This window comes from Pseudochaenichthys georgianus, chromosome 23 (genome assembly GCF_902827115.2).
Source record: "Pseudochaenichthys georgianus chromosome 23, fPseGeo1.2, whole genome shotgun sequence".
Classification (NCBI taxonomy): Eukaryota; Metazoa; Chordata; class Actinopteri; order Perciformes; family Channichthyidae; genus Pseudochaenichthys; species Pseudochaenichthys georgianus.
Window position 1 is genome coordinate 4,079,063 of NC_047525.1, and position 66,702 is coordinate 4,145,764.

General features: G+C 42.5%; 1 protein-coding gene and 1 non-coding gene across 2 annotated transcripts; one reads left to right on the forward strand and one right to left on the reverse strand.

Moving 5' to 3' along the window:
• The first annotated feature begins 265 nt into the window (after positions 1–265).
• On the forward strand, positions 266–338 carry trnar-ccu (transfer RNA arginine (anticodon CCU)). Its single transcript has one exon. It is a non-coding gene; the product is annotated as a tRNA-Arg (tRNA).
• Positions 339–27,739: 27,401 nt separating this feature from the next.
• LOC117439086 (zinc finger protein 791-like) lies at positions 27,740–52,960 on the reverse strand. Its single transcript, XM_034074818.1, has 7 exons — positions 52,782–52,960; positions 36,522–36,724; positions 33,272–33,373; positions 30,870–30,959; positions 30,597–30,707; positions 30,192–30,315; positions 27,740–30,084 (listed from the first exon to the last, which is right to left on the reverse strand). Exons 1-7 carry the CDS (start codon positions 52,798–52,800, stop codon positions 28,121–28,123), a joined length of 2,613 nt encoding a protein of 870 aa, XP_033930709.1. The 5' UTR covers positions 52,801–52,960; the 3' UTR covers positions 27,740–28,120.
• Between the last annotated feature and the right edge of the window lie 13,742 nt (positions 52,961–66,702).

The following is a 66,702-nucleotide window of genomic DNA, read 5'->3' on the forward strand; positions in this document are numbered from 1 at the left end:
TGGTTAATTGACTTCAATATGGTTTTATCTAAATGTAAACATATTTGATGCTTTGAGGCAATCACTGATCAAAGAAGGTGTTTATAATATAAACCGCCGTTATCAATGATTTAATAAGAGTATCTGTTAAGTGTCGATTAGTTATATATGTGAGTGAAAATAACGTGCGAAATCAGGTAAATATGACAAAATTATCCTTTTTTGGATTAATCCAAGATAGACAAAATAGGAGTAAACTTCAGTGTACAAAACCCTTCCGGAAGCAGCCCCAGTGGCCTAATGGATAAGGCACTGGCCTCCTAAGCCAGGGATTGTGGGTTCGAGTCCCATCTGGGGTGATTGAGTTTTTCTTTCATGTTAGCAGTTAGGAACAAGTCAATTAAAAAGCTATTATGACAGTCATTATACCGCAGTGAATTGTGATAGTATTATTAATATGATTAACGTTTGTCGGGGAAAAACCTAAACTAAAAAATAAATAAAGGTATTCTTTAAAATTCTTGATTGAATAATTTGGAATTAAATCACACATCAAATGTTACATTAGATACATATTTGTTAAATTAGTGTAATCGGTCTGACGTCACTGGTAGTATCACAAGCATTACAAATAGACCCTGCTAGATTAAATAGTTTACAAAGGGCTGTGACCAGGGGCCTCATTTATAAAGGGATCTACGCTCAAAAAATGGCGTACGCCAGTTTCTACGCAATGTTTGCGATTTATAAAACACTAACTTGACGGGAAAATGTGCGGTCCTCCACGCAAACTCTAACCCATGCGTACGCACTAAGCATAACAACGGGAGAGACGAGAAACTGCGACACCGTTGGCAGAAGGAAGAATGGAGAGAAATATGTGGAACAAATACCATAAATAAAATGTTATGAAATATTTTCTCAAATGAAATGCGGAAATGCGGTAAGCAGAAGGACAGAATTACGTCTAAACTGACGCCGTTTTGCATTTCTATAGGTTGTAGATACGAGCATGGTTTTATATACTATCATGTTTAATCGTGTTTTATGCCGTTTGCCAAGACTTGATAAGTCACTCGTAAAACACAGGAGGTATGGAAGCTAAGAACACCATGTGTGGTAAATTGTACAGCTGATATAACACAACCCATTAGTTGTATTTCCTTTAACTGGTGGATATAGAGTTGCTGCGGTGGAGACGCTGCGCACAGCTGATCGACAGCTGGGACACAAGCCACCAAATACGAAAACATAATTCAGATCCAGTCGTCATGACTCCACTCCGGAGGGATTCCCCGATCACTTCTTACAGTTTCTCATCAAGGGGGGTCTCCTGTCCCCGGAACACTACAAACACACTGCCTGAGGAAGGCTATGTGTATTTTTTTTGTCATTAACTTTTTTCGGACCGCTTATTTATTTATTTTGGTGACGATCCGACCTCCATGCTGCTACTCTGGTTCAAACGGCATCCACCAAACAATATGATTTATCTCGACCTCCCCAAAATAACCAAAATCTGACACGGTGTGAGATGTCTTTTTTAGCTGTTCTGTCCTGCTATCATCTTCATAAAGTCAGTCAAAATGAATGAATGAATGGGCGTTTCTTTGACTATTTATAGGCGAATCTGGGCGTTACGTGAAGCCCGCAAAAGCTGCACCACATTTCGAGTCGATTGTGATTTATAAAGGGAAACCGGCGTAGGAAGTGCTGTACGCACTTTCCTCGTCGGTACGCAATGTTTGGTGAATCGGAAAATGTCGGAACATTTCTGTACCTATTTTTTGGATTTCTACTAGTAAGCAACCTTCCCACGTGAATCCTACGCACGGCGTTATACATGAGGCCCCAGGAGCGGACACAATAAAACTGTGATAATATAGTGCCTGTCTGCTGTACTCATGGGGCATTTCTCAATCTGAAATGTTCATAATAATGTTTTAGTCTGGAGTGAGTCACTCCGTGTTAATCATTTGATTGATAATATCTGCACCCAGTGTGCGAACTATACCACGGTCTCCAGGGGAGCCGGGATTATTATTATTTTTTGGGGGGGGGGGGGGGGGGGGGGGTAAATGGGTAAATGCTGATCCGTGCATTAATAGCAACAGCACAGACATAGGCCTATTATAAAGAGAAAATCTGTTGCACACAGGGTGGTGACACAGGTCTACATTTACATGAAACGTCCCGATGGATCATGTTCATGTCAACAGATTTCCCGAGCATGTATGGGCTACGCAAACTTCAGTCAACTTGATAATAAATAATCCACGGACCACCAATGTAACGTTTGACTGTTTAATGAAATCAATTTAAAATGACTCAAAAACAGGCTACATTGTTTCACATGGGCTATAGCCTATTGTAGCGACCCTGGTATAGGCTGTTGAGGGTGTCACTCAGGAATCCCCCGTCTCTCTGCCAATCATGGAGCTGCACGAGATGCTGACTGAGGTGCGGGCCTGTGGTTGGGTGAGCAGACGGGAGAGGGCGGGAAGTGTGTGTACAATGTGTTATATAGGTGCTGTGTTAGAAGTCAGTGTCAATGTGTGTGAGGTTGAGCCTCAAGCTATACCCCTCCGTAATCATCTGTGTAGAAGTCAGTTATTAAAGCCTAGTAACTTGAAGCTTGCCTCTCGACTCCTTCCTGTGAACGTTACATTGGTGTCAGAAGTGACTTTTCGAACGGAGGACGTCTATCCTGACGGGAGTTCGTAACTGCGTCACGAGCTAGCCGGTAAGCTAGCGGAGATGGAAAAGTTCAGCAAGATGGGAGTGAAGCAAGAAAATAGTGATGGAGAGGAAGATGGAGCATGCGGGTGGTCGAAGGACATGAGTGGAGAGTTCAGGAGGGCACAGGAGGCGAGAGAGCGCCTGAGAGAGTCGGCGGTGAAGATGGCTAGAGACGCGGGAATGTCGCCATCTTCAGCGCCATTTCGCGCCATTTCCAAGCGGGATGTAAACAACAATGGCGGCGCCCAGCAACCAGTAGCAGCCGCCGCGTCCGTGAAGACACCCAAATACTCGGGTAAGGCAGACTGGGAGGCTTTCCATGCCCAATTTGAACTGCTTGCACATGCCGGGGGGTGGTCAATAGAGACTAAAGCACTACAGCTAGCTTTGTGCCTCACAGACGAGGCTCTTTCATGTCTGCTACTACTTAGCCCGGAGGACCGACTCACCTATGAAGCGTTAGCGGGGGGCTTTGAAGAGGCGGTTTGGACAGTGTTTCCCACCAGAGCTGCTCCGGAACGAGTTGAGTAACCGCTGTAGAGAGTTTGGAGAGACGCTGCGTGCGCTGGCTAACGACGTAGAGAGCATGGGCACATGCCACCCGGAGTGCAGAGTGAGCTGGCACGTGACCAATTCGTCAGGGCTCTTCGCCCTGCGGACTTGAGGGTCGAGGTACAGCTGCAGCATCCACAGTCCTTGCAGGCGGCCTTGGAGATGGCTGTGGAGAGAGAGAAGGTGTGGAGTGGAGCTGCTAGGAGCAACGGAGGGCCGGCAGCACCGGCTGTGAGGAGCTGCAGGGAGGAGGAGAAACCTGCATGGGTTACCGAGATGACTGAATTGATAAGGGCTGTTTCTCTGCAGCCAACAAGCAGACCAAGTACCAGGGTCTGCTGGGGGTGTGGTCAGCCAGGACATTTGGCCAGGGACTGCCCCAAGACATACCGGACCCGAGGAAAGAAACGGGGGGCCCGCATAAAGGAGAAGATGCGGAACCAAGCCCGAGGACTCCTCAACCAAACCACAGCTGTAATGTCACCAACTCTGACATCCGAGGAAGGAGCCAGACAGCACAGCCGGGGGAGCCAGACTCTACGGCTTCCTGAAGAAGATGACAGCACATGCGGGGAGCATGTCGTCGCGGTGGGCCGTGCTGGTGGTGGGGAGTCCTGCTATGTCCCGGTCGACGTGGAAGGGGTGCCCTGCACTGCACTGGTGGACACAGGCTCTACAGTAACCCTGGTGAGAGCAGATGTGTTGCCCAGTGGGACTATGTTTGAGCCGACAGCGGTGCGTCTACGCACAGTCACAGGAGAGCTGGCGCCTATGAAAGGAAGAGGCATGCTGACTGTGGCGGTGGGGGGAGTTGAAGTGCAGCACCCCGTGTGGATAGCGGATGTACAGGACCCGTGTATTCTGGGTTTGGACTTTTTGAAGGCGGCTGGCTGCCTCCTGGATCTTCAAGCAGGCACAGTGAGTTTCCAGGGGGGGGCCGGTGATTACTATGACCCGTATCCACGACCCTGCTGAGCCTGCAGGGAGACCGGTGACGGCCGCTCAGGACAATTCCCCATCGGTCACCCCCGGACTGTGCCACCAGATAACAGCCCCCCCTCAGGTACCCCAGGCGGAGGTGGAAGAGGCTCAGTCTGCAGTATTGGAGGTGTGGAGGAAGAACTGTGGCGGCCTGAATCCCGAGCAGCAGGAGCAATTGGGGCAGCTTCTGCTAGAGTTCCAGGGCAGTTTCGCCATGAAGGAGGAGGAGGTGGGCCGAACGCACCTGGTAGAACACGAGATCGATACCGGGGACTCGCGTCCCATCAAGTGGCCCGCGGCGACTCCCCCTTGCTCGTCAGCAGGCTTGCGACGAGGCAGTGCAGAGCATGCTGCAGGCAGACATCATCGAGCCCTCCGACAGCCCGTGGGCAGCACCTGTAGTCATGGTCCCGAAGAAGACAGGTGGCTGGCGGCTGTGCTCAGACTACAGACCGGTGAACGGGGTCACCAAGAAGGACTCATACCCCCTTCCCCGCATCGATGAGTCCCTGGACCTGGTCGCAGGGTCGTCGTGGTTCTCTTCCTTGGATCTCCGCAGCGGGTATTACCAAGTTCCTCTGGCACCAGAGGCCAGACCAAAAACGGCTTTCTGCACCGGCCGGGGACTATGGCAGTTCAAGGTCCTCAGTTTTGGGCTGTGTAATGCCCCGGCCACCTTTGTGCGGTTGATGGACAGGGTGCTGTCTGGGATTCCCCGCCAGCAGTGTTTGGTCTACCTGGACGACATCCTGGTGCATGGCAGCTCGTTTGAGGCGGCCCTGGGATCTCTAAGAGTGGTGCTGGAGAGGATCAGAGCCGCTGGTTTGAAGCTACATCCAGACAAGTGTCATTTCCTGCAGAGAGAGGTCACTTTCCTGGGCCACAAAGTGGGGGGTGAGGGCATCGGCACCCTACAAGAGAAAGTGCAGGCGGTCGCAGGCTGGCCAAATCCTCGCAACCAGAAACAGCTGAAGAGTTTCCTGGGCCTGGCCTCGTACTACAGAAAGTTTGTACGGGGTTTTGCTTGCACTGCCGCACCCCTGTTCCAGCTGCTGCAGAAGGACAGAGCTTTCCTGTGGTCTGAGCAATGTCAAGCAGCGTTTGACAGCCTTCGGCGTGCCTTGAGTGAAGCCCCGGTTCTCGCCCCAGCCAACCCCGGGCTGCCGTTCACCCTGGACACAGACGCTAGCGGCGTTGGGGTGGGCGGAGTGCTCTCCCAGACTACACCAGAGGGGGAGCGGGTGGTGGCATACTTCAGCCGGGCGTTCAACAAAGCAGAGCGACGATACTGCGTCACCCGCAGGGAACTTTTGGCAGTGGTGCTGTCCATCAGGCACTTTAAGTACTACCTATGTGGGCAGGCGTTCATGGTGAGGACGGATCACTCTGCATTACAGTGGCTCATGACGTTCAAAGAGCCAGAAGGGCAGGTCGCCAGGTGGCTAGAAGAGCTCCAAGCTTTCGACTTCAGGGTGGAGCACCGGGCTGGGGTGCGGCACACCAATGCAGACGCTCTCTCCCGCCGCCCGTGTGCCGCCGGCGGATGCCACTACTGCGAGAAGAGAGAGACTCGGGAAAAGGAGCTGCTGGAGGAGGACATGTCTGTGCGGCAGCGCGGAAAGTGGAAGAGGTTATCTGCCGGGAGCTCCAGACAGTGGACGTGGCCGAGTGGAAGCAACAGCAGGAGCTGGACGCCGTTCTACAGCCTGTACTGCAGTGGGTTGAGTCGCAGCATCGGCCACCGTGGGAGGAAGTGGCAGTGCTCTCCAAAGCAACCAAGGGGCTGTGGTCTCAGTTTGAGGCTCTACGTCTGTGTCAGGGCGTACTACAGCGGGCGTGGAAGGAGCCAGCAACGGGGAGAAGAGGTGGCAAGTGGTGGTCCCGAGGGGTCTGCAAGAGGTCGTACTCAAGGCCATGCATGGAACGGCAGGCTCTGGGCACTTTGGCGTCACTAAGACTCTCCGGCGCCTTCGTCAGGGCTGCTACTGGGGGCAGTGTCGGAGGGATGTCGAAGACTTTTGTCGCCGCTGTGATTTGTGTATGGCGCGGAAGGGCCCACCTGGTCGTTCCCATGCTCCGCTACAACAGTTTTCCGTGGGGGCTCCGATGGAGAGAGTAGCGGTTGATGTGGTGGGGCCTCTACACCTTGTCAAACAGGGGGAACCGCTACGTTCTCACGGCCATAGACTATTTCACAAAGTGGCCAGAGGCGTATGCTCTCCCTGACCAAGAAGCAAGAGACAGTCGCAGATGCTTTGGTGGCCGGCATGTTCAGCCGTTTTTGGAGGGCCGGAGACCCGGCACAGTGATCAGGGGAGAAATTTCGAGTCCCGGGTGTTCGCCTCCATGTGCTCACAGCTGGGCATGCACAAAACACGCACCTCCCCCTTGCGACCTCAGAGCGACAGACTAGTCGAGAGATTTCACCGCACCATGGGACAGCAGCTGGCCATCCTCACGTCTCAGCATCAGCGCGACTGGGACGAGCATCTGCCCCTCGTGCTCATGGCATGTCGCTCTGCAGTCCAGGAGTCCTCAGCCTGTTCGCCTGCCCTGCTCATGTTGGGGAGAGAGCTTCGAACCCCTGCTGTTTTGGCGTTTGGTCAGCCACCGGATTCCCTGGACACGCCTCCAGGGCCTGAGTACGCCAGGAGACTTCAGGACCGCCTTGATTCCGCTCACGCTTTTGCCCGCGATCAGCAGAAAAGTGCTGGGGTGAGACAGAAGCGGAACTACGACACCAGGACAAGAGGGCAGCATTTCAGGGCCGGGGAGTTGGTTTGGGTCTACAGCCCACAACGGAAGAAAGGGCGGTGCCCAAAACTGGACAGTCAGTGGGTTGGTCCCTGCAGAGTACTGGAGAGGGTGGGGGAAGTGGTCTACAGGGTGCAGCTGCCCCCAAAGGGGAGAAAAGTGGTGCTCCACAGAGACAGGTTGGCTCCGTACAGAGGAGTCGCTTCTCCACAGGCTGAACCCCAAGGAACATCGGGGCCCACAGCCGTTCCCTCGACACCCCCACTCAGGTCCCCCGGCGAACAGAGTAGCAGTCCCCCATCAGGGACTGAGTGTCCCCCTCATTGTTTCGCCGCCTGGGCCAGAACCGGCCACCCCTGTCCTCCTGACCCCAGTTCCCCTGCCGAGAAGGCAGGTACGACCCCCGGGTCGTTTCAGAGACTTTGTTTGGTAGTAAAGTAGAGTGAGACCCCTCGGTTCCTGTAGAGGGCAAGAATGCGCCCTGGTCTCATTGGAAGGGATGGTAGTCCACCCAGACCTTCCTAGTCAATGTACGGGAGTAATTATAGTGTTTGTGCTGAGTTTTTTTTTTGTTCCTCGTGGGCGAGGAATTTTGTAGTGGGGGGGTAGTGTAGCGACCCTGGTATAGGCTGTTGAGGGTGTCACTCAGGAATCCCCCGTCTCTCTGCCAATCATGGAGCTGCACGAGATGCTGACTGAGGTGCGGGCCTGTGGTTGGGTGAGCAGACGGGAGAGGGCGGGAAGTGTGTGTACAATGTGTTATATAGGTGCTGTGTTAGAAGTCAGTGTCAATGTGTGTGAGGTTGAGCCTCAAGCTATACCCCTCCGTAATCATCTGTGTAGAAGTCAGTTATTAAAGCCTAGTAACTTGAAGCTTGCCTCTCGACTCCTTCCTGTGAACGTTACACTATTATGGCTGTAGCCTACACAGAGCCGAACACACGCGATAAGAGCAGCCAGCGGCACCAACCATGAACAATATTAATATTAATAACACAGCTATAGCACAACACAACCCTCTCACTGCCTGGAGAGACGCGACGCCACACACACTACACAACGGCTCGTCTTCTTGTGTCTCTCAGCCCCCCAAGTTAACGTTAGCTGTCAAGTTAGCACTAGCACTGACCTTAGCTCCCTCCTCCCTCGGTTCTGTTGTAGCAGCAGTACGATATGCTACCACCAGCTACATTCGGTTGGTCTTCTTGATCAGGTTGTTTGGCCGTCTTTTTAAAGAAATTGCCCAAGGTACGTTGTTTTTTTCTTTTCGACATGTCAGCAGCAGCAACAATGCCTGGTAAACATGCAGCGCTAACTAAACGAGCTTGTGAGTGGGTAGTAGGGTGGAGCTGCGGGCAGCGTGCAAGCAGGCGACACTTTTTTCATGAATCATAAACTCTAAATATAATTTAGATTTCACTTATTTTACACCTTTGAAAAAAAAAACATGCCCAAAATGGAATTTATTTGGTCATCATATCAGTATTTTAGAGAGCTCCCCCCAAATTTCACAAACCATGTTCCCAGGGGAGCTCATGTCACCACTAGGGGAGCTATAGCTCCCCCTGCTCCCCTCCAGTTCGCACCCTGTCTGCACCAGTATCTTGTCCATTTTCAGTAATAACGTATAAGTTCTAAGTAATAGTAGATTTGTTGCTATAATTTACGTGATATAGGTCACGCACTTCCATTGCCTTTTGATCTGGTTTTATTTCCTCCTGGAGGCCAAACCCCAGAACTGGCAAAGGCCTTCAGCCGGGCATCCATTCTGCATCTCCCACTGCTTTATTGCTTTTAGGGTTAGCGCTAACGTAAAATATCAAGTTTGAGCAAATTATACTGCAAAGTGAATAACTCTGTGAGTTATTTATACATGTTAATCTACACATACTATAAACATATAATGTTCATATTATACTGTAAAGTAATGATATTCTTATAAACAGAAGATACTTTATAACATATCATATTATATTATTTCAAACCAGTCTCATGGCATTTCGTGTTATAGTCACGAAATTAATCTATTGATTCGTGTTCACCAACACGATTTCCCCATTTTTTTCGTGTCACACAGAACGATTTTTAAAGCAATGTAAATAATAACAAATTAGAAGGAAAAAAAGATTTCAAAAAATACAGATTTCAGTATTCTGAGGCTCTGAGCCACATTTATTTTCCTCACGGACGGCAAAAAAAGTCAGACATTATACAATTTAAAATAAAAACAATAATAGTGGCTTGATATTGAGTAAGAAAATGTTTTTATGAACCACACAGCTTCCGGTATTCCACGACCCGACCGGACAAAAAGACGTGCTGCAGGCACGAAACATACTACCAATAGAAATACATTGCTTTAAATCGTTCTGTGTGACACGAAAAACATGGGAAATCGTGTTGGTGAACACGAATCAATACATTACATTTATTTCGTGACTATAACACGAAATGCCGTGAGACTGGGTTGATTATTTAGGTGTCTATATTAAACAATACAAACTCTCAAGGACAAATTACAGTTGGACATAATAATCTTGGTTATTGTAAAACCTTAATCTAAAAGTGGACGCCAAAACGACGGTTGTAAAAATAGGTTCTATGGCTGTCAAACAGGAAAATAAAGCCAGCCCACATTTCCGATATTACGTCATATCAGCAGCAAATCTGGATCAGCTCCGTTGTACCCCCGTTTTTAGAGATTTGGGTACAGAGGAAAAGAGAGAGGTTTTTTTTTTTGTGAGTCTTCTTACAGACCGGGGACACATATGTATGTATAAAAGACATCAAAAGGTGCATTTTGCATGATCGGAGACCTTTAATACATCAATGCTCGTGACAGGTCCACTGTCAGTCAACATCAAATCAAGTTTTATTTATATAGCACATTTATAAACGATTTTTGGTCGAGCCAAAGTGCTGTACATATAATAAAAATAGCCTACGGTAGAGACACTTTACAGGAAAAACAACAGCACAGATTGTTCAGAATATCACTATGAGAAAAACGACACCCTCTATCCTTAGACCCTCACATCGTAAAAGGAAAAACTTCCAGAGAAAACTCACAGTTTAAAGGGGAAAAAATGGGAGAAACCTCAGGGAGAGCAACAGAGGAAGGATCCCTCTCCTAGGACGGACAGACATGCAATAGATGCTGTGTATAAATCGAAGAGATAATACATTTTACAGCATATAGACCGAATGTTAGGAAATGCATGTGTCTGTAATGAGAAGATGAATCCACGAGGATGTCAGCTACCATCAGGGAAGCAGCATGATGAGACCCAAGGCAGGACCGTGGTGAGGGGAGCGGGTTTGAAGAGAAGCCGTGACGGGATTGGCTCTGTCCATTGTGAATCACAATAGAGTGGTGCAGTGACGAGTCCTAAAACCCGGAAGTGAGTTAGCATTTTACCACTACAGGGGTGTTCCTCATGTTGAGGAGGCTTGCTTGGTAGCACATGTACCTCCGAGTGAGTTCATTAAGAAGCGAGGCAAGAATACCTCCTAGCCTTGGAAAACGAAGTATGGAACAGGCTGTGCAGGTGTGCGTCATATGAGAGGCCCCGTCTTACATTTTACGCCAAAGATTGTGGGGATTTTAAGACACATGTGCAGCCTCGAAATGTCTCGCTACGAAGTACGCCGGGCTCGGTAGAATTCCAAGTATGCTGGACATTGGAACAGTCCTTCGGCGGCACTCGATGATGTAGTATGCTTGAAATAGTGGCTCTGGAGCAGCTTTACTCGACATTGATAAACACCCAGTATACGCTGTGAAGTTGTTTGCGGCCTGCCAGTAAACCCAAAGCAGAAGAAGAAGAAGAAGAAGAAGAAGAAGAAGAAGAAGAAGAAGAAGAAGAAGAAGAAGAAGAAGAAGAAGAAGAAGAAGAAGTCTAAAGTTACTTATAAGTCACATGTTTCCTGCCTGGCCGCAGCGTGTGTCATTACCCTCTCTCGTCCGGGCGGCAGAAAGGAGCCCTCAGCCAGAGCAGCAGCCAACAAGCTGAATGTTGCTATCTGTAAACTATGCCGCCGAAACATAATTTCAGCCAATCAGCGTCGTCAGATCTGATGCTCAAAGGGCGCCCTGTCAGCACCCTGGCCTGTGTGTCTGTGAGTTGTTTGGACTTGTATCCAAGGTGACGCGTAGTTGTCGAGGATGGCTGCGTCTGCAGGTGGAGACTCCGGTGCTAGTGGATCGCCGGAGCTGTAGATTAACATTTACATGCTTATTGTAGTTGTAAGGGCAGTGCCTGTAGCACCATGGAGCATATGTGTGGGCTGGACCTGTGTTTTACAGGAAAGGAGTGAGCAGAGGCTCGATTTGTCGATTCTTGTTCAGTTTTCATCTTCATCACCCTCTCAAACTTTGAGTTGCGCACGCTGCTAAAGAGACGCGCTACCATGGAAACCGAACAATGGTGTAGCTGTATTAAAGTCAGAGTAGAAACAGTCGTGAGTAATCTGATTTTGTCAGAAATCGGGAGAAATGTGGGAGAAATATGACCCCGGGAGGAAACCGGGAGAGGGCAATGAAATCGGGAGTCTCCCGCGAAAATCGGGAGGGTTGGCAAGTATGACACACACACACACACACACACACACACACACACACACACACACACACACACACACACACACACACACACACACACACACACACACACACACACACACACACACACACACACACACACACACACACACACACACACACACACACACACACACACACACACACACACACAGGCCCACCTTAACCTGCCATCAGGCCCTGGGGCTGATGGCCTCCTATTTAAACAACAAATCAAAGTCATTTATTGCCTCGGCAGGCTCTGTGATCGCACTTCTCCACTCTGCTCCACGCGCGCCTGGTCCTCTCCTCCAGATGAGTGACGTATCAGGCCTCCCTCATGTCCGGTTGCCGGTGGCTCCCCTCCACGTAGCAAGTCCTCGTCGTCCTCTCCATCTCCTCCCCTCCCTCCCTCCTGTCTGTTTTTCCTCTCCCGCTACTCCATCGCTATCAGAACCAGACGGCCTACTTGGCTCCGAGGCCCCGCGGCCGGCACCACTACCGCTCGGTACAGAACTAATCTGTCCTTCCTCCTCATCCTGGCTTACAGGTTTAAAATAACCTGTAAGCTTCGGCATTTTTTGTAATAGCTGCTTGTCTCGAAACTCCTTTTCCCTCAACAATTTCCTTTCCCGAGCGCCACACTCAAACTTTTTCTCCTAAACAACCTTCATCTGTCAATCAATCACTTTCCATTTGAATAAGTCACATGTGAAACATATTCTCATTCTGATTGGCTGTTAAGTGGTGCCCACTGACTGTTTCGGAGTCATCATGTTTGAGAAAAATCTTGAGTTACAAGCTTCAAAGTTGTATTTATCATCTGAATTTGCCGAAACAATTTTAATATTCTGAAAGCCAAGACTTTGTTTATTTGAAACCAGATGAAAACAAACCGTAACGGACCCTGCCGTGTTATCTATGATTACTATATGCCTTACATTCATAATGTCAGCCGGAGAGAGGAGGAGTGAGTGGCGAGTGAGAGCTGTCATCTTCCCTTTACAAGATTCAAAAATGTATTTATCGTGTGATTTTGGAAATAAAAGTTTCATATTCTGAAAGCCAAGACTTTGTTTATTTAAATGTTATTTAAAAACATCCGAAATAAAAAACTTTTTTTTTTTAATGACATTTTTTTTATTTGCTCATGATAAGCCCCTGATCTCCGTAGGCCCCTGGGCTGAAGCCCAGGTCAGCCCGTGCATTAAGGCGGCCCTGCACACACACACACACACACACACACACACACACACACACACACACACACACACACACACACACACACACACACACACACACACACACACACACACACACACACACACACACACACACACAATGTTCGTATTTAGTCTCCTGATTTTAAATGGGAATTAAATCATATGAGTGTTCCCAAAGCACCAGTGTTCTGCAGTTTGTGTGGGCCTACTGTACTGTTGCACAGTTTTGGAAGATTCATAGCTAACCACACTGAAGATTATGGATTATCTCATATTTTTAAACCTCAATTCCCCCCCCCCCCCCCCCCCCTCCCCTCTAACATCACCAGAAGTCATAATTGAAGGGGTCATCTCATTTCTCAAATGTTCTTCCGGGGGAGAATCCCCCCGGACCGCCCTAGTATGGTTTGGTCCCTATTTCCATAGCCCCACCAAAAATATTTTCCACCAGCCGCCACTGGTGCTGGGAACTTAGTACGGCAAAGTACTTGGTGTGAAAGCGGCTCTTGACATTGAGAAGCACCCATTGTTTGTGCCTTTTGACAATTTCACTTCAATTTAAATTATTTGTAATCATTTATGTTGTTTTTAGTTTTCTCTTTTGAGTTATGTTGACCTGTTCACGGTCAACATAATCTGTATATTTTTTAATGTTATGAATTTAATTTCATTAGGGGCAGGCACAGCGCCACCTACGGTCAGTAGAAATTAATTATAATAATAATTCCAAAAATATGTATAACATATATGTTAAAATATATTTTAAGATCATGTTTAGTCGTCTGATTCGTCTGTACATTGCTGTTTTAGTCTGCGTTCTTCTAATTAGTGTCTACAGTGTGCCTATTGAGCCGGGTTGAGCGAAATGAATGGGTACTGTGAAAACTAAACTGCCCAGTCTTTTTGTATTCAATGTGTGCGGCAACACATAATCACAAGTGGGGCAAGGTGCTTGCAACCCCACCAAAACTTCATCTCATAATTCAGAGAGCTGATTGGCTGTAAGTACGTGTGCCGTGAAAAGTGTAGAGTGTGAAGAGGAGACGAGAGAGAGCAGCGTATAGTGATTAAAATCAGTAAAACGGAAAGAAAATGAATGAGGTTGACCATCTACTGCAGCTTTGGTAAGTTCATTTTATGTCGTATCTTTTGTTGATCGTCTGTGTTTTGCCTATAGGCTATTGCTCTGCTGGATCGATTGATATTGTGACTTCGGTGATGAGTGTCTGTGTTTTCCTTATATTTACAGTCTATTGTGTTTAATTCTGAAGCATTACAGTTGTTGTTATCGTTAAGTATTGCTTTGTGATGGTGCCCTTTACTCCATGGCCGTGTCTTATTTCTCTAACTCCCCTCCTCGACTCCTATCCTCGAGACTTAGTCCCGCCCACAGGAGATGCGAGCGGAGGAGCCGAGGAGCCGAGGAGGGGAGCCAAGGAGAGAGGAGGGGAAGCAGCAGGCGGTTAGAGAAATGAGAACTCCTCTCCTCTGAGCGGTCATTTTAAAGAGATGTCCATTAATGATGACAGGAGGCACAGCAGCCCTCTGTCAGCAGGCGTGGAACCGTGGAGGACCCATCAGTGTATCCTCGATTATAGCTCCTCCAGAGAGCCTCCTCAACGCTCGATCCTCGAAGTGCATTTAGAGCAGGGGTGCCCAACCTTTTTTGAACCGAGAGCTACTTTTAAAGTTGCCAGTCTGCCGAGATCTACCAGTCCAAAGAGAGAGGCGTAGCCATTACTGACAGCCTACTACCAGGTAAATACACACTTCTACTTGTATAAAACTGACCTTCGTACGATTAATACTTCATAAAATACTGCAGATCCTTTATCTTTCCTCTTTCTAATCTACACACATACAAGTATTTAACTGAAGTTACACAACAGTGTTGTTGATACAGAGTTGGAATTTATTCACACGTCACACTACAGTGGGTAATGTTTTCAAGAAACATTGAACAGTGCTCCCACATATGACACAGGAAAAAAGAAAATACTCTGAACCCTTTCTTTGCATTTATATAAAAATAGTGTTGCTACAAAAGTATAAATGAGGCTTACTAATAAGACAACTCAGACCTGAAGCTACACAGGAATCTGCTGCCAAAGTGCAATAAAAAAGACAAAATTAATAGAATCAAACCCTTTTTTTGTTGTATTTTAGTAGAGTATACAAATAAATGCCTTTAAAATAGGCACTACTACTACTACAACACTAGTTTCTTAACCTGAATTGATAATAGACTATAATCAATTTAAACAGAACAGATCTTAATGTTTGCATTCTTATACCATTTTGTACAATAATTATAATGAATAAGTTCAAACAAACTAAAACTTAGAGCTGATTAATAACGGTATGTAACTTGAGTTTTTATTGTATCAAAAACCTGTTGAAATGCTTCTGTTATTTTTACTGTCCCAAAAAGCGCGTCGGCAGCCTCCAGGAATGCTTCTTTCACAACTTCGCTGTCTTTGAAAGACTTCATGTGTTTCTCAAGAACGTGACTGACACAATAAGATGCTCTGGAGCAGCCTTGCTCTTGTTGTTGGGCCTGGTGAAAATGGACTGCTGCGCATTTAGCTGTCCTCTCAGGCCCCTCCCATTTTGGAAGCGTAGGGCAGAATTAGGAGGGAATTCCGTCTCGTAGCGTTTGTGCACTGTTTTGAAATGCCGCTCGTAAAAGACCCTTCTTCGATAAAGCCACGCTCGCATTGCAGATGAGACAAATGGACTATGAATTGGAATAGATACAAAAAAAATCATCCTCCCACTCGGAGTGAAAATGATATATTTGTTTTTTTTTTGCTTCTGCCATTGCGGTCTTGTGTGTGTGCGGACTGTCACTTCTGTTGACACGGACAACGTCAGCGAACTAGTGCCCACTGCCCACAAGCCACGCCCCGACACATGGGGTCACGCCGGCCAATCACAAAGCTTTGATGCGTTCAAGTGCATTATTCTGGCACAGGAAGATTATGTTATAGGACATTAACGATACAACTGAATATTGTTGTTCTATTTTTAGACACATCTCGCGATCGACTGGGAATCTCCCCGCGATCGACCGGTCGATCGGGATCGACTGGTTGGGCACCCCTGATTTAGAGAAATTAGATGTCCTTCAACATGGCACGCTGAAATTAATTTCCGGGTCACTACCGGAGGACCGAGGATTCGAGATCTTTGAAATGTGACACGGCCCATGTATTAAGGTGTATTAAAATATGACATCCCCACGCTGTGTACGTAAATGTATGCGCTGACAGTGGCCCTTTCTCATTTCATCAAATCCCCCTCCTCGATTCCTCGACTCCTCGGTCCTCCGGTAGTGACCCGGAAATGAATTTCAGCGCGCCATGTTGAAGGACATCTCATTTCTCTAAATGCACTTCGAGGATCGAGCGTCGAGGAGGCTCTCTGGAGGAGCTCTAACCGAGGATACACAGATGGTCATGGGCACAGGAAGGGGGGTGCTGAGGGCGCTGCAGCACCCCCTAGCGGCAGGCAGGTAGTGCGGAGCTCCCCTGTCTGAATTATTATTTGACGGTTATTGCTGCTCCCGCTGTGCATAATCTGTGTAATATGTAGCCAATAAATTCCACATTGTTGGTAAAATAATATTTTGGCCTGCCCCGAATGTTTTTTCCGTAGCACCGGACAATTCTACCTCAATAATATAATACATTAACCGTGCTTTACCTGAACCTCATCAAGACACTAGAGAGGACGGCAGGGCTGTAATTTCCCGTGTTCAGTGAATGCAACAGAGGCAAGACACCGGACCAATCAGAGAGTTGCATGGAAATAAAAGTGTGCTTGTGTCATTCAAGCTGGCTGTGTGTGTGTGTGTGTGTGTGTGTGTGTGTGTGTGTGTGTGTGTGTGTGTGTGTGTGTGTGTGTGTGTGTGTGGAAATAGCGCATTTAGTGTGTGAGAGAGAGAGGGACCGGTGGCAGCAGCAGGGACCGTGTTGTTCAACCCAGTCTCACGGCATTTCGTGTTCACCAACACGATTTTTAATCTATTGATTCATGTTCACCAACACGATTTGCCCCTTTTTTTTTTCGTGTTGCACAGTACGATTTTAAAAGCAATGTATTTATACTGCCTGCAGCACGTCTTTTTCTCCGGTCGAGTCGAGGAAGACCGGAAGCTGTGTGGTTCATAAAAACATGTTCTTACTCAATATCAAGCCACAGTTATTGCTTTTATCTTAAATCGTATAATATTGGACTTTTGTTTCCGTCTGTGAGGAAAATAAATGGGGCTCAGAGCCTCAGGATACTGAAATCTGTATTTTTTAAATCTTTTTTCCTTCTAATTTGTTATTCTTTTCAAAATAACACACTGTTATTTACTCACCAATAACACTCAATTATCCTTGCTTTTATTTATTGGTTTAATTCCATAATCTCGGGCTTTTTTGGCGTCCGTTAGGAACTGAATTTCAAAATAAAAATAACCGGAAACAGACGTAGGCATTTCGAGCGATTACCCAAGATCCTCAGCTATGGTTTTAAGCTCGTTTATTGGATGTTTTAGCCGCAATGCATGCTGGGATTTGGTGTTTATATGTTATGAAATCCGGAAAACATTTTAAAAGAATAAAATAATACTTAATTCCGAGTGTTCTTGCTTTTGTCTTTGAAAGTCATCACATAACGGCATTGTAATACACGGTTCGGCTGCATTACATATTACAGATCTGCCGTAGTTCTTTATTTATAGAGCCCTGATGAGAAGACCTTTGGAAAAACTGAGAAAATGCCGCCGAAACTGAATACTTGACGTGGATCATAAATATATTCAACAATTAAACAACATCTTCAATTTCTCTTCACACAATACGTCTCCTTGCAGGATCAACACTAATTCGGCTGACTTTTACATTTGATCTAATTCACAGATAGGTTATATTTACACCATAACGGTGCACAGCTGATAGAAAAGGACTGTAGTTTTTAAAGATATTACTGATTTTCTTTGAATGTAAGAATGTAAATACTGAGTCTGAAATAGTATAGCAATATGCTGTAAAATTATGTGAAAGCATGAATAAAACGTGTCCTACACTAATAATACAAAGTTATTATGACTGTGTGTACCTTGTGTGCCCCGCCTATGGTTAAAGCACGTTATTGAATTATTGTTTTTATGTGTTATAATATAACACATAAAAACAATAATGTACTCTTAATATTTGTTTCATCAAATATTATTTGAATATTTGAATACAAATATGAAGAGTACATAGTTTCATAGGGGGAAAGTATAAATATAGAAATATAGAATATAAAAGATCAAGAAGATACTATAAGTGATCTCTACAATAAAACAGTTTAGTGCAGGATGTACAAAGATATTAATAGGAGGAGGTGCACAACAGAAAAACGGATTAACCTTTATTTAAACATTAAATATTAAGCCTGACAAAGTACTTAAGGTCTAATATATTGCTTTCCTGCAATGTTAACTATGTTGAAGCACTTATTGTAACTGATATTATACACATTAATTATACTCTTATGTATGTAGATAGAATAAGAAATGTGCAGAATATGACAGTTTAATGGTGGAGGTACACACATATTGATAGATGTCTTGTAATGCACTGTTGAGGAACCTGTGACCCAAGTGTTTCATTCGTTGCATAACTACACCGTAGTTGTGTATATGATATGTCAATAAACCTTTGAAAATCTTGAAAGGGATGTGCAAAATAGCCATAATATACAGTCTTTAATTAACTATTAGTAGAGAATAACGAGTAATGAATATACTTTATTACTCGTTTCCATTCATGTCAATTGCAGATACATGTTTAGTCTTCTCAAGCACCAACTATCAAATATCTCTCCTGATTGTTGGCACTTGACAACAGTAACGTAGGCAGAAATGTACTTTAGGGTGGGCCTGTAAAAAATAGGGTGGGCCAGATTTTTCTTCTGGCATCAGAAGCTAACAACAATCCCCGCCGGTACCGGTGGCAGATTACTTTTGGAATACTTTCTTTTTCCATAACAGATGGGTATGTTTTGGTGAACAGGAGACACGTATTTTACTGTTTTAATGGATTATCAAGAGCTCAAACACAACATCTTGGTGTCATTCTGGACAGCTCTCTCATCTGCACCCCACATAAAAACATCACCCGGACTGCATTCTTTGTACTGGCTTAAAACCTTTCCTTGGAATATGTTATGAATTGTAAGGTGTCCTTGGGTGCTTTGAAAAGCGCCCCTAAATAGAATGAATTATTATTATTATTATTATCTGAAACTTTTTCAGTCACTTGCACTTGCATGCATTCAGCAGCAGCAGGCCATTCACTTTGATTTTATCCCGTTATAAATGTCATCATTTTGACAATAAAGAAATGCTACATAAACGTTATCTTCCACATTTTATCTAACCATTTCCGTTTCTAACTTTCAATATATTTTAAAAGAGATCTCTCTCTCATCTGCCTGCGGGGGCGGGGCCTCACAGACATGCTGCATCTCTCTCTCGCTCACAGACACGCTGCAGCGCTGTGCAGTGTGCACACAGTTCTGCCGGTAATGAATATTACATTTTCCACCAAGTATTCCAAAATGTATTCACTTCAGGTTTACGAAAGTAACTGTAATCTGATTACTCGTTTTTCAAATGTAACGCCAGCTGAATACACTTGCTTTTTGTATTCTGATTAACGCCGTTACATGTATTCCGTTACAACCCAACCCTGTGTATATCTCTCCGGACTGTCCACCAGCAGATGAAAAACACCCACCTCTCCGCCTCTTCCAAAGGACGAGGGAACCGTGCGGCAGAGTTTCCGTTAACATTTTTTTTTCTTCTGACAGCCCAGCAGCAGGAGAGGTGGGGAGAGGGAGACGTGGGGAGAGGGAGGCGGGGCTATTTCATCGTTATCAGAAAATGATCGTATAGATCGCTGCTAGATGAGGGCAACTCTTCTTGGAGTCTGGCTTTTTTTTTAAAACCAAAGTTCATTAGTGAACTTTGAGCCATCATTTATTTTGCAGGCAGCTCTCTGCCTCTCTCACATTATTATGGCGCGCGCCGGAACCAACAATCAGTTTGACCGTAAATGAGTTCGGTTCAGAGGACAAAGCACATACAACATTAATTAAACTTGATATTTGCTCACTTGAATTTCACTTTGAATGCTTGGATATTCTCAATGGGTGAATAATTTTTTTTTATAATAATAATAAAAAAATTAAATGACACCGAAGCTTTCTCAGGGTGGGCCAATGAGTAAACTGGGTGGGCCTGGGCCCACCCTGGCCCTATGGTGGCTACGCCACTGCTTGACAATCACCTTACCTGAATTTTACTCAGGTCACGTGTAACTAAAGTCTGATTTAAGGGTTGTTTATATTTCACATCATTAATCAGAATCTGCAAAGTAACTCAAATAAATGCAGTGGAGTAAAAATACCAGGTTAACCTCTGAATTGTCGTGGAGTAGAATTACAAAGTAACAATGAGCTGTCATGTGGGTATATATTAATGTTGCGCATTATGGACACAAGTGATTTTCACCCATTTATTAATTATATGTTTTACATTTGATAACACCAATGTGTTTAATACTGGCAACTTCTAATTGTGGGAAAAACGAAAACGTTCAGGAGAGACGTCCCATAGAACATTTTGCGAAACACAATAGCCAGCATGTGTAGTTCTGGGGGGGCGTTCGATTCCCGTTTTGGAAAGTCTGGCGTGGTTTCGTTCCATTTCACACAGCTGTTTGACGCTCTGCGTAACCTTACAGGGACTGTAGTCCTAAACGATAGCTGGGGATTATGGGTAGTGTAGTGTCTTCGGCCATCCTAAACTCAGAAATGTTGACAATCGCAATGATGCTCGAAATGTCCCTTATAGGCCTACGTCTGTTTCGGGTTATTTTTATTTTGAAATTCAGTTCCTGACGGACGCCAAAAAAGCCCGAGATTATGGAATTAAACCAATAAATAAAAGCAAGGATAATTGTGTGTTATTGGTGAGTAAATAACAGTGTGTTATTTTGAAAAGAATAACGAATTAGAAGAAAAAAATATTTAAAAATACAGATTTCCGTATTCTGAGGCTCTGAGCCCCATTTATTGTCTGAGCCCCATTTATTTTCCTCACAGACGGCAACAAAAGTCCGAAATTATACGATTTAAAATAAAAGCAATAATTGTGGCTTGATATTGAGTAAGCACATGTTTTTATGAACCACACAGCTTCCGGTCTCCCACGACCCGACCGGAGAAAAAGACGTGCTGCAGGCAGTAGAAATACATTGCTTTTAAAATCGTGCTGTGCAACACGAAAAAAAGGGGCAAATCGTGTTGGTGAACACGAATCAATAGATTAAAAATCGTGTTGGTGAACACGAAATGCCGTGAGACTGGGTTGTGTTGTTAGCATCTGGTTAGCTAGCTGCACTAACGGACATACGGAGCTGTTTGTTCCACAACAAGCTGGAGGAGAGTCCTCTCCTCTCAGACTGAGAGGCTCAGGTGAGCTAAAGGACTCTCTGAGTGTTTAGATAGTTAACTTTAGTCTAAGTTATCTCAGTGGGTCTCAAACGGTGGTTTGGTCACAAATTATTCAAAAGATTATTTCCGCGGCACACCTTCATATGATCATTATAGTTATACAAACAATAAGAGAATAAAGGAAAAACAGTTATGAAATACTATATGGCAGTAAAACAAGAATACAGTTTGAAAGGGGAGTGATTTGTAAAATATCCATAAATAAAAAGAACATCTGCTTATAGTTGTGTTTCATCTGGGTGTTGAGAGATGTATCCATAGATCTCTTAATGTTGCTCTCAAAGTGCACCAGATTGATGCTTTTAACTTCAATATTTAAAAAAAATCTTCCCGGGGGAGCATCCCCCCGGACCCCCCTAGAGGAAGTGAGGTCCGCTCCCCACTCGTAAAAAATAGCACTTTACCCCTGCCTATATGCAGTGAGCTGATTATCGAGCCTTCATTGTAACAGTCGCGGGTGTACTGTGTATTTGCGTGTGGGGAGTGCTTTTGTGCGTGCTCTATAGTGCCCGTAATAGTGTTCACTGGAGTCCAGCACCTCAGCAACCCCACTCAAAATACCTTCCCGCGCCTCTGCAGATGGTTCCTCCACGGCTCATCTGCAGATGCATTTCCGGGAACGGTGGAGGCGTGACGCACGGCCGGACTTATCTCAGCCAATGACAGCTCTGCATGCATCCCCTGGATATTATTTTAGAAACTGCTTTCATCGCGACGCAATGTTTACAGTGAGAACAGCTGTGAGGTCCATGCAGAAAGCAGAGCAGTGTGTATAATATATATCACTCAGTATAACAGCCCTACTCTCTTTATTTGCTTTAGTTTAGTATCTACAAACAAAGAGTCGATATTTTTCTAAAACCATTTAGTGCTTCACAATAAAATACACAACGGCTGTAGCCTGTTTTAGGAGCTGTGCGTGTGTGTGGTGTAGTTGTGTGTGGTACAGTGTGTGCGTAGGGGGGGGGGGGGATATATCCAGTCTCTGATAGTGTTAGTTATTATGAGAGTGCTCTGTTTGATTCTGAAATTGTATATATTTATATAAATATATACATGTGTGTGTGTGTCCCCGCATCTGTAGCCTGTTATTGTCTCATTATACCGCACTGTCAATGAATCAAAGTAAATATATAAGTCGTCATGAACACATCTGTCCATCAGACAGAGGCCTGCTGTGCCTCCTGTCATCATTAATGGACGTCTCTTTAAAATGACCGCTCAGAGGAGAGGAGTTCTCATTTCTCGAACCGCCTGCTGCCTCCCCTCCTCTCTCCTCGGCTCCTCCGCTCGCATCTCCTGTGGGCGGGACTAAGTATCGAGGATAGGAGTCGAGGAGGGGAGTTACGGAGCGTCCACACTACAGCTTCAAAAAAAGCTTGGAGCTGGGCGTGTCTGAAGCTTGGGGATTTTATTCAAGCAACGCGACCAACAACCAATCACATGAATCTCCCGCCCCCGACATACAAAGCAAAAACCCCCGGGGATTTTATGGGAGCAATATATATATATAAACTCCCCAAACAGGCGAAAACCTACCAGTTTCACCCACTGTCTCTGCCACCTCCCTCCATGCCTGGTTCCTCCGGTTTGTATCCCGGTAGGTGAAGAGGGTCTGTTCATACAAAACCGGGTGATTTGCTACAGCGATAATTAGTTTCTCCTCCATCTTTTTTTGAAATATAGAAATGAACGGCGGGATATCTCTCCCAGTTTAGACGCGGTTTGATTGGCTACGGCTTGAGCTGTCAGATTTTCCGAAACGGGATTTGATTGGCTGTCGCTGGCTAGGGTTTATCCCTAAATTAGTAGATTTAGGGAACGTTTACAGATAACAGATCAAGCTAGGATACCGAAGCAAGTTAGCAACACACGTTGAACAGCCTTTTAATTGTAAATTCCGTTCTCTTAATGTCATTTCGTCCAACGTTGTTGAATTAGAGAAGAGGGGCTTCTAAACGGGATTGTATGCGGGGGTGGAGGGAGTTAAATATTAGATAAATATAACTTTGGTGCGTGTAAGAGTGAGTGTTTTTAGCAGAGCCATATTGTGTCCTTGTGATTCTGTTGATTATTACCCGTCTGTATAATGTTGCAGCTCAGCTGATTCTGGATTGATGGCAAAGGGAGAGGGACTTAAGTGAGAGTGAAAACACAAGGTAAGTTGAATACTACTGTTTTATATAAGTAAGCATACTAAACATGTATTATATCACTGTATTATATAAGTAATATTGTTAGTAACTACTGTCTGGCAGGTGGAGGAGCAAAACTGCAAGACTGCAAACTCACAAGACAGAGAAATCAAAGTTTGTTCTCCACAGAAGAGGTTGATTTCACTTCAATTTTGTATTTCATATTTTCTAAAGATGTGGAAATGGCAATAAAAAAAAACTTGAGAGCTGTAACCAAGACAACTGTAACAACATGAGTAGAGAGTCACCAAGGTTTTTCAAGTCCCTCTCTTTCTCCATTTTTACCAGATGTGGGACATCGGGCATGAAATAAAGCTGCCTGTCTGGTGTTGCTGGATGTGGCACCGATGTTTTATTTTGGTCCACCCCAAAGGATTTCCACATGGCTCGGTTAGGGCTACCCATGTCTGTGGTGACATCAAGCACATGTAGCCCTATGGATGCTGCCCTCTGTATTATATCAATAATGATTGGCCTGTACTCTGGTCCATTGGTAGAATTGCCAGTGTAATGATATGCCACTACTTGCTTCCACCGTGTTGTGTTTCCAGGCAACATAAACACACAAGCATGTGTTGACACCCCTGTGTGACCTGGCAAAGTCACATCACCGTACAGTTTGCCTGTAATCATGTCTAACTCCACACTTGGTGTGATTGCCATTTCATCCAAGGTCAACACACACTCCCTTTCAAGGTCTGTCAATCAATCTGCCTTCAATTTTAGGAAATCAAAGACCTCTGTCAACACACCAGGCTCAAACTTAACACATTGCATCCTTCTTTGTGGTGAGTCTGCCTAATGCTTTAAGTTGGTCTTTTGAAAACGTTTTCTTATATTTCTTGTCCCTAATTTTCATTGTTGTCTTGAGAGCTGCATTTTCCTTCCTGATTTTTCTTAGTGCAGCCTTTGCTTTTTTGGTGATTCCTTCTTGGCTCTTTAATTTTCTCTTTAATTGTTTTAATAGATCTGTTTGACTGGCTGCTGGTTCCCTCGTATGCTGACTGGCTGTTGGTTCCCTCGTATGCTGACTGGCTGCTGGTTCCCTCGTATGCTGACTGGCTGCTGGTTCCCTCGTATGCTGACTGGCTGCTGGTTCCCTCGTATGCTGACTGGCTGCTGGTTCCCTCGTATGCTGACTGGCTGCTGTTTCTCTCGTATGCTGACTGGCTGCTGGTTCCCTCGTATGCTGACTGGCTGCTGGTTCCCTCGTATGCTGACTGGCTGCTGGTTCCCTCGTATGCTGACTGGCTGCTGGTTCCCTCGTATGCTGACTGGCTGCTGGTTTCCTCGTATGCTGACTGGCTGCTGGCTCAGTGGGTGGTGTCCGCCCTCCCTGTCTCTCCTCACTAGCCATGTCCTCTCTTTCTTCACCCTCACTTTCCTTTCTCTCAGTCTCCTCATCCCTTCTTCCCTCAATCTTTGAGACTAATTTAAGTAGAAGACATGGCACTGTACATTTTCGAACATTTTAAATATTATACCACTTAAAAATAAGAAATATTACTTTTGTTACTAAGAGTTCATACGTATTATACCTGTGTCACCTTTCACACTATAGCTGTGATCATGAGCTATGGGCTGTGTAGATACAGGTCCCGGGGTGAATCGTGGTGCAGGGGCCCTTCTCTTTTTGACCACAGGGCGATGCACGAAGATGGTGGGTATAGCCTCTGCTCTCAGCCTAGTCTTGCCCTTTTTTGTCTTGACAAACTGGTCTGCATCAAAATGTGCCTGCGGAGTGACTTGAGGTTACTTCACACACAGAACATCTCAGTTTTGTCTGCCCACATACATATTCCATAGTGGTTGAATACACAGTATTAGGAAACACTTTATACTTACTGGACATGTTATACTCATTACATACTGTATATGTACTATATATACACTATATATGACCAAGAATGTGAGACAACTTTATAGAAATTAATATCACATCTGTTACTGATGCCATTTGTCATACTTTGTTAAACTCACAAATAATAAAGTTCCATAACTTCAGTTGGGAACAAAGACCACACCTTATCTCCCTAAGGCAATAGGTGTGCTATATAGGTGTGTATAACCCTTTCTCCTGTCTGTTACTCCCTCTTTCAGCACAAGAACCAGAGGGGGATTCAATGGAGCCTGAATACCTGCACTGAGACCCTCACCCTGCACCCTGAGTCTCAACTCTGTGTTTTTCAAGCCTTTCCCTGTTTTTTTGTATTAAACAAAACATCAAGCTTTCCCAATAGTGTGGTTTTCGTTTTGTGAAAAAGTGCAAATGCAGTGTTTGTATATAATTACCTCACATATTTTTTTGCTGTTGGTTGTGAAATTGCTCCTGCTGACTTGAGCCAGCCATTTTTTCCTCCGCTCTGTGTCAGTGGGGAAGCCGTATATTCGTATTCCTTTCTCGGAGCGATTTGAACATCCCCAGGCAGCACAGCAAACCATGGTGGCGACAGGAGGCAGCACAGCAAACCAGGACAACACGGAGGAAAAGGCACCGACAAACTGCATGATATGCTATTCAATGTTTATTGAATTCCATGTATTTGCAATGGATGTTCCTAAAACAACACATTTAACATCATCATCATGCTGCTGCTGCTGCTAGTCCTTTGATAGTCACCTGTCGGTCTCCTGTCCTTTCTGAAAGCCATAAAGATGACATTAGTCATTTAGATAACTTGTGTCCTCAATTACCATGGGATTACTGAAACTACCATGAATTTAAGAAAATGGTAGAAATTAATCTAATCTGAATTTTAAAGCATTACTTTAGATCCCCTCCCTCTAAATATATCAATAAACATTAGAAAGTGATGCTCCTGACTACCATACAAGTTTAGGAAGATAATATTGGTTTTAAAGAATTCAAAGCTATAAATAAACAGCAACAGGCTCTTTAACCAAGGCACTGTTAGCCTAACATGTAAACTAGTTGTTCACACTAATCCTAATATTATCACTTAATATTAGCAAATTCTATTTTATTTTTTAAAACATATTGATATAAATACATACACATATCGATTTGTTGTATAAATATTGCAAATCAAAACCTTTATTCACTAATAATTACCAACAATCGTAGTTCTATCTCCTGTTATCAATGCAGTGACGGCCCGTCCACACTACAACTTCAAAAAAAGCTTGGAGCTGGGCGTGTCTGAAGCTCGACCAACAACCAATCACATGAATCTCCCGCCCCTGACACACAAGCAGCGGTTTGATTGGCTAGAGCTTGTACTGGCATATGATTTGATTGGCTGACGCTTCCACCGAAAGCTTCAGAAGCTGCAAAAGTTAAACATTGCTCAACTTTTGCAGCCTGAAACGCCAGGAAAGCTCCGCTCTGCTTCCCACAATGCAGTTCGGCGAAAAGTGACGTCACCCCATTCAAAGTGAATAGGCAGACGCGTTGGAAACCGTTTTTGAAGCTGTCGAAGCTGTAGTGTGGACGGGCCGTTAGAGAAATGATAAAGGGCCAGTGTTGCTCCGTGTTCTTCATTCACGGCGCACCAGAAGCTTATATATAAACATCCAAGTTGTTCGTGCCGCACCAGTTTTGTACATATAAAAACGCCACTGCTTGTTTTATTTTAACCATGTTGTACTATGTTTTTATTTGTATTTCTTCTTTGCGTTTGTTTAATGTTTTTTGCTGAAAATGCCAAATGGTGAGTTTTGTTGGTGAACATTAACTATATTAACTTATATGTCAATTTCTGGATTTTCTTTTTGATATTCTTACTTTCACTGTTAAAATAAACCTACCATTACAATTATAGTCTGTTCATTTCTTTTTAAGTGGGCAAACTTACAAATACTTATTTCCCCCTCTGTATATAATATATATATCAAGAGTCATATGGTGCTTTAGAGCCTCTAACTGATGAATGAACACAACTAAATGTTAAATCACAACTGACTATATGAAGACATCATTTCATTCATTCATTGTGTTATGTTATACTTGATCTTCATAATTTATCACATTAATGAGACATTCAATTAATAAATGTAGATTTTATATACATCTACGCTTTTGGGTATTTTATACATTTTGGAGTTAATGTATAGGATCATATGAATTCACTTATCAGAGGAATTAACCCACTGTGACATTTGATGGATGACGTCGTTGACAGATTTACGTGCAAACAAATCGAATCTAAATTAAATGACACTTTACAATCAAATATTCAATTTATTTAAGAAAAAGAAATACATCCCTCAAGGGAATCACGGTTTATATCCTTTATACATACAAATCTTATGTAGAACTACAGCAAAGTTTTGTGTAAAAAATACAAAGCTACATTTTTATAATGCACTATACAATTACACAGCTTCCAACAATCCAAGCTGTGACAGCCAGAGACAAGGACGCAGCTGATATTTTAAGCAAAAAGTCCTTCAACTGGAAAACCCAGTCCCAATTCCCCTTCCACACCAAATGCCCATAAGCAAGGTTAAGTCCTTAACAGTTCCTCAAGTTCTGGTCTACATCTGATGCTGATCTCCTTAAATGGGGAAACATTAAACAGAACATCCCTATGTCTTATGGCCTACGCATGAACAAGTCTCCTGTGACGTTTTAAGCCATGCAAGCTTGAAAAGCCCTTGTTACATACTGCACATACATATGGTCTTTCTCCAGTATGGGTTCGCATGTGTAAGGTAAGAAAACAGGATTGGACAAAACCTTTTTCACACACGTTGCACTTAAATGGCCGTTCCCCAGTATGGTATCTCCTGTGTATCTTTAATTCTGCAGCAGATCTGAAAGACTTGTCACAGTCGTCGCACTTGAAAGGCCTTTCCCCTGTGTGAATCAAAGTATGCCTCACCAAGGCGTCCTTGCCAAAGAATCCCTTTCCACAGTGCTCACATGGGAAACGCAACCCTTTGTGATGGAAGTTGTCATGCTTCAGGAGGCATCTTCTGGATGTGAAGGTCTTCCCGCACTGAGCGCAGGTGAAGATTGGCATTGGTTTCTCCGTCACAGGTTCTCCAGAGTGATGCACACGCTCCACGTGCCTCGTCAATGTCACACCGTGCCTGAATTTCTTGCCACATTCCCAGCAGAGGAATGGATACGCTTTAGTGTGCTTTTTCTGGTGCTCCACAAGGTCAGAGTACGATCTGAATCTTTTGGTGCAATGAGGACACTGAAATGGTTGGTAACCAGTGTGTTTCCACTCGTGTCTGATGAAACGCTTTAGACTAGCAAATGTTGTCTGACAGTGGGTGCAGGTAAAAGGCTCGATGGGATTATGGACGTCGATATAGTGCTTATGCAGGGCCTTGAACACAGGGAAATGCTCCACACACTGGTTACACTGAAATGGAGTGTGGGATTCTTTGTGCATTGCCAATGCCTCAGGGTCCCGTACCAGTTTCATGCACACCTCGCAGTAGAGCGGGTTGTGAGTTTGTTTGTGGGAATCCAATGTGGACTTGTACTTGAAGGCCTTGTCACATTCATCACACCTGAAACAATGCTTAACATCCTCAGGCTGCTCAGGATCCACCTGCTGCTCATTGTAGCAAATGTTTCTTAAATGGAACCGAAATGTTTGTTTGCATTTAAACTCCACACTGCAGTGAGGACAGTAGAACGGACCTTCCAGCACGCTTTTGTTTACGTCTGGGCTTTTCTGTTCTGCTTGTCCCGTGTTGTCTGACGACAGCTCTTGGTTGGCTGCCTCACCAGGAAGCCCACTGGATGATTGTTCACCCTCGTCTGCTGCAGTCTCTTGTTCCTTTGCTTTTGTCTGATTTGGACATTTATGCTGCTGCAAGTAACGCAAGCTCTTATAAAACCTTTTACACACAGGACAAGAAAAAGGCAGCTCATCTGAGTGTCGATTCATGTGACGCTCTAAGAACTTGGCACGAGTCACCACCTTGCCGCACACTTTGCACGTCCTCTCATCCAGGTCATTGCTTTTGGTTGCAAACCTTTTAGGGCTGCTGTTAGTCGCATTGCTGCCCTGTGTCTTTCCGGATTTCCTCCACTGGGACAGGTACCTTTTCATCTTGAGTCCACGGTTCTTTCGCACCGGTCTCTCCAACAAAACTTCAAATTCCGGATCAAGTTTTCCCCTCATTTTGGTTTGCACCTGAAAGTCTTTATCTTCAGGACATTTCTTTTTCCTCCCACGTCTATTTGGCTTTTTCTCCACGCTGTTGAGCACTGTCACCTGGCCGTCCTCCCCTATCATGAGTGTTCCAGACGGTTCTTCTGCCATTTCACTCTCACTGGCCTCCGTGCCATCCAAACGATCTGTAACCACCACAGAGTCCATTTCTGCCTTCACCTCACTGCCGAGACCAAACCACTGTGTTTGCACACACTCAGAGTTCACAGTTCCCTCCATGCTCTCAGATTCAACCTCCATCTCTTGGCTCACTGTATACATGAGCCCGCTCTCAACATCTGTTTCCGTTTGCTCGTTGACAATCACAACTCGTTCCACAGGAGGCAGACACAGGGCTGACAAGATGCCACTGTCAACTATGCAAGACTCTGAAAAGAAGAGATATCATTAATCATTAAAATGATAAATAAACAGACTCGGATTGAGTATCAATAATATTCTGTGAATAGGCTAATTGAAATTGTGAGAAGCTCACCAATGTCCTCCAACTGTCCGAGGTCTTTCTGAGTGTCCAGCAAGCTTTTGAGCTCCTGAGGTTGAGCGAAAGTATCCATGCATTCATTCAGAACAGAAGAGGCATCGCTGAGCAGAGACGCAATCTGACAAAGCCAACATGAAAAAGAATGTAAGGCAACAGTCCTGAAATGTCTTATCGTTAGGTCAAATTTAGTTGAAAGCAACCGAAATATCATGACCCGTTTAAGTTATTTACAACGCCCCGTTATGAGTAAGTAAGTAAAACAAAAACCAACATTTTGGTAGTTACAAAGCACAAAAACTAACAAAGTCCTCTGTGAAGCATAATGTCTTGAGGGTAGGAATATAAAGCACAGAGTTTACCACACACACAGCATAGTTTTTAATTGACATTGATGGAGACCTGTTGGAGAGTTTGGGTGGGAAGGAGCTTTTCAAGTCGGGACAGAAAAAGCCACATCAGGGTCTGGATTGCTTTGTCGTATGTTGGGCCAAAGTCTCCCGGGAAAACATCCTGGAAGAGAAAGACATACTTGTGACCACAATGAGAAGAACTGGTACACATTAAGTAAGCTTGGTACACAGCTATTTCTCAAAGGAGTTTGCATATTCTATAACTGATTTAAGTTTTAAAACATTATAAAAAGACATTATTAAAAAAATCCTAGGTACTTACCTGGAAGAAGTTTCTCCTATCCTCCGGATTTCTCACCAGGTTTTGGACAAGGCCCATGAAATGCGAGTCAGATATGTCTGCATTATCAGTCTGCAAGAAAGATTGGTAATTAATGATAGAACACCACACTAGTGTTAATTTCGTTGACTAAAACTATGAAGAAATATGTTTGTCAACGACCTTTTTTTCCATGACGAAAACGAGACGGCAGTAAACAATAACTGTAACGAAATCATCATGCACTATCGTTGACGAAAAGTGACGAGACGAAAATGTAGTTTACTAAATAAAAACTATGCCAAAATCTCTCTTTACTTTCGTTGACGAAAAATGAGGAGACTAAATATTATCAAAGATAACGTTACATCTCTGATAGTTTTTCTCCCAGCAGTTCCATTTCCGGTGCTGCGGCTGGGCAGCAGCTGTGTGTGGGCAGCAGCTGTGTGTGTGTCTGTGCTGCGCGCGGTGGTACATTTGAATTACACCGGGCAGCGGCACAATATGAACTGTCAGGAAGACTCGGGTCTAACTCGTGGTCCAACTAACCTTATACAACAAAAAATAAAATGGCAACACCAGGGCTTGGGAGCAGTGGTCGCACTCGCGTTAACCGAATCCCCCCGTCAGCTCGAGTGATTGATGAATTGTGCACTCGACGGGTAATAATGGATTATGACGGAAATGTTACAATCCTGTCCGTCAAAATGACTGACAACGAAAAAGTCTAAAGCCACCACTGCTTGGGAGAAAGAAACGATGTGATATTTGGGCGCATTTTCGCTACAATGAGGCGGAGTAAAAAAGCAAATGCATTGTTTTATCAGAAGGGAAGCAATGTGGCCATAACACAGGTAAAAACATCACACACCTGACCAGATACTCTCTGCAAAGCTGCATTCTTAATCATTCAACCTGTGTGTATCATCAAATAAGGACAAGATATAATCTTATTTATTTATATATGCTAAAATGACAAATGATTGGTTTTGGCTAGACTAGTTTGACTGAAATGTTCTATATAATCTGATGACTAAAAAAGACTCAACAGTTTTCATTGACAAAAAGTAGACTAAAATAATTAGTTTTCTTTGACTAAAATAAGACTAAAATGCTCAGACTTTTAGTCGACTAAATCTTGACTAAATAAAAACAGGACGAAGGTGACTAAATATGACTAAAACGGAAATTTAACACAGGACTAAGACTTAAAAAAAAAAAAAAAATAGCTGACGAAATTAACACTACACCACAGAGATGTTCACAAGTCTTTTTTTGCAAGTCCAAGTCAAGTCTCAAGTCTTTGGTCACGAGTCCAAGTCAAGTCTCAAGTCTCTAAAAAAATAAAAGTCTCATGTCTCTTCTGGTTGTAATAAGCCTTCTATTGTCTGCTGCTATCCAGTCTGTTAAGAATACTGCACAGCTATATCTAAGAAATTCAAAGCATTTACTGTGTTATTATCACTCTATTAGCAGACAGTATCAGTACTGATTAGTTGTTTGTTATATGATCACTTTAAACAGGCTATTGCAATGCAATATGAGGAAAAACATCACACTTTAGCTAAATGCAAACAACTCATAAGCAAAACACTTCAGAATCAGAAATCAGTATCACAAATACTTTATTAATCCCCCGCAGGGAAACTGTTAAAAGTACTTAAAAGCGGGTAATGATTAACGTTACCGACCTTTTTTATGTCATGTCAAGAGTTGGATGTCAACGCCACTCAACTCAAACAAGTGTGACAAGCAATTCACTAATCTTTTCAAATATTCAGTTACAAAGCTAGTAGCAAGCTAAGTTAACATTACATAGCTGATGCTGAGCTAAACATGTTTGCTAACCGTCCATGCGTTAATGTGACTGACCTCTCCAGGTGAGTTTTCAAGTGCCTGATGAAATTCGAGCCCGGCTAAAATAACTGGATGGCCTACCTGCCTGTCAGCCTTCCATCTGGGCACAAACTTATCTCGTGCCCTCATTGGTCATGTGCGCGTTCGTGTGTGTTGGAAGAGGCGGGCTCTATAAGGAAGTAGCAGCCTCTAGCATTATCTCCGGTTGTGTATTTTCAAATTCTAGCGATCTCGAGCCGGTTTCTCTCAAATGTACCTCCCCCACCTTTAATACGCCAAAAATAGAAAACACAATGATTGTTCACGAGTCCCAACACACGAGTCCAAGTCGAGTCTGAAGTCTTTTGGTCACGAGTCCAAGTCAAGTCTGGAGTCTCTGTGTGTGCGACTTAAGTGCGACTCGAGTCCCCATCTCTGCTACACCACACTCAAGACAAGCACCTCATTGCTACAGATCATTATCCTCAATGCAAATGATATAATGGAAAGTAAAACCTCAACACAGAAAAATATTTGGATAGTTGATGTTGGCCAAAGGTTTAGCTCACCTCCACATTCCACAGAGTTCTGAGGCTCTGCATCCGGTCAAGATGAGGCTGAATGATCTGGGGGTCCGCAGTCTCCTCAGAGCGGCACAGCTCCAGAATCAGCTACAATCAGAGGTAAGCGACAATAATGAAAAATGACTAGAGGAAGAGATGGCAGTCAAGAGCTGCTTTCTCTGTTTATTTAACCTGTCACACTGAATGAAACATTTGACATGCACCAGTGTTTCCCCTACCATTGTCTTGGAGGGGCGCTGCGCCCCGCCAACGGAGCCCCGCACCCCCCTGAAATTCAAGGTGTTTAAAAAATAAAATAATCTTTTTTTCTTTTTTTAATATATATATATATATATATATATATATACATACATAGCACCAAATTGCAACTAATCTAGTTTCACTTTTCACATATGCTCTTTTATTAAATAAACTAAAAACACTTTCATTTTAAGTTGTGAGTTTAGTGTTTTTGACCCTACGAAACACTGCTCGAGGATTTAAAAATAAATATATCCCAATGCCCCCCCCCCCCAAAGCAGTAAACCTAGGGGAAATACTGTGCCCCATTTAGTTATATAAAGTTCTGGTGCTGTGTCTTCAGTCAAAGTAAAGCCAAGTCTATCTGTTGACGAGTTCAGCTAAACTCTGTCACAATCACACAGGCGAGACTACTAGTGGTCCATGCAGTGAAGGAGTGATGTTGGGTACAGTCCCGACATGGAGACAAAATACAAAATATGTCAAAATGTTTTTTAAAGTTGTAATATTGACAGAAAAGTTCAAAAGAAAGAAGGACATTTTATTTTGTCAACAAATTTAAAAGTTTGATCAATTAACAAACTCCTTGGTTACGTCCATGTAATCCAGCACACTGAAATAGCAACATCCAACAAAGACTGTCCTGTCTGCAGGATGCAGACATACAGGTATCAAAGCCTGATCCAAGGACACATATCCAACATTTGGCCTGTTCAAATAAAGTGTTGTTTCCCTCTACACTTTCAGCATCAAGACACATTCCATGTCACTATGAAGAATGAGTCTAATAAGCACATTAAGTGTCTATGGGCATAGACATGTCTCATAGCTATTTGTGTGAACATAAAGATAATTAGTGTGTAAATATGTGATTTGTAAATGTAAAACACCATCCACAAATGCATTTAAAAGATTTGCAAACTCACAAATAAATGTGCAAGTGTAAAACGGATCTGCAAATACGCTAAATATTTTCACAAATAAAAAAACGATCTGTGAATATCTCTTTAACATTTACAACTTTCGATCAGGCATGTGTGAATCCATTTTATATTTGGCGACCAAAAATGCGCTTGCGGATCTCAAATCTCTGCTCGCGGATCGTCTTTTTACACACACGGAATTTTGAGACATATTTTCCGCCGGTCTCGGCTAAAATCTACTCATGATGCATGATGTTTGTTTAATGCTGTTTTTTTATTATAATGAACAGCGGAACGTTAGATGCATTCTTTATCATCATCATGTTATAGTGATACAGTTCAATACAGCATATATCGAGCACTTTCGTTGATGTTGAAGTACAAGCTATACGGGGGGAGCAGCTGGCAGCGAAGCAGCCCAGATAAAACTCTTTCTTCATTGTTTGTTGGGTATTCAGTCAAGCGGGTCAAAGTTACAATGTCAAATTGTAAGTACAATGTAAAGTCCTGTGCTCTGCAGGTGCCGGTAAGAGCAATACAATGACAAAACCTTTCCAAACAAAACTATAGGCAGGCAGGCAGGCAGGCAGGCAGGCAGGCAGGCAGGCAGGCAGGCAGACAGACAGGCAGACAGACAGACAGACAGGCAGACAGATAGACGGACAGATACATAGATGGATATCATATATAGATTGATACTTCATTCATCCCAAATTGTGAAATGTGTGGAAACAAGTATTAACACAATAACATTAAATACAAATGAAGGCAATAGACAGGAATAGATGCATATACAGTAGAAAGGACACGATGAATATTTTAACATTTAATAGCCTTACTATGAAAGCTAACCTAAATACGGTGCTTTTCTACAGATTACTTTATTACTGCACTGGTAAAGTAAAATTAAGCCGATTAATAAGATGTGAAGTGCTTTGTAACTTTGTCCCGCTTGACTGAATACACAACAAACAATAAAGAAAGACTTTTATCTGGACTGCTTCGCTGCCAGCTGCTCCCCCCCGGGACCCGAAAGTGGCGTATAGCCTGTATTTCAACATCAACGAAAGTGCTCGATATATGCTGTATCGAACCAATAAACTAACACAAACTAACTGTATCACTATAACATGATGATGATGATGATGATGATGATGATGATGATGATGATGATAAAGAATGCATCTAACGTTCCGCTGTTCATTATAATATAAAAACAGCATTAAACAAACATCATGCATCATGAGTAGATTTTAGCTGAGACCGGCGGAAAATATGTCTCAAAATTCCGTGTGTAAAAAGATGATCCACGAGCAGAAATGTGAGATCCGCAAGCAGATATTTGAGATCCGCAAGCGCATTTTTGGTCAACAAATACAAAATGGATTCACAAATGCCTGATCGAAAGTTGTAAATGTTAAAGAGATATTCACAGACCGTTTTTTTATTTGTGAAAATATTTAGCGTATTTGCAGATCCGTTTTACATTTGCAAATTTATTTGTGAGTTTGCAAATCTTTTAAATGCATTTGTGGTGTTTTACATTTACAAATCACATATTTACACACTAATTATTTTTATGTTCACACAAATAGTTATGAGACATGTCTATGCCCATAAGTGTCCAACTGAAGAATCTTAAAGAAAATGTAAATGCCACGCAGACTGATGTATTTATTTTTCAATTAACCTTATCCATGTATTAGGGCTGCTCAATTAATTGTATTTTAATCGCAATTACGATTTTGGCTTGCAACGATTATGAAAACAACAATCGAAATAAAACGATTATTTATTTTATTTTATTTAAATTATTTTCTTTATGGGTTTTTCAGTTGAATTATACTTAAAGTTCAGGGTAATCAACTGTTAAAAACATACCGTTCACATTTTTCTTTTCAATAAATGTATGTTTTCAAAGTAAATGGATAATCGTTTTTAATAATCGTGATATCAATTATTGACTCAAATAATCGAGATTATGATTTTTGCCATAATCCAGCAGCCCTACTATGTATTCCCACGAAAATCATCCTATTAGGTTCATTTTCAAAACAATAACTCATCCTCACCCGTGCTCTCAGACCCAAAATGAGCTCTGCGCGCTGCCTCGTGCTGAGAAGTTGAGGGACTATCTCCGTAACCATGAAAACAAACTCCTCCAGCAGCCCATAATCCGACACAATTTTCTGCTCCACCGTCAGCCAGATGGCCGCAGAGACAAGCCGGATGGGGGGGATCAGGAGGCGCAGAGTGGAGAGAGGAAGAGAGGGACCTGCACACAGTGACGTACAATTAAGAAAATGTTTAGAAGATGCCACTCTCACATTAGACCAGTGGTTCTCAAACTTTTTCTGGCATTCCCCGCTTTGAACAGGTGGGCCTTTTCAAGCCCCACCTGTTCCTCGCCGCTCCAATACAATTGAAGGCCAAGCTTAAAATGGTTGTAAAAGTAAATAAATAGTATTTTCATTTCAATAATGTAGCTACTTTCTATACCCTGCTTCATAAACAATACTGACATCCCTGTGCTCCTCCGAGTCTGGGGGTCCGGGGATGTGAGGACAGCGCGAGGACAGACAGGGAGGCTGCTTCACTTCATAAAGGAAATGGCGGTCAATATTAACAACACAGGAGCTAAAACGCTTAATAACCTTCATTACGTGTTAGAGGAAGAACATAAGAAAGTTTGACAAAGATGAGGCTGTTAAACGGGCAGCGGATCCGCTGTGTGGAGAGAGAGAGAGAGAGAGAGAGAGAGAGAGAGAGAGAGAGAGAGAGAGAGAGAGAGAGAGAGAGAGAGACACACGCTGAGCTGCACCGTGCTGATACGGAGCATAGAGAGAGAGCTGCGGTCCGCGGGGCTCGGCTTCCTGTCCTCACAACTCTTATTAATCTGGGGAGCGGGCAATTGTTATTTGTTCCTACTCGGAACCGAGTTTTGCTTCCCAGCCCTGCCACTGTGCTACACTTCCCACCCCGGCCCCGTCTAACTGTACAGAAAGCAGCGAGATGCATTTCCTTTGGAATCGACAAGCAGAACCGAAACTAACATTTCTAAACGAACAATGGCGGACACGTACAATTTGCGAATGAGTTCTGCCTTTTGTAAACTGAATGTATCAATAATTTGTCAATAAACGTCACTTGTCCGCCGGACAAGTCAATTGACAGATCTACTTGTCCGATATTGTAAATAACACGTCCCGGACGGTGGGACGTGTACTTTTTCGCACACTGCTGAGGTCCAAAACATTTATTTATTTTAAATAAATAAAAAAAATCTCCCGTTCATCGCGTCCATTCGCGACCCACCTATCACTTCTCTGCGCCCCACCAGTGGGGCGCGCCCCACACTTTGAGAAACTCTGCATTAGATCAGGACTCATTTAGTAGGTTGAGAAAAAACTGTCTTATAGAAGATAATATGGCACACCATGCCATTTCTGGACAGAGATGTTACTGAATATGCTTTTAATGCAATTATTCAATGCCAATAGCACCACAAACGAAGTTCTATTCGTCTCCATTTTTGTGGTAATGCAGTGCATGACATTAAGGATTTTGGTCGTGGACGAAATGACGCACGAAGGGTTTGGGGGGCCTCCCCCTAGGAAATTTAGATTTTTGCAGGTCTTAGATGCTGTCTGGTGCATTCTCTAGACTGAATTATAAGATGAACCACCACAATATTATATTGTACAATTTCAATTTTATTCTTCATTTCACTTGTTTGTTTGTGTTTGCTCGCTTGCATGCCCTGCATAGCTATAAGAAATACTTAAGTTGTTGGTCAAGACACTTTCCATCTGATGAAGGCAAATGCCTTCCCAGATGTAAAAAAGTAGAAAACATTACATTCAGTTATAACTGCCAAAACAAACATTATTTACTAGGGATGCCCGATATTAGGAATTATGACGTCATCCCGATAAACCCGATAAAAGTATTAATAGCCCCGATAATATACAAAATATTTTTTCAGTAAAAAAAAGAAAAAATACTGCGGTGTGGGTTAGGGCGATACACTAATCTCACGATACGATACACGATATTCAGCCAACGATACGATATATATCACGATATTCAGCCAACGATACGATTCGATACACTTATATCATTTTCTGAAAGATTTTAAAGGGACAGTGGGATTTTGGTGACATCTTGTGAGTGTTCCATTGACTTAGATTGAATTAATTTAACTGAAAACTGAAAGCATCCATTATACAATATATGGCTCTGACAGAGAGTCTCCAGCTTGCAAATGCTGGACAAAATGAATCAAAAGATGTGGTGAGAAAATTTGTTTCATTTATTGAAACAGTGCAAACTCTAGCTGTAAAGTGCAGTATCACGATGGACAATGGAGAATTAAAAGGTGCAGCAGGTGGCGGAACACGGGGGAATTGAATGGGACTTGTTAGAAATTAAAATCAATGTTTTGATGGCATAAAGTACCTTAAACATACCGTCAGTTTAAATGCTGTTTTATACTGAAAAACCAGAAGTTGTTGTGCACAACCAGTTGTTGAGCTTTTATTCTGAAAATCCTTCATCTCCGGTTAGCATTTAGCATGTGGCTAATATACCATTTCCTATAGAGGTGAATTTAGTAGCGATATGACACGGAGTGTTGCACACCGAAACCTACTGATTTCAACACTACAACTATAGACGTCGAGATATTATTATTGCTGAATATTAAATGAAGGTACAGTTTATTTGAATACGTTTGTTTACAGACGTGGGTAGCATGAGACAACATTCGGAACTACCGGAAATGATACCAGCCGTGAGGTATTTTTGGAGTATTGATTACAGCGTTTAAAATGTATTAAATGAAAAGTCATGAAAGAGATAAGGAGGAGAAAAGGCGTGTTTAGTTATATATTTAATGTACAATGTCTGAATCCTCTGTAATGCGCAACAACGAACATTGGAGACGTGGAGGGCCGATCCCCAGCAGCGCCAACCGGCCCACAGGGAGGAGCCAGCAGAGGAGAGGATATTTAACAGCTGGAAAGGTGGAGCTCGCTCTCTTCTCTTCGCTCACAAGAGCCAGAACACAGCTGTTTTTCTGACTGAACCATCTTCTGCTTGTAACATTACCGCGCTTTTTATTAATTAAAGTATACATTTGAACATTCTCAGAGACTCAATTAGTCTCCTTTTTAAAGCTTCTCTCCTGGACGCGAGTATAACGAACACAGTTATCAGACTTAATGTATCGATACCCGCGACTGAAATATCGATACTTTCTCGGAAAATTAAATATCAATATATATCGCAAGATCGATTAAATTGCACAGCCCTAGTGTGGGTGGATTGGGATGAGGGGCGCTTGTTTTTCACTCGGCTCCTCCCGCTTTGCCAGTACTGTGGTATTAGTGGTTTAGGAAGAGGGGAGTTTTTCACAAATCCAGCGCTCCCTAACTCGTGCCTGGCTGTGACGTAAATGGTGTGTGGCCGTGAAGCCAGGACAGTAAACAAACATGTCGTCTGTGGGACTATTTTAAAGTTTCAGAGTTAGATAGTTCGCTTGCTATTTGTATTAACAGATGCAATGCAGAAGTTCCTAGAGGAGGGAAAAAGGCAACGAGCTATAATACTTCCAACCTGATTAGTCACCTGAAACATCGCCATCGCTACGATGGTGTGTTAAAAGCGTACGAAGACGCCTGCGCTGCTAAACTAGCGGCGAATCCAAAGCCATCTGCAAAGGCACCGGGGCTTTTACCTATCGACGAGGCTTTTGAAAAAGGCAAGAAGTTTGCCAGAGACGACCCCAGGGTTAGTTTTGTTCATAGTAGTAATGCTCATGTCATTTGCTCACTACTAGTCCACCAGGTGTGCAAAAACTACAGGTACATTTAATATATATATATATATATATATTAGGGCTGTCAGTCAATTAAAATATTGAATCGCGATTAATCGCATGATTGTCCATAGTTATTCGCAAAAATTAATCGCACATTTTTTATCTGTTCTAAATGTACCTTAGAGGAATATTTTTCAAGTTTTTAATACTCTTATCAACATATGAGTGGACAAATATGCTTTATGCTAATGTTTATTATCATTTGAACAATGACAAATATTCTCATGAATATTAAACACAACAACCTCTGAACATTACAAATATTCGCCTCAATTCAACCTGGAACCTCTCTCATATGTCGCGTTCACACCGCCGGGACTACTCAGTGCCGGGAACTCTTTTGGAACTCTTTTGGTACTTTTTAGTCCCTGCTAGAGAGGTGGTACGAACCTGGTGACAAAGAGTGCCAATTTCTATTCTATTTCTATTGGCTGGGCGAATTGCAAACCACGCCCCGTTAGACTCTGAATTTGTTTTGTTAGGCAGCCATTTTTTTCCTCGCTACAAAACCACATCCACACCTGAGCGAGTAGGTTGTTTGTACAGCACCGGAGCGGTGGAATGATGAGGAAGTGTCGGCGCTTCTGTCCATTTACTCAGATGCAGGGATGCAGCAGCTTCTACAAAAAGCAGTTCCCAACTCAAAATGTTTTGAGCGATGTTCGCAAAAGCTACTTGAGCTGGGAATCGTGCACAGTGCACACCGATGCCGGGTAAAAATTTAAAAACTCAGGCAGGACTATAAAAAAATTAAAGACCACAATAACAAAAGTGGTAACGATAGAAAGACCAGTAAATGGTACGAGCGCCTGGATGATCTGCTCGGCCAGAGACCCTCGTTCTCCGGGACAACGGCGACCATCGACTCGGGCACGCTGCTGTGGGAGCTCGCTGAAACGGCGGATTCAGTCGGCTGTGAAGTGAGCAACGACGACAACGACGAAGGTAAAATAAACTACTTGTACTGGGGTTTTTAATATGCACATTACTGGTCTCAGATGCACTTTTATTTGCTCAGTAGATCGAGGTAGCCATGAGCAGGCTGAACTGGCTAACACTGTTAGCCGGCCCTGAGCTGGCTAATAACATAACATCTAACTAGCTATTCTCGGCCGCCATGAAAACGTGTTGTCTTGTGAATAAGTGGGCACTGTTTTCTGTAATATGCTTCACTAACTCATGGCACTACATTTGTTTGTTTCAGGCGAGGCGGGACAACTCGCTGGATTGGAAACGAGTGGACTGTCCTTTCCCGATCGCAACAGCAGCCGTTGCTCGTCTCCCTTTTCATCAACCAAACGCAAAAGTACGTTCACACACACTGTAGCTTCACAATCACGTTTACTTCCTTCATGGTACAATTATGAATTATGAAACACCGTGGAAAACGTGTTTGCCTAGGCAGGCGTTTACACTTTTCGCGCCCATTTTACGCTCACAAAATTGTAAACATCCGGGCTAGGTCACATGACTTCCGGTAAGAAAACGTAACGTGTGTCTCTCTCGTGTGTGTGTGTTTATGTCTTTGTGTGTCTGTGCCTAACCCTATCAGTCGGAATAGCCCTAACAGCCTGACCGTGTCCCTTCTGCCTGTAAAACTACATGGTGATTAAATAATGTTTCCCCTTAGGAGAGCGCGCACAGGACACACATGATGAGAACTTCTTTGCCACCATCGAGACTATGGAGGACAGGCGTGCCATGCGATGCACGAGGACCAGATGATGCTTTTACACAAGGCCCAGGAAACAGAGGACAGGGTGATGGCGCAGTCTTGGCACAGCAAATGGAGCAACAAAAGGCTTTTCAGCAGGGGTTTCTGGGAGTGCTTTCAGAGCTAGTGAAGTCAAACAGGCCTTCCTCCCTGTAGTATTGTTTTAAATATTGACACACAGCGGTGTTTCCTGGACATGGAAACATTCAGGGCTTAGCCCACAGTTAAACTCTTATGGTGCTATTTCTATATATTTGTTTTGGGTACATTTGATTGAAGTTGATTTTCTATTGTTATTATATATATATTGCCACTGTTTTTTAATACTGACACCTAACTTGCACTAAGGTGTGTCTGTTACATTGTTTTGAACTTCATCTTGGTGAAGTTGATGCTGAATTCACTATTTAGTAGATAATCATGTGACACTTTAACTTTGCACTACGGTCTGTCTGCTGAGCCTACCCATTGTATTTGCCAGTGTTATGTTTTGATACTGACACTTATTGATCTGCTGCTGATAAATAAAAGATAACCTCCATGGCGATTTAACAGATAATGTATCTTGCTTATTTCTCCTCTGACACTATCTTTACAGTGACCTGTGTAGCATCCTATAAATCACATTTAAGTGATTATTCTGATACCATCATGTTTCATCGGTTATAAACTGGCGAAGCTTTAGTTGTGTCCCACCCACAATGTGGCTTTGAAATAGATAATTTCATTGTATTTCAAAACGGCATCCATCAACACAAGCACTATTTATTTATTGAAAGAGAAATGGTTAAGTTTGTAATTACCAGTGTTGTGAGTTCAATATTTTAATTAATTATAGTAAGGGAACATCTTAGGAGGATATATAATAAAGGTGTGTTAACGGCTGAGCCTATTTAATGTGCATATGACACCTGGCAGTTTGTTATTATATTGCCACACTGTTTTGATACTGACATATTGTCTTTGCACAAAGGTGTGTCTGCACTATTGTAATTGTGCCTGTCTTGAATGTGGTAAATAAAAGAGAGAACCAAATGCACTGTACAAAGCCTTCCATTGTTCATCAGCCATCTTTGCAGGGGGTAGGCTGAGTCCCCAAGGATATAGTAACCCACATCATGTCCCCCAATATTCCTTGTTACATGAGGAAGTAGACCACCCATATCCACAAAACTAACCAGTGAGGACATGCTGAACACTCTGCTATCATGCATGCTACCTGGTAAGCCAACAAAAACACTCCAAAAGAGGCCCCGAGCATCCACAACACCCTGCAGGACGAGCGAGTGCCAGCCTTTGCGGTTGAAATACTCGTTATGGTACGCCTTCGATTCCGAACCAGCATTGCACTTACAGCATCCGACGCGTGGGTCAAATCCCTAGTTGGCTGCAATAACCCAGTTACAAAGCTGTATAACATGAGCACAAAGACAACAAGCTCATTGAACTCCATCATGTCTGAGGTCTGAAAGTAAACAAACGCCTCATACAGCGGGTGAGCTTTATACCCCCTCCCCCGTGTAGTTCTTCTTCTCTTGTTTTTTTGTTGTACTCGCCGTGAAGTGGTTTTGCGGCCTGCCAGTAAACCCAGAGAAGAAGACGAAGTGACGTCAGCGTAATCGTGCCTCAGGGAAAGTACTGCGGTGTGAATGCGATTGGCACTAGCCCCCTGGCGGATTTAGTGCCGTGGTACTTTAGTGCCGGCACTAAAGTACCGCAAGTCCTGCGGTGTGAAAGCGGCTATACAATACAAATGGTGTGTGTGTGTGTGTGTGTGTGAGTGTGATCGTTGGAGCTATGTGCAACTCAAGGCATATGCTCGAACGGGAGCTGCCTGGACGCTGCAATCATGTTGCTGCAATCATGTGTGCTGACTTCTCGTACAATGTCCCGCTGTCTGGCTTCCTGCATAAAGTCAAGTGCTCGGTGCAGTTGTGTGGATGGAGCGCTCCTCTGTTTTCATTTAACCCTCCGGTATCACTGTGGACGTTTTTGTCCATATGGGTAATTTTTCACTTTTCATTTTGCAATAACTTTGGTTGTGTTGGTGCAAATGGCCTGCATTTTTGTAACAAGGCTATTTTCTCGATCTATTTTGGAATTCAATTTTCAATTTTTCAAATCGGTCTTTAATTCACTATGTAACAAATCGACTACGCAAATTAGTCATTCGAGACAAAAATGTCCACTGCAAAAGACTTTGATAAAAACATTATATTAAAAAGGTTTTTTTCACAACTTTTTTGGGTTCAATCTTGAAAGCAACTTCCGCCCTAATAGAAAATACCAAAAATGTAATCATTTTCAGGATTTTAACCCTTTCAATGCCATTTTGAAAACATGAAACCGCTGTTTTTTTTCATGATGAAAACAGAGAAAGCGAGTTATTTTCCCAAAAATACATATCTGGAGACTGGCTCTTTTTTTTTTATAACAGTCTTGGATATGTCAAAGATTAGCAACAAAATGGATTTTTTTGCATTATTAGTTTTTGCACAAAATCAGATTGAACAAAAAAGTTACAAATTAGTCATTCGGGACAAAAAAGTCCACTTCCAAAAACTGCTCTAAAAGGACAACAGATTCATATTTTTTTTAACTTTTTGGGGTTAAATCTTTCAATCAACTTCAGTCCTGATCAAAAATACCAAATGTTAAATTATGTTCAGGATTTTAACCCTTGAACTGCCAGTTTGAAAACATGAATTTGCGTTTTCTATGAAAAACATGCACAAAAAGGCAGTTATTTTCCATATAATAAATGTTGGGGGGGGGGTCGGCTTTTTTTTTTTTATCACAGTCTTGGATATGTCAAAGATTAGCAACAACATTTTTTTTTTTGCATTATTAGTTTTTGCACAAAATCAGATTGAACAAAAAAAGTTACAAATTAGTCATTTGGGACAAAAATGTCCACTTCCAAAAACTGCTCTAAAAGGACAACAGATTAATATTTATTAAAACTCTTTGGGGTTAAATCTTTCAATCAACTTCAGTCCTGATCAAAAATACCAAATGTTAAATTATGTTCAGGATTTTAACCCTTGAACTGCCAGTTTTAAAACATGAATTTGCGTTTTCTATGAAAAACATGCACAAAAAAGCAGTTATTTTCCATATAATAAATGTTGGGAGGTTCGGCTTCTTTTTTTTTTTTATCACAGTCTTGGATATGTCAAAGATTAGCAACAACATTTATTTTGGTTGATTATTAGTTTTTGCACAGAATCAGATTAGACAAAAATTTCCCATCCACTTCCATTATAGCCACATCTTTTGATCTCTCCCCATACCGGTATAAAATCATGCATTTTGTAATGTCAGGGTTTTATATTGGAGGAAAATAGTTCAATTTGTCCTTTTTACTGTATATGACCAGATGTGACATTTTACATTGAATTACATGCTTGTCATGTCTTGGTTTACAGTTTACAGCATTCACAATTTCCCCCTCATCTCTTTACCTTTGATGTGTGTGCGAATGTAGGAGTAAGTGTTCTCTCATGGCATTTTGTTTTTCATTTGTGCTGTTTCATGTGTCTTAGAGGTAAACAGAGGTATGATCTTGACCCAGCTTGACCTTTTTGTTTAGAATTGTTTGGAACTTCAAAGGATTTGATAATGTCTCTTTAGCATACAAACATACACAGCCATACATGCACTAAGTCAATAAGCGAACACCTGGCTGCAAAGCCAGATCCATAAATATGTGTAGTTTGGCTGGCTGGTCGTTTCATTCCTGTGATACGCAACAAGCGAGTAAGATGAAGAGGCGCTTCTCTGTGGAAGAAGCTAGGGATATGGTGATGCAGCCGGCAACCTCCAGCGAGCTGCTTGACTCTTCTTCTGAATCAGAAACAACCTCAGAAGAAGAATGTGATGTGGAGTTTGTAGTGGAGTCTGATCCTTCTTCTTCTGACCCTTCCACTGAAACTGCAGAGGAAACAGAAGATTCTGGCAGTGGGTGGACATCAACAAATTGTGAAATCTGGTCTCCCTCTAACAACGACACGCTGCGCTACATTCCCGCTGCCAGAGGTTTGGTTCCAGGGCCCACGCGTTATGCCATTACAAGAATTGATGACGTGGAATCCTCCTTCAATTTATTTTTCACTGCTGAGATCATCAGTAGTATTGTCGACATGACAAACTTGCAGGGGGGATGTTCGGTGGCAAACTGGAGTGATGTGGATGCCACAGATATTCGTGCATACATCGGTCTCCTGATGTTGGCTGGAGTGTACAAATCGAAGGGCGAATCCACCCGCAGCCCCTGGGATGACCACAGTGGACGTGCCATCTTCCGTGCCACAATGACCCACACCAAATTCCGGTTGATGAATACAACCCTCCGGTTTGACGACAAGCTGATGAGACCTTCCTGTCACAGAGAAGACAAGCTTGCCCCCATCCGCTCTCTCTGGGAGAAGTGGACACATCGCCTTCCGATGCTTTTCAACCCTGGTGAAGATGTGTGTGTGGATTAGCAGCTTGTCCCCTTCAGAGGCCGCTGCAAATTCCGGCAATACATACCAAGCAAGCCAGCAAAGTATGGGCTACAAATCTGGATCACCGCTGACGTTGAAACCTCCTATGCCAGGAAGTGCCAGATTTACACCGGTAAAGCTGCTGGCAGTGCTGCCGAGGTGGGCCAGGGAAAGTGTGTCGTCCTGGAAATGACAGAGGGGCTCCAAGGGATCACTGTGACTTGTGACAATTTGTTCACGTCATATGCACTTGTGCTTTTTACTGCTGTGGATCCCTCCTGGAAGCAAGCCAAGTCCTTCAGGAGGAGGCTTTTCTTGGAGGAGTTGGGGAGATCTCTGGTGTCTGCAAAAATCATGCGGAGAAAGCATCCACCTCGTACACCGGCTGCTGTTACCATAGTGGCGGACATACAGGCCTCGGCAGCTGCCCCTGACACCGGCACAATCGCAAGCGGCTCTGCCCCCGACACCGGCACAACCGCAAGCGGCTCCACAAAAAAGAGGGGACTGTGCTGGATGTGCACTGGGAAAAGTTCACCTGCAGAGAGCACCAAATCCCCTGCTGCAGGTTCTGCTGGATGAACTGATATCTCTCTCTCTCTCTCTCTCTCTCTCGCACGCACATACACATTATTTGTTATCTCCATCTATCTTACTCCGTCTCTAACACACATACTTGCTCTATCTTCATCCATCTCTCATTTTATTCAACACACACTCATACATATCATTGTTCTGTTTTGACAATTTGATTTGTTCATGAATGTTGATTGCAGTTTGCTGTTTGGAAAATAAATGTTGACATTGATACATCTGATGCTGATTTAAAAATGATTTCAAAGAAAGTTGAAAATAGTATTACTTCAGTGTTTTTATAGGTCATATAATTCAATGGTAAAATGTCACATCTGGTCATATACAGTAAAAAGGGACACATTGAACTATTTTCCTCCAATATAAAACCCTGACATTATAAAATGCATGATATATACCGGTATGGCGGAGAGATCAAAAGATGTGGTTATAATGGGAGTGGATGGGACACGAGTGGCTAATGTGAGACTTTTTTTGTTCAATCTGATTTTGCGCAAAAACTAATAATGCAAAAAAAAAAATGTTGCTAATCTTTGACATATCCAAGACTGTGATAAAAAAAAAAAAAAGCCGACCCCCCCCAACATTTAATATATGTAAAATAACTGCCTTTTTGTGCATGTTTTTCATAGAAAGGGCAAATTCATGTTTTCAAACTGGCAGTTCAAGGGTTAAAATCCTGAACATAATTTAACATTTGGTATTTTTGATCAGGACTGAAGTTGATTGAAAGACTTAACCCCAAAAAGTTTTAAAAAACATTAATCTGTTGTCCTTTTAGAGCAGTTTTTGGAAGTGGACATTTTTGTCCCGAATGACTAATTTGTAACTTTTTTGTTCAATCTGATTTTGTGCAAAAACTAATAATGCAAAAAAAAAATGTTGTTGCTAATCTTTGACATATCCAAGACTGTGATAAAAAAAAAAAAAGCCGACCCCCCCCCAACATTTATTAAATGGAAAATAACTGCCTTTTTGTGCATGTTTTTCATAGAAAACGCAAATTCATGTTTTCAAACTGGCAGTTCAAGGGTTAAAATCCTGAATATAATTTAACATTTAGTATTTTTGATCAGGACTGAAGTTGATTGAAAGATTTAACCCCAAAAAGTTTAAAAAAGTATTAATATGTTGTCCTTTTAGAGCAGTTTTTGGAAGTGGACTTTTTTGTCCTGAATGACTAATTTGTAACTTTTTTGTTCAATCTGATTTTGTGCAAAAAATAATAATGCAAAAAAATCCATTTTGTTGCTAATCTTTGACATATCCAAGACTGTTATAAAAAAAAAAAGAGCCAGTCTCCAGATATGTATTTTTGGGAAAATAACTCCCTTTCTCTGTTTTCATCATGAAAAAAAACAGCGGTTTTATGTTTTCAAAATGGCATTGAAAGGGTTAAAATCCTGAAAATGATTACATTTTTGGTATTTTCTATTAGGGCGGAAGTTGCTTTAAAGATTGAACCCAAATAAGTTGTGAAAAAAACCTTTTAATATAATGTTTTTATCAAAGTCTTTTGCAGTGGACATTTTTGTCTCGAATGACTAATTTGCGTAGTCCAATCGAATGATACCGGAGAAAAAAAATACACATGCGTTAATCGCGTTAAAATAATTAGTGGCGGTAATTTTTTTTTGCGTTAACGCATTATTAACGCGTTAACTTGACAGCCCTAATATATATATATTATATTATTATTATTATTATCGGTCTTGAGAAGCAGGAAGTTATCGGTATCGGTTTCAAAAAACCAATATCGTGCATCCTTAATTATAAACAATTGCTTCAAAGCCACAGATACATTATCAACCTATGGATCAACCGATTCAGCCGCGTTTTTTCTCGTTTTAATGCCATTGAACACGTCTTTTGATCAGATTGACCGCTATGGTGAGACGATCTCCCGTAAAAGCTCAGTAAAAGGTACGTGTTGTGATGTCTGTGTTTGCTTCCCCTGTTATGAGATCGGATCGCTTAGATACTATACTTAAATAATCTGTGGAGTCTCATCTTTAATCGGATATATTGTATGTGCAGTTTCGATAAGTAATAAGGGTATCTTTATTTTGAATTCTGTGCTAAAGCGCATTAGCATTTTTTTTAAAAATGAATAAAACCGCATGTCCCTGCGGTGTGAATATCGCGCATGCGCATATCGTGGTTATCGCCATGACACGGTATATCGTTCAGCCCTACTAGCGGTAGCCATTAACATTTGTGAAGCTAGTGTCCAGCATCTTAGTCAGAGGTGGAAGAAGAACATAAGTAAAAGTATTTTGTTACAAGTAATGCTGCGTTCACGCCGGACGCGATGCGAATATTCGCATCGCTCTAATCGCTCCTATTGCATCGCTCTAAGCGCTCGAGTTTTCAACAAGACGCGCTGGCGCGGGAGCTACAACTACAACAAAATCAACATATTTTACCATGATTAAATTGTAATACACGTTTCTAAATGATGCTGAAGTAACAACATACTTAATGCTTGACAAGTCTACAGACAAGACGGCAGGCGAAAAACCTTTTAAAATGCTTGTTTTCTGAATGAAGATCGGGTCGACCAGGCTAAGCTAACGTTGTATATACTAGGGCTGTGCGATTATGGCAAAAATCATAATCACGATTATTTGGGTCAATAATTGATATCAAGATTATTTTGACGATTATTCATTGACCATTTATTGAACTTTAAAACAAATAATATTTTACCAATAAACAAGATCAACAGATATGTTGGAGCGCACTTCCAAAACCATACTAAACATATATTATTAATATGATAAATAAAAATAAATTAGACTAAAATTCATTAAATCAAATATGATGCAGTGCACTGTCACAACCTACTGAAAACTCCTTAACATATAGCCAACATTTTGGTAAAACATATTCAACATATTCCACTCAGTTAAACGTTGAAGGCTGGCCAACCGTCATGGTCCAGAAGTAACAGGAAATAAATGTTGAACTACAATTCAAGACCAAACTAAATTTTTTAGGCCACCATGGCAAATGCTGGTAGGGCTGCTCATGTCATCTCTTAAAGATTTTTTGCAAGAAACACCAGCCTGTTGACATGGTCTGGTTTCAGAGATGAGCGCAGGCAGGTGACAATATTGCCACCTGGACTGAAGACCCTCAGCCACGCCCCGATACATGGGGTGACGCCGGCCAATCACAAAGCTTTGATGCGTTCAAGTGCATTATTCTGGCACAGGAAGATTATGTTAAAGGTCATTAACGATAAAACAGAATATTGTTGTTCTATTTTTAGACACATCTCGCGATCGACTGGTTGGGCACCCCAGGGCTAGACCATAGGTCCGTTGTGGTCGCAAAGTAGTCAGCTGAAGCCACATCTCTCTCAACTTCCCCACGGCATTTGTCATATAGTGCAGGCAGCGCAGACCTGCTGAAATAATACCGAGACGGCATCGCGTAACGCTTGTCCAACGTGTTGACAAGTTGCTTAAAGCCCTGGTTGCTAACAGTGCTAACTGGGCACATATCTTTAGCGATGTGAAATGTAATGACAAAGTACTTGCAAATAGTGGAAATAGTTTTACCCTTCTTTTTAACGAGTTGCTGCTCTTGTTCTGACATCTTCGCTCTCGCTGAACACTCACAACACATGTCACTCCCACGTGGCCGAGTGGGCTTTTAGGGAGGGGCGAAAGCGCACACAGCAAAATAATCGTATTTTGTCAATTATGCTGTTTTCATAATCGTCGCAAACCATAATCGTAATCGCGATTCAAATACGATTAATTGCACAGCCCTAGTATATACTACTTCCATACTCACAACAACGGCCTACAGACATAAATAAACCAGCGACTGTATTCGCCATGACACAGACAGTCTGTGGTTTGTACTTGTTTAACTTTTGTCCAGTTTCTGAACAGATATGAGGAGCTGTGAGCTCTGTGTGCTCACAGCTAACTGCTAATGGCTGATGTTTTCTGGTTGAACGTCAGACTGAGATCCTCACCGCCGATTGGCTACCGCGAGATTGCGTAATGCGAATATGAAGCTGGAGTTGAACAAATTGAACTTGAGCGTCTGCCGCGGCCCCCTTCGATCGCGCCGCGGAATTCGCGTCCACCGCGTCATGCTTGCCGTCGGAGCGAATTCGCGTCCGTCCGCATCTCTGCATTGACTTTACATGTAATCGCGCCGTCCCCAAACATCGCATCGCGTCCGGTGTGAACGCAGCATAAAAGTCCTGCAATCAAAATGAATACTCAAGTAAAAGTAGAAAAGTATTAGCATCAAAATATACTTTAAGCAGTAAAAGTAGTCGTTGTGCAAATTGGTCCATTTCAGAATAATATATATGATATGTTTTATAATGATTGATCCTGAAAGTGTTCTCAAAGCTGGTGCAGCTAGTTTGAATGACTTTGTATACTGCTGGGTAGCTGGTGGATTTACTCCAGGTGGAACTAAATACCTTGATACCATACGGAACACAGATAGACATAGCCTGTCAGTTATTCCGATCTCTGCGATGTATTCTAATCTAGTTAATCATGGTAATATGTAGCGCTCGGATTACCAGAATAGGTCAATGCTTGATTTAAAACAGTTTACAGTTTTTCAGGCAAGTCCTGTATCTGGGAGATTGTTCCAGTTCCGTGTGACACGCTGGCTAAATACGTTCCATCGTTGTGATTCTGTGTTTGAAGATTTTCAGTTCATGCCCCCTCGTTCGCTTTCTGTATTGCATTGAGAAGAATATTTCTGGGTCCACTCTATAAAATCCTTTCATTATCTTAAATACTTGAATCAAATCTCCTCTCCTTCTTCTGTACTCAAGTTTTAATATTATGATCCTGATATGGCAAGTCTCTTAAATCATCTAAAGTCTGATTTAAGAGTTGATTCTATTTCACATCATTCATCCAAATCTGCAAAGTAACTAAAATAATTCAATAAATGTTGTGAATTAAAATTAAACGATGAACCTACGGATTGTAGTGGGGTAGAAGTGCAAAGTAACAAAACATAGAAATACTCAAGTAAAGTAACAGTCCCTCAAATTGTACTTAAGTGCATCTACTTAGTTACTATACGACATCGATCTTGGTTTATTATTGGAGCCAACTAAGATGATAACATAGTCTTGTGTACAGATGTGTGGCATCAGGTAATTTGAGTCAAGGGGTCTGGTCTCCTTCGGAAACTTCACAAAATACTCAACGAAAGGTTAGGCCAGGCTCCTAGAAGCGGCTATGTATTTTGTATTTCGTGACTTAACATAACACTGAATGGAACTACATACAACAATACATGCATAAACATCTGTTTAGTGGTTGATGCAGTTTGTTTGATTCAGCACACACTAAAGTATCTGAGTGGGAGTTGTCTGAAGCTAGTTCCGATAGCGTTAGCTCAGCTAGCAAAGCGACATTAGCACCAAAGCTGCCGCTTCACATTCGTGTATGAATTAACCTAGCTACCGCTCTCCTCGGTAGGATGAGCACAGGTAGACCACCGCCAGTCTAAAGTCAATTTAAATGCATTATGTAGTAAGCTGTGTACAAAAACCGTACATTCCTGACAAAGTAAGCAATGTCATTCCCGCGCGCGGGCTGCGTTGCGGCCTAGCCTGAGAAATGAGTGAGTGTGTGTGAGTAAGTGCGTGTGTCCTCACCAGAAACACCTCCGTCCATCCTGTGTGACTGCTCTCACATTACACTCAAACTTAATAATGTCTGTCGCTCCACCGAAGTGTTAACGTGTGTTGTGTTCAGGAGACCGATGCTACAGGCGATCTTTGTGCGTCAACGGTTGCACTGCGGTCCATCCGAAACAACAATCCGACGAGAAACGCCAACGTGTTATGAGTTCCGCTCATTCCTTTTTGGTACCAATCTCTGTCATCACTTCTACAGCGCTGAAAACAAATTAAAACCCCCCCACTACAAAATCATCATCTTCTTTAATTGTATTATTATACTGTGAATATGTATATATTTGCTTTTAATGTTTAATTAATTTGTCTTTGTATTGTGTTGTATTCTTTTTTAAATAAATGATGTTATTCTTGTACAATGACAGGAAAAACAATTTCCCAACTTCCCAAAAAGATCTGTCTTCTATCTATCTATCTTTTTGGAATTAAGTTTGAGTTATTCTATAAAATAGTAATTTAGAGAATGTATTTGTAATAAATGACAACTGGATAAAATAACACTGTTACCAGCCTAGAGGTTCATAAACTGAGGCAGTGATCGATCCATTTAAAAGTAGCATATTCCTTGGTGAAGATGATTGAATAAATGCTCCAATAAACATATAGGATTTGCTTACAAATTGTTAGTAGGTAGATTGTATATGCAAATTGATTGGTAACACATTTTGTCTGTCTCACTGAGGAAGTAAAGGAGGTTCCTTTAACATTTTATATAGAGTATATTCTGCAAAAAAAGACAATGTAAAGAAAATGTTTTTTTTAACATGTTACTTGTTAGACGCTTTTATCCAAAGCGACTTACATACTCAATACTGTGGACAATCCACACAGGAGCAATTTGGGGTGAAGTGTCTTGTCCAGGGACACAACGACATGCTGACTGCAGTGGGGTTTGAACCTGTGACCCCCTGATCCGAACACCAACGCTCTACCCACTGCGCCACACGCCTCCCTACACACGCCTTTTGACGTTAAATGTATTGTTCTAGCAGAAACAAACACGACCAGAGGCTTATATGCCAGTGCAGCGACCCATTTCTGTTATAACCAACATACACAGAAGGATGGTGACTCAGGATAAAAACAGAAAATCCAAAAGCATCTGTTTACATTTATCAAATGTAACAGTTATTCCACGTACTCAACGGTTTATCAAAAACAATCAGAGTGACAGTATATCGAACACACTTAAACTGGCTTTATTACATGTCAGGTCTTTAGCAGGTAAATCATTTTTAATCAATGATTTTATCACCAAGCACAATCTGGATTTTATGTTTTTAACTGAAACTTGGTTAGACCAAAATAAAAGCACAGCTCTTATAGAATCAGCCCCTCCCAACTTTAGTTTTATGAGTCAGGCAAGACTGCACAAGAAAGGGGGTGGAGTAGCTATTTTGTTTAATGATTTATTTTAATGTAAGCAGACTATGTATGGGAACTTTGATTCTTTTGAATATGTGGCCCTTCAGCTGAAATGCTCCTCTCGAGCTCTGTTCCTAAATATCTATCGACCACCCAAATACTGTGCAAGCTTTTTTGATGACTTTACTGAACTGCTGTCTACAGTGTGTATTGACTTTGACCGTCTAGTCATTGTTGGTGATTTTAACATCCATGTTGACAACCCCCAGGACAGAGGGGCTAAAGAACTGTTTTGTGTTATCGATAATTATGAACTGACTCAGCATGTAAAGGGTCCGACAGACAATAAGGGGCACACCCTGGTCTTGATTGTATCAAAGGGTCTGAACATCTCTAAGCTTGTGGTGACTGATGTTGCACTGTCTGACCATTCCTGTGTTTTCTTTGAGAGCTCTATTTCCGTCCAAACAATTGTTAAGAACGAGGTGACCGCTAGACGTCAATTATCTGGAAATGCACAGATTGCTCAGATTTTGCTCAGATTTTTGCTGTCTTGATATTATTCTGACAGATTTGTTCTCTCTCAATTGCCCATGCTAACTTCTCTGTAAATGAGCTAGTAGATCATTTTTAATTATAAAATAACAAATGGCATGGATACCATTGCTCCCATAAAAAAAAGGAAGTATCTAGCAAGAAAATATCTCCATGAAGAAAAACCATGACTGTGAGAACAGCAAAAACTGAGTGCAGAAAAGCTGAACGCAGGCGGAGAAAAACAAATCTCCAAGTTCACTTGGAGATTTGTTTTTATATCTCTAGATATATGGTTTTTATATCTTTTCACCATATAAAGAGAAACTCAGCGTCTATAATCAGGAATTAAAAAAGGCACGACAGTCGTTCTTCTCTGACATCATTACCAAAAATAAAAACAACTCACGTACCGTCGACAGACCCCCCAGTGTCAGTAGCATAATGCATTTCTATCCACCATGCAGGGCCTGCAATGAATTTGCCTCCTTCTTCACTGACAAAATCATGCAAATTCGACAATCAGTCAGTGCCTCTGTATCAGGTACAGCAAATGTGTTGTCCCTATGTCCACCTAAAGTCAATTCAGACATCATGACACAATTCCATCAGATTAATGATAAAAACCTAGAGGACATTATTCAATATCTGAAGTCCTCCTCCTGCTGCCTTGATATTATTCAGACAGGATTTTTCAAATATGTTTTTCATTGCTTGGCCTTAGATCTACTGCATATAGTAGGCTAAACAAGTCTCTCCACTCAGGTATTTTTCCACAGGCCCTGAAAACTGCAGTCATTAAACCATATCAAACCTTCCTTTTTAAGTACATTTATTGAAAAAGTTGTTTTTCAACAGTTGAGTCATTTCATGCTTTTAAATGACGGTTTCGATGTGTTCCAGTCAGGCTTTCGACCAAACCACAGCACTGAAACTGCTCTTGTTAAGGTCTTAAATGACATCCATTTAAACACGGACAGTGGCAGAATATCAGTGTTAGTAGGCTATTATTAGATCTCAGCGCTGCGTTTGATACTGTTGACCACAACATATTGCTAAACGGGTCTCAAATCAACTCGACATCATATTAATAATGATATATGATACAAATATAAGACTGACAACAAGAACAAGCCACAGAAGTTGTATCACAAGTTATCCTGGGCGGAGCTCTCCACAGCTGAAGACTTCTCCACGCTGCTGTCAAACTGTGAGTAAACAACGTGTGCTTCACTTGGAGGCTGTCTGAAGGTATACACAGGTTTCAGATTCTTTCACACACAGTGACGTCACAAGCTACCCACAATGCAACGCGCGCCATATATATATATATATATAAATACGCCATTTTCCTGGAGGTGCAAATATCCTGGAGGTGCAAATATAAACAGCTAGTTAACATAGCCAGGCAGAGCGCACTAGGTTTTTTTTCTGAATTAACGACCGAAGAAATCGCTGCATGTCTTCGGATTACATCTCTGGACTTGAGGGGTGTGCTCAGGTCGTTACCAGCGTAAACTAGAGATGTGTGGGTTGTCGGATTGCCCTTACAGACTGCTTGCAGATGTATGGAAAAACGACCCTCGAAAGTGGCCTTCGTCGATTTTGGCTGCATCTAATTTCTGGAAACACCAGGGGCCTCATTTATAACGCCGTGCGTAGGATTCACGTGGGAAGGTTGCTTACGTAATAGAAATCCAAAAAATAGGTCCATACATTTTCCGCCACTTCCCGATTCACCAAACATTGCGTACCGGCGAGGAAAGTGCGTATGGCACTTCCTATACCGGTTTCCTTTTATAAATCCCAATCAACTCGAAATGCGGTGCAGCTTTTGCGGGCTTCCCGTCACACCCATATGTGCCTATAAATAGTCATTGATACTGTTACGGTTGGGCGAAGCAGGTAGGACTCAAATGCAGAATTTAACGAAAAGCGAGCTTTATTAAATAATATAAAGCTGTGGCAAAAAAGGCAGTATCCAAAATATTCAAAACCAACGAGCAGCACAAGGAACACAGACCGTGGAATAACATGGAGGGGAAACAATGAACCGACATGGAACACAGGGGAAGACTAGACTAAATACACAGAAGGGTAATCACAGAACAAGACACAGCTGGGCAGGGGAGGAGAAACACAAGGACAACAGGTGAACACAATCGGGTAATCAGGGAGGGAAACAGACAGAAAGCAGACAGGCAGGAAACGGGGGTGAACACTTTACACAATAAAACAGGAAACCCAAAGACAAGAAAAACACCAACACAGACAAAACTACAAACGTGACATAACATGAGAATCGTGACAGAACCCCTCCCTCAAGGGACGGATCCCAGACGTCCCAAAAAAAAAAAAGGTCCAGCAGGGTGGGTGGAGGGGGACCGGAGGGAGGACACATAACTAGGGCCAAGAAAGGGTGGGTGGAGGGGGTCTGGAGGACGGGTCTCGGGCAGACAGCCCGGGGGAAAGGCAGAGACCAAGGAGGGGGTCTCGGGCGGAAGGCCCGGGGGCAAGGCAGAGACCAAGGACGGGGTCTCGGGCGGAAGGCCCGGGGGCAAGGCAGAGACCAAGGAGGGGGTCTCGGGTGGACGGCCTGGGGGCAAGGCAAAGTTCAAAAAGGGGCGAAGGCCACAGCGGGCAAACTCAGGGGGCCGAGCATGAGGGTGAAAGCAGCGGCAGGAAGAGTCAGGGGGCCGGGCCCGAGGACAAAGACCACGGCACTCAGGGGGCCGGGCTCGAGGGCGAAGGCAGCGGATGGAGTTGTGAGCCACATTACAGCCAACCACATCTCCATAGCTAACATAGAGGAACTGTTGATCAAGCAATATAACACAGACTTCTCAGAACTCAGCTGTGAAGACAAAGAAGAGATGTCCCAGGAGGATCATCAGTTCATGCAATCAGTGGTAAAATCTGCAGAGTTAAGGGATGGGCTCTACTGCATTGGCTTACCATTGCGAAACGAGACAAAATGCCAAACAACCGCTGCATGGCAAAGCAGCGTGCTGCAAGTCTCCAAAGAAAGCTCAGAAAAGACCCGGACCTGTACAAGGATTACAAGGACTTCATGACTGGTATAATAGCAAAAGGCTACGCTGTCAAAATCCCCATAGAACAGTTAAGCCGAGAAGACGGACGCGTGTGGTACATACCTCATCACGGTCTCTACCACCCAAAGAAAAACAAGATAAGAGTAGTGTTCGACTGCACCTCCACATATCAAGGAACCTCACTTAACGATCAGCTGCTACAAGGACCTGACCTCACAAACTCCCTTGTTGGTGTCCTTTTGAGGTTCAGAGAAGAGCCTATTGCTTTGATGGCCGACATTGAGGCGATGTTCTACCAGGTCAAAGTCACTGACCAAGATGCTGATCTTCTGCATTTCCTATGGTGGCAGGATGGTGATCTGGACAAACCGATGGAAGACTACAGAATGACAGTGCATCTGTTTGGTGCTACCTCGTCTCCCAGCTGTGCATCATATGCACTAAGAAGAACAGCACAGGATGGAGGAAGCAAAACAACACCCGAGGTGGAGGAGAGTTTTATCCAAAGTAAGAACTGGATACAAGGCCCACGTTTCCTGTGGAAAAATGAAAGTGAGTGGCCAGAAAGACCAGATCTGTCAAGCAACGTACTGGAAGATGACGATGAGGTAAAGAAGGCACCTGCAGTCTGTCTTACAATAATAGACGAAGGAGTTGCCACAGTGAACAAGCTCATTGATCATTATTCAAAATGGTGTAAACTGAAGAGAGCAGTGGGATGGTTTCTCCGGATTAAAGATCTGCTGTTGCAACTCAGTGGAAAAAGGAAAGAGTCCCAGAAGTCAGAAGACAACCCTGCAAATCAAGAAACCTTTCTTAAGCAGCAGATGAAGAAATGCAGAGCCACACTAAACAAAAATCTGCTCACCGTGGAACATTTGGAGTTAGCTGAAAAAGCGCTTGTTCGCTTCAGCCAAAGGCAGGCATATCTGGAGGAGATCAAAGCTTTGGAGAAAGGACAGACACATGTTAAGATGAGTAGTCCACTCAGCAGATTGGATCCTGTTCTGGAAGACGGCGTACTTAGAGTAGGTGGACGGCTAAACAACTCTGCTATGCCAGAGGAGGCTAAGCGCCCCCTCATCCTCTCTAAGAACCAACATGTCGCTACTCTCCTTTTGCAACACATCCACAGAGAAGTTGGACATGGAGGCAGGAATCATACACTCTCAAAGTTAAGGCAGAAGTACTGGATTCCAAAGGCTAACGCAGCAGTAAGAAGGATCATAACTGATTGTACAGTGTGCAGGAGACTACATGCCAAGGCCGGACAGCAGAAAATGGCCGACCTGCCCAAAGATCGTGTATTGCCAGATGAACCCCCCTTTACCAATGTCGGAGTAGACTACTTGATGGGAAGAGTCCTTAAGACTATGTCAGACGCCAAAGGCGCTGTACGCAGCGTCAGCGTGAAGACCAAGACCAGTGTCTTAGTGAGACCGATCACGAAGCTCTGTCTGCTTCTCGAAGCAGTGTGATGGCCACCCCCAAGAAAACAAAAACGGACTTCCATTAAAAGAATATAAGTTCTTACAGTTGCTTAATTATGTTTAGATTATATGGCCCTAATTAAGTGTATTTTAGTAATTGGTATGCTCCCCGCCTAGCCAATTAGGGGCCGGAAATGTAGGAGCCATATGTTAAAATGTATATTTGAATATTATTATCATTTGTTGTTAGTGCTAGTATATAATTTATTGGAACCAGCCGTGTGAAATTAACGGCATAGACGACCGCAGCTGTTCGTGATTACGAGACGTTATAGCCGACGTCAACTGCTGGTGATTGGTGTATGAGAAGGAGAAAGAAGCACCGAGCAACATAGTTTTTTGACCTGACAGAATATGTGTTTGTATTTGATATCTTTTTTGTGTAAGTAAAAAACAAACTATCCTGAGACGTATTTTGTCCGAGTCAAGCTTATTTGCTATCTGTGAGCCGAATTTTGGATTACTGGAACTACAGTGTCTATACAACGTTTTCATTGTCACCAAGGTGATTGCTAGGTATGCTGCTATCGATATTATTTCTGTTATCTTGTGTAACAGATTAATGGTGTAATCTTTATTGCTACCCCCTTCCCCGTGAATGTATAGTGTTGGTCCACAGCGCAAACGTATTAGTTTAACAAAATCCGCATCTAAAATTGTGGCATAGATAGCCATACGTTATTTTCCCCTGTGCAATTCCAGTCTCACATCTCACATCACATCGTCATAAACAAATACCGGAAACAGACCGAAAACACTTTATTTCGAGTGTGCTTGCTTTTCTCTTTGAAAGTCATCACATAACGGCATTGTAATACACGGTTCGGCTTCATTAAATATTACATATCTCCCGTAGTTCTCTATTTATAGAGCCCTGATAAGAAGACTTCTAGACAAACATGAGGAACTGCCACCAACACTGGAAACGTGACATGGATCATACATATATCAGCCATTAAACAACATCTTACATTTATTTTCACACAATACGTCTCCTTGCAGTATCAACACTAATTCGGCTGACTTTTATATTTGATCCAATTGGTAGATAGGCTGTATTTACACCATAAAGGTGCACAGCTGATATAAAGGGACACCTAGTGGTTAAAGCATGTTATTGAATTTCATTATTTTTATTATTAGATATTAATAGGATCCCTATAAAGTATATTCATTACTCGTTATTCTCTACTAATAGTTCATTAAAGACTGTATATAATGACTATTTTGCACATCCCTTTCAAGATTTTCTAAGGTTTATTGACATATCATATACACAAACGGTGTAGTTATGCAATGAATGAAAAACTTTGTGTATACCTCCAGCAATGTTAACTATGTTGAAGCACTTATTTTAACTGATATTATACATATGTATTATACTCTTATATAAGATGTATGTAGATAGTATAAGAAATGTGCAGAATACGACAGTTTAATGGTGGAGGTACACACATATTGATAGATGTCTTGTAATGCACTGTTGAGGAACCTGCGACCAAAGTGTTTCATCTTGTCAGGTATTGAACAATCAATAAATAAAGAACACAGAATTATTAAATATAAAACACAGAATTTGTGTGATTATACTAAATGATTTACAAATAAACACCACTGAATATTTACAACTGTTACACATGCTGATGTAACGCAAATGTTTCCAACTTGGGATCAATAAAGTATATCTTATCTTAAGCTGATCGATGGCTACTGCCATATTTGCAAAATGTGCCTCTGAACCTTGACAAGTGCATGTTTCAGGCTTATCAATTAATGTAATGTAATGTTATCAATTAACAACAGAAGGGGTCACAGACATAAGACCAGCTGTTAAGCCCGAAGGTCCCCGCCGACGGGGACCCTGTTTTTTTTTTCTCACAACACTGTGCCACAGGGCATCTTAATATTTAAAAACCTATTAATGTCTTATACCAGATTAACGAGAAGAATCTCAGCTAACTGACAATACGAACCATTTTTACAAAAACAAAACACAAGTCTCACAAGAAGCGTTAGCATTAGCCCTTAGCTAAAACGGGCAGATGCTACTTCCGGTGCTAACTAGCAAAAACGATCTTTACAACTTAATATTTTCTGCACAAACTAGATATCATCTGAAAGCTGATACTCCACAGATTATTTGGTTATAAGTATCATCACTGTAGGACACAAATTTACTGAGCTAGCAGCCAGAACAGAGAAGAAAAAAAACAGCAATTTTCAAAACCATAACAATAATTATGTCTTACCGTTGCTGTTTTGTGATCAAAGCTCTTGTTCAAGGGAATAAAAACGCTGTTTTAGGTTAATCCAATGTCTCTTAGTCACTTTAGAATTGTTCCTGATAATCTATCATTACATTCATGGCAGCAGAGTAGTTATAAAGTTTCGCAGTCCGGAGGTAATGCTGTCTCACATGCTGTTTACGCAAACCTCTCTCTACTTGACGTAAGTGTTTAGCGGGACTTACTAACTGTCACTCGATTCTATTGGCTCCAACGGTTCAGAAAAGGTGTCAATCACCCAAATCGACCAATGGGTTCCAAAGATATGATCCTGCGTAGTATAAACTACGCCTGCTCCGGCTCCATTACGCATTACGCAGCCAGAAGGGAGAGCTTCACCACAGAGCAGCTGCAAGAGATGCTAGCTGACGATAGCTATGATCATACCAGATGACTCTTCTCCAGCCAGACCTGGATCCGGACAGTAGTGACTCGGATGTTGAACTTCCACCACGGGAAAGGTATGTAATCTCTCTGTTTTTATATATTATGTGGTTGGTGGAACTGCGTCACAGTGCTAGCTTAGCCAAGAAGCTACAGGAATGATTAGGCAAAATGCTAAATAGTGTTACTTGTCTTTTTGGAGTTATATTTTCTAAATGAATGGCCAGTGAATGAATATATATATGTGTTTACTTATTTATTTGTTGTAATATTATTCATTTATTGTCCAATATTATCCTTTTTATGTATTACTTTTGTGTTTGGTGGAACTGCATCACAGTGTTAGCTTAGCCAACAGGAATGATTAGCCAAAATGCTAAATAGTGTTACTTGCCTTTTTGGAGTTACATTTTCTAAATGAATGGCCAGTGAATAAATATACATGTATACATGTATAATATTATTCATTTATAGTCCAATATTATCCTATAAGTATAAGCCAGTGAATTAATCTAATCTCTTTGTTTTTCCACATTTGTTAGATGAGGTGTGACCCCAGCAGGACACACACCCAGAAGACTTTCAGGGAGCAGCTTGCTGCAGAATTGTTGGAGTTTGCTGAAGGCCCTGCTGAAGGCCCTGCATCTCCACCTCCCCCTCCTCCACCACTCACATGCATGCCCGAGTAGTATGGGGAAGATGCCACCAAGGTCAGGAAGAACTGCAGGAGGTGCCTAGATGCTGGACTCAAAAGGGTGAAGACACCTGTGTACTGCAGGAAGTGCCAGGTCCCTCTGTGCTTCACTGTCAAAAGGAACTGTTTCAGGGAGTGGCACGACCTAAATACTGGAACATTCAGGTAGGTATAAAGTTCAGGTAGGTATAACATTTTGCGAGTGTTTATTTAAAAAAAAAAATACTTTTTGTTTTTATATACCTAGTGTGATTTTATTGTATAGTGTGTTGATAAAATATTTGTTGTTTTTACAAACCTACAGTGTGGTTTTATTGTATAGTACGTTGGTAAAATGTTTGTTTTTACATGCCTATTGTGTGTTGGTAAAATGTTTGAAATAAATCTGCCCCAGTTGGAGTCAAATGTTACCTATGTTTCCGTTTTTTTTTATTGTGCAAGTACAGCTACACACAATGACCTACAGTGTAGTTTTATTGTATAGTGCGTTGGTACAGTTACATACACACACAGCTACACTTACACATACACACCTACACGTACCCACACAGCTACACTTACATACCCACACAGCTACACTTACACATACAGCTACACTTACATACCCACACAGCTACACTTACCCACACAGCTACACTTACATACACACACAGCTACACTTACACATACAGCTACACTTACACATACCCACACAGCTACACTTACATACCCACACAGCTACACTTACACATACACACCTACACTTACAAAAATATTTGTAAGAATTTTTTAAGAATTTTTTTGAGTGGAATGAATACCTATAGTGATGATTCAATGTAATACAATGATTTGTATAGTCTGGTACCTGAAAAAGGTCAAATGGCACTGATGGAACCAAATGTGCCCAAATGTGCCCAAAGCTTATTCCGCCTGGACTTTATTTTCATAAACCTCTCTAAAAAGGTCAAATGTCACTTGTTTTGCCTCAATCTTGATACAGGGTACTTATTATATGTTATACTTTGGATTCCTACAGCTTTTAGGCTACTAACCCATCATTCAAGGTTGGTCTTCACTATAAGTAATGGGTTTTCTTTAGGCGGAGACAGGAATTTACATTTTTTTGCCATGTTCCATCTGAATTTACTCTGACACAGAAAAATCTATATTGATTCTGACACTTCTACATCCAACTCACAGATGTAACCTTGCTTTGATAACAACAATTATTCATATAAACCTTTTAGAAGTGAAGTTATAGTCATTTGTTCTGGGAATGTCATTTTCGAGCCTGAAACCTGAAAAACAGGCTCGGGGTTTAACAGGTTAAATAAAGCTCTTCTGACCTTATCTTATTATGGGAAATACAAAAACGTCTTTTAAAACTACAACTCCCAGTAGAGACGTGCCATAGAACATGTTGCGAAACACAATAGCCAGCATGTGTAGTTCTGGGGACGGGGTGGGGGAGGGGGGGACGCGGTGGACCCGTTCAAATCCAGTTTTGGACAGTCTGCCGTGGTTCCATCCCATTTCAAGTGCACACTCTCCAATCACAGAGCTTGAGGACAATCACGGGGTTTGTCAAGCGAAGCGGAGAGAATACTTACTTCCAGGTGTAATATTCTGTAAAGCAAATGAGCTGCTCCGACCCTAGGTCCTGACGGACTCCAACTTGTGTTTATTAATCAAACAAATAAATAAACACAAGGATAATTAATTTATGTGTTATTGTTGAGTAAATGGAGAATTGCACAGAGGAAAATAACGTATCTATGCCACAATTTTAGATGCGGATTTTGTTAAACTAATACGTTTGCGCTGTGGACCAACACTATACGTTCACGGGGAAGGGGGTAGCAATAAAGATAACACCATTAAACAGTTACACAACATAACAGAAATAATATCGATAGCAGCATTCCTAGCAACCACCTTGGTGACAATGAAAACGTTGTATGGACACAATTTCCTGAAGTAATCTTCATAATAACTAGCAAACTAAAGATCATGTGCATCCACTGCACACATAATCTGAAATAACAACTCATATTTCTCGCATCAAATGACATCAAAACGCATTTTAATGGCCAAACTAACCTTAAAATAGGCATTTTACACCGAGAATAAAACGAAGTTCGGCCATGTTTTTTTTTTTGCAGGGAGAAATGTGAAGATCACGTGACATAGCGCCAGCCATTGGAAATTAATGGTGAAAAAAAACGTAGGGATCTTACAATTTCAGAGGCGTTTTTGTAGAAATACTACGTCCGACCTACGTTGTGAACCAACGTAGTTATTACACGTTTTTTTGTGAGACTGGGTTGGCCACTCATCATCATTGGCCAGCAAATCTGGCTGGTCTCTGAAATTAGGGTTGGGTATCGTTTGAATTTCCACGATTCCGATTCCGATTCTACTTTTCGATTCCGGTTCTTAACGGTTCTCAATTCCGATTATTTGAGGGGCAGGGTAAAAAAAAAAGATTAAGTTCTAAAACAAGCATATCTGCCTTCTCAGGCATACCAGGAAGAAATGTTTGAACATTTTAAAGCAAAATGCTTCAATCTGGTGCACTTTAAGCAGAATTACTAGAGACTAGATCTAGGGGGTACATAAACACCCATATGAAAAAGATCGGTTTACATTTGATTAATTAAATAAGTATGTGAGCCGAAAATTAGGATGAGCACCAACGGTCAAAACATTTGTTTTTCCCTGTCAGCGCAGCGCCTCCACAGATCTGGCGCCCTAGGCGAACATCTATAACGCCAGTGCAACGGGCCGGCCCTGGTCTCAGGTTACACTGTACTGTAGGAAGTTTAGGTACAACGCTACATTTCCCTCAGGCATCGAAAAGCGGAACCGAAATTCACATTTCTAAATGATGCCGTTGGAATCGGAATGTTGGAACCGGTTCCGAACCGGTTCTCGGTACCCAACCCTATCTGAAATGTCGCTCCCTCCGCACTCTTCCATTCGCCAAGTCCTCTAGCAGTGCCAAATCAGCCATTGTGCGTCATTATGCATTGTGATGGCACGCATTTATACACACCTGGCCACCTGATTGTATCTGATAAGGTACAGGTGGTGAAATGACCCTGCTTTTATTGACTGGTCCATTTGCTAGCCATAAAAAGACGAAGATTCGTCATAATTATAATCAATATTAATACTATCCCTTTACTCATATGGTATGTAAGACACCTACAGCTGAATCTGTGTTAACCCTTGTTGTAGCCTACCACTGTTAAAAGTTATTATTGATAATTGATTTTAGACCATGCAAGCTTTTTTAATCACTGAAACGTATATAGTTGCACACCGAGGTGTGCCCGTCACCAGACGCACAGGATAGCCTACCTCAGATGTAACGTAATGTTCTTCCCTTTTTAGAAATTATAGTAAACCGAGAGCAATTAAGCTGGGTTTGCACAAACAGTTGGGGCTTTGTTTACAAATGTGGTTTGTGTTCCAGCTGCCGATCAGCTGTGCGCAGCGGCTCCACTGCACCTGTGTGCAGGCCCACCTTAACCTGCCATCAGGCCCTGGGGCTGATGGTTTTGTAGGCCCCCTATTTAAACAACAAATCAAAGTCATTTATAGCCTCGGCAGGCTCTGTGATCGCACTTCTCCACTCTGCTCTACGCGCGCCTGCTCTCCTCCAGATGAGTGACGTATCAGGCCTCCCTCATGTATTTGTCCGGTTGCCGTTGGCTCCCCTCCAAGTAGCAAGTCCTCGTCGTCCTCTCCATCTCCTCCCCTCCCTCCCTCCTGTCTGTTTTTCCTCTCCCGCTACTCCATCGCTATCAGAACCAGACGGCCTACTTGGCTCCGAGGCCCCGCGGCCGGCACCGCTACCGCTCGGTACAGAACTAATCTGTCCTTCCTCCTCATCCTGGCCTACAGGTTTAAAATAACCTGTAAGCTTCGGCATTTTTTGTAATAGCTGCTTGTCTCGAAACTCCTTTTCCCTCAACAATTTCCTTTTCCGAGCGCCACACTCAAACTTTTTCTTCTCAAACTTTTTCTCCTAAACAACCTTCATCTGTCACTCAATCACTCGCAATTTGAATAAGTCACATGTGAAACATA

What these genes read in the sequence shown, in the direction of transcription:
- LOC117439086 (XM_034074818.1), bottom strand. An exon ending in TTTTGGGTCTGAGAGCACGG is followed by an intron (nt 33,374 to 36,521) that starts GTGAGGATGAGT and finishes CTCTGATTGTAG; the next exon opens with CTGATTCTGGAGCTGTGCCG. An exon ending in CCACCCAAACTCTCCAACAG is followed by an intron (nt 30,316 to 30,596) that starts GTCTCCATCAAT and finishes TGGCTTTGTCAG; the next exon opens with ATTGCGTCTCTGCTCAGCGA.